The following is a 63,982-nucleotide window of genomic DNA, read 5'->3' as shown; positions in this document are numbered from 1 at the left end:
ATTGATTTTTAATTTTATCTCTAAAAAATTTGAAAAAATTTTCGCTGACGTTAGAATGTCACTACTGTTACGTATATAAATATTTTTTTTTTTAATGATGATTTTTAGGTGAACATATAAATTCTTTTGTGAAAATAAATCGCCCAAAACAATTTTTTCGTTGAATATCTATTTATAAATGATTGAATCGACGACCAATTTACAATAAATTTTCTATGATTTTTTTTTAGTTTAGGAATTTACTAATTAATTATTATTTGTTATTATTCAAATTATTTATTTAATTGATCAAAATTTATTATCATGTTAATTATATTTTGCATATTCTAGAATTTATACATTTTAATTAAAAAATTCTTCTATGAAATAACTGTGAAAAACCGGATTTTTATCACATATACCAATTTTTTTTTCAAATATATTGACCTATCATCAGCGAAAAACCGATTGCTATCTCCTTTCAATTAAAAATAATTGGTTTTTGTTATCTGTGAAACGTGGTAAAATAAACATTTTTTATGATTGTAACAAAAACTTAAAATTTAATCCCGTACTGAATTTAGCTTTAACTGCCAAAACTATTAACGCTAAAATAAATTTGGATACGTACTAACGCGCAGCTGCGCGCCAAAATTTCCTATTGACTCAAATTTATTAAATTCACTTACCTTATTTAGATTATACTTACCTTTAACATACAGGATTTATTCTGGGAATATTAAAAAATAATCATCTCCAATATGATTCATATACATTATAATAACAAATTGAAAGTGTTTCGAAAATCTCATTTAATCTCATCGTAAAAACTACTAATAAAGATTTAAAATACTTTTATGTCAATCATGTTGGTAAAGTTACCAATATAAGTTCACTAAAAATGGTTAAATAATTATTATATTTCTAAATTTTGGATTAGTTTACAGGATTTAACTTAACAGTTAATGAACATTTAAACTTTTTGTAAACATGCAAAAGGACACTTTCTTTGTTAATAAACTGAGAAAAAATATAATTTAAACCAGAATAAAATGAAATGCAAACACGTCATGCATTATATATACGATCCTGGCTATTTTTAAACAAGGAATTGATCCTGGGAGCCGATCTAATATATTTACACATATGAATACATTAGTGTCATGTATGGGTTTGGTACGAAATCCCGAAACTCGAAATCCGAAGGTACATTATCCAGACACTCAAAATCCCTAAACGTCAAAATCCCGACACTTCACAATCCCGAAATGAAAAATACCGAAATGAAAAATCTTGAAATTTAAATTTATTAATAAAAGAAAGAAAATCAGTATTATGGGAGTGCCGGGATTATAAAATCCGGGATTTACAGCAAAATTCGAAATATAGTGGACACTTGAAAATGTTATTGTTGGGATTGTCGGGTACTCGGGTTAGAATGTGTTATATTATAGTAAAATTTATTTTCTTTTCTAATAACCCGACTAGCCGGGTAACCCACAATTCCGACAATAAAAATTTTCAAGTGTCCACTATATTTCGAATTTTGCTGTAAACAATTCGGGATTTTGACATTTTGGGTCGGGATTAGGGATGGCAACGGTCGGTCATGGTCGGTCATCGGTCGGTCATAACCGGTCAAGAACCTTTGACCGACCGACCGACCGTTGACCGACCGTTTGACCGACCGTTTGACCGATCCTGAAAACGTTTGCGAAATGTAATTTAATTGAAATACTTAATAAAAAACGTTTTCGCAACATTTTCTATTAAAATAATTAAAAAAACGTTTGCGAAACATTTTTTTATTAAATTACGTTTCGCAAACGTTTTCAGGATCGGTTAAACGGTCGGTCAAACGGTCGGTCAGAGGTCTTTGACCGACCGATATCGGTCACGGTCATGACCGGTCATAACCGGTTAATGACCGTGACCGTTGCCATCCCTAGTCGGGATAACGTACCTTCGGGATTTTGAATTTCGGATTTTGGACGGATCCCGTTATTCGTACCTTTTCTTGTAATAAATTATTAAATTTTACTGCGCCATTCGTTAAACCGGTTGATAAAATTTCGAGGACGTGATCCAGCAACTGTCATTGCTGCAAAAGTTTCTGTAAGTTTACGAGCAATTGGATGCCCTGATATGTTTTCTGAAGGTATGATTTGCATTACGAATTTCTAAGTGCCATAAATCATTATGTCTAGCAGCATACAATTCAAAAGGGCTAGTTAATTAATCTCATGTTTTTATATCTTTGGCGTATTTCCTCAGTAAGACCCAAGAGTTATTGTAAGTACCACATCGATTGCAATGTAATTCACCATGTCGACCCTTACAAGTTCTTTACTTATACGTAGACTTAAGATTTGCAAATGTTTGAACATTTTTGAAAAGTTTATCAGCACTTTTATATTCAGCAGGATGGTGGAAGTATCTTTTAAGAAAAGCTTTGATTAGATTAAAAGGATATTTATATAATACTAGTTCAAGTGGCTTAACGAATGGCGCAGTAATATTTAACTAAATTTAACTGAGATGGGCACTGGATGATGATACACGCACAAATCGCACCATGCACGTGCATAACTGCGCATCAATTTTTTTATTATATTCACTTTTGTAGTTCTTTTTCTTTCCTCGGCTTTCGGGTCCCGGAAGTGCTCTTGGAGCCCTTCCATTTCCTGTTTTTATTTCCAAGGCCAAGGTATCATCATCTCCTAACGGACACGATTTGGTTGTTAGTGTTAGAATTATTTTCGACTTTTTTTTAAACTGTCTTTATAATTTTGTGTACTTTGTGCATAAAAATAAAAATAAATACTATTTTTTTTATTAACTTTATTTTAACTTTGCAATATACTATAAATTAATGATACACGATAAAATTACAGTTTACTTCGGAACCTTTCTTTTCACTCAACTTTCTTTAAATTAATAAAGTTATTTGTAATAAATTCTTACTAAAAATGGATGAGGAAATAAATAATGAAGAAATTGATAGTGAAAATTAATAAATAAATCAAATTAAATCATATGTAAATTTGTTATTATTATAAAACATGTTGCATCTTTATGTAATACATATGCATTGTGATTTACCCAAGATTTCTAAGTAAAAATTCCACCCGCACGTGACCAGTGATGTTTAAGGGGCGTGAAAAATATTTTTTTCGCCACTAAAAATTGTCCCCAGAATACTTATGAAAAAATGAAAACGGTGGGGTCTGATACGGGGTGACATTTTATGCAGGTCACGTGGGGTGAAAAAATCTTGGGGCGACGCTGGGGAAGATATGCAATGTGTATGGCATCACGTTCTAAGTTTAACGTGATTGTAGACCAACAATCACATGGTTCGAAGATTTAGCGATTTTCATGTAACATAATAGAATGTAAGAAAATAAATTTAATAAATATTCAATTCTAGAAGTTTTAAATTAGACAATAACAAATTTATTATTTATGGCTACACTACTTTATTTAATTGTTTTAAATGATTTATCAATAAGAGTAAAGAAGGATTATTAGTGTAGATCGAAAAATTTAAATTCAAATATTTTCATGAGATTCTAACGGAAATTTTACACCAAAGCCAATTGATTAACAATTATGAATGTAATTTTATTTTCCTCTTAAAATTTGGTTTAAACATCAGCTGGAAACTGAAAAGCCATTTTTTTATTATTCCAAAAAGAAATTTTGTGTTTAAAACCTTTAAAATTTATATATGTCAGTTTTCAAAAATACGTAAACACAGTGAATTATGAAACAAAAATTTTTATTGTTCACTTAAGTATTAAAAGGGTAATTGCTGAATTTAAACCTATTATTGTATTTCCATAAAATATATCAAAGTATATTTTAAATTTTACTCTGTACACATTTTTTATTCCAGAGACCTGCTCTATTGGCCTATTGTGTACCAATTTATAATTAATAATTAATCATATAATACTTAATACTGTACATCGCGCGTTATTTTGGAAAATTTTTTTTTTTAAACCTATCAATTCTAAGTGCTGATTAGTAAGCACAAAATTGGCTATCAGATATGGATTTTTTTCGGAGTTATATTAATTGCGAGCCATGTGATGCTTAATTAATCACATGATCTACCGATGTTCGTCTAAATGATACGTTACAATACTTTCCAAAAAAGGATATTTAGTTTATACGTAAATGGAAAAATGGGACCAAAAAAGGAAATTCTCGAGATGATCATTTAATTCTGGCCACTCCGGAGGTTAAGATTGACCGAATTAATCCGATTACCCGTTGATGAACATCCGTTTCATCCGGATTGACTGATTGACTCATTAAATTACATAATGCACCAAATGTATAGTGTACATCCGAAAAACTTCTCATATTTATTACACAAAATAATTTCTTTTTTTACATTTTAAAAATTTTTTAAACACTACCGTAAATTAATTTTTTAGCAAAAAGAATGACTTGTCAACTTACAGCTGACTGTTTGAGTGAAATTTTTGAATATTTAGAGGAAGATAAGTTCACTTTACATTCATGTTTGTTAGTTAATCGTCTTTGGTGTACCATTTCTGTTAGAGTTTTATGGAGAAATATTTGGAATTTTAAACACCCTTGCCGAAGACGTTCATTGAGGGTAGCATCATCAATTATTAGTACATTATTTGCTTGTCTTCCTAATGAATCGAAGGAACTCCTATTTGAAAATAATATTTGTATTTTACCACCTACTTCAAGACCACCATTGTTTAATTATGCAGCATTTTGCAAAATTATTTCAACTCATAAGATTAATGAAATGATTTTTAGTATTCTTAGTGATAAAACGAGTTTTTATAATTCATTTTCTGCTGATAAAAGTGGTTTAGTCACAACTGAAATTATCAAATTGCTCACATCTCAAATTTATTCTTTAAAAAAATTGGATTGCTATCGCTTTGACTGTGATTACATTAATTTTTCTTTCAATAATTCTCCTGGAATAAGAGACCTTTTGGAATTAGGTTGTTTATCAACTCTTCCTTCTAATTTTTTCTATCAGTTGTCTCAAGTATGCCATAATTTACAATCAATCGCTATAATCATTAATAATAATTATGTTTCAAATGGGTTAAAAGAATTAATTTCTTTACAGAATAATTTAAAAAATATAGCTTTATCAACTTTTGATAATAATTTGGCGGATATTATACCTACTTTGATAAAACACTCTAACTCAATAACAAAATTACGTCTTTATAATAGTGATGAAGATAATTTACCATTATCATTTATTGGTATATTCTCAAATTTGCAAGAAATTATACTTTCGTTTCCTAATGTTCTTGAACTTTTTGAAAATTTTGAATTTGAAGATTTTACAAGGGAGTTTATAGATTTTAAAAATTTACAATATGCTAATTTTCCTAAATTACAAACTTTAAAAATTCCTTTTCATTGTCCAAAGGTTAAGTATGTAATTAAATTTTTAGAAAATAATGGGAAAAACCTTAAAAAATTATATATCTCTAGAAGTAATAGAGATTTAAGTTTATCTATTGCTAACTTATGTCCAAACATTACGAGCTTATATGTAATATTTAAAAATAATGAGCTGGATATATTAAAAACTATATTTATTAACTGTCAACATTTAGAAAGTATTAAAATTTTATGTGGAGTAAAGCATCTAAATAAAAAAAAGGTACTAGAAACTGTTGCAAACTATTCACCAAATAAGTTTTGTGAATTAAAAATATATAGTAGTTCATATTCTTGTGTATCTTCAAAAGATTTAGAATCTTTTTTTATAAACTGGAAAAATAGAATATCAAAAAAATTACTTAAATTAATAATGATTACGGGTGATTATTTTAGTTGTTTAAATCTGGAAAATATGAAAATAGTAAAAAAATATGAAAATTTAGGCATTATTAAATTCGAAACTAAATCATATTATGAAGAAGAAGAGGAAGAAAAATTACATTATTCACATTTTTGAGTAAATTCTATTCATGTATATTTATAATCTTAAAAACTTATTTATTTTCTTAAAGAACTAGAAAACTCTATTAAAAGCTAAACTTAATAATATTTATTATTTTATTATTATTAAGAATTGTTCTTTTTTCTTTAAACTATCAAGGAAGACGTAAATAATAAAAAAAAAGTTCGTTTTTATAAGATCTATAATACATATAAATCTATATTTAATTTCACACAATGTTGATTTATGAATTTTTATTTAGTACATTTTCGAATAAATAAAAAATTTAAGTTTGTAATTATTATTCATTATTAAAATGTTAAGGTGAGGCAAATTATTATAAATCTTCATCATATTGATAACGCTCTAGTTATTGTTTAATATAAGTTTAAGAGGTCATTTTGAAAAATTATTTTTGTTCAACAAATTTCATGATTTAAGCCTATCAATTTTAAATAAATGCGCAAACTCTCCATTATTTTTGATTAAGATAAAAAAAAATTTGCAACTAATTGGTAAGCATGAAACTGGCGACGATCGCTTATTGACTTATTGTGCAATAAAACATTTCAGAGTTATATTTACTGCAAAATTCATGTGATGCTTGGTTTATCACAAATCACAATCTACCGCTTACACAATGTCAATCAATGCATATTGTACGTCCGAAATATTCCGTATATTTATTACACAAAATAATTTTTTTTTTTTTACGTTTTTGAAATTTTTAAACACTACTGTAAATTAATTTTTTAATAAAAAAGAATGGCTTGTCAACTTATAGCTGACTCGGACAGTTTGAGTGAAATTTTTGAATATTTAGAGGAAGATAAGCTCACCTTACATTCATGTTTGTTAGTCAATCGTCTTTGGTGTAAAATTTCTGTTAGAATTTTGTGGAGAAATATTTGGAATTTTAAAAGCCCTTGCCGAAACCATACATTAAGGATAGCATCATCAATTATTAGTACATTAATTACTTTTCTTCCTAATGAATCAAAAAAGCTCCTATATGAAAATAATATTTTTATTTTACCACCTACTTCAAGACCACCATTGTTTAATTATGCAGCATTTTGCAAAGTTATTTCAACTCATAAGATTAATGAAATGGTTCGTAGTATTCTTAGTGATAAAACGAATTTTTATTATTCATTATCTGATAAAAGTGGTTTAGTCACAAATGAAATTATCAAAATGCTCACATCCCAAATTTATTCTTTAAAAAAATTGGATTGTTATCGTTTTGACTGTGGTTATATTAATTTTTCTTTTAATAATTCTCCTGGGGCAAGAGACCTTTTAGAATTAGATTGTTTATCAACTCTTCCCTCTAATTTTTTTTATCAGCTGTCTCAAGTATGCCATAATTTACAATCAATTTCTGTAAACATTAACAATGATGATGTTTCAAATGGGTTAAAAGAATTAATTTCTTTACAGAATAATTTAAAAAATGTAAAATTATCAGCATTTTATAATAATTGGGCGGATATTATACCTGTTTTAACAAAACATTCTGATTCAATAACAAAATTACATCTTTATAGTGATGATGATAATTTACCATTATCATTTATTGATTTATTCTCAAATTTGCAAGAAATTATATTTTCATTTCCTAATAATTTTCTTTCAGTTTTTGAAAATTTTGAAGAATTTGAAGATTTTACAAGGGATTTTATAGATTTTAAAAAATTACAATATGCTAACTTTCCTAAATTACAAACTTTAAAAATCCCTTTTCAATGCCCAAAAGTTGAGTATATAATTAAATTTTTAGAAAATAATGGGAAAAATCTTAAAAAATTATATATCTCTAGAACTGACAGAGCTTTAAGTTTATCAATTGCTAACTTATGCCCAAACATTACGAGCTTGTATGTAATATTTAAAAATAATGAGCTGGATATATTAAAAACTATATTTATTAACTGTCAATATTTAGAAAGTATTAAAATTTTATGTGGAGTAAAGCATCTAGATAAGAAAGAGGTACTAGAAACTGTTGCAAACTATTCATCAAATAATTTCTGTGAATTAAAAATATATAGTAGTTCACTTTCATATATATCTTCGAAAGATTTGGAAACTTTTTTTATAAGCTGGAAAAATAGAACACCAAAAAATTTACTTAAATTAATAATGATTAAGGGTGATTATTTTAGTTGTTTAGATCTGGAAAATATGAAAATAGTTGAAAAATATATAAATTTAGGAATTATTAAATTTGTAACTAAACAATATTATGAAGAAGAAGAGGAAGAAGAATTAGAGTAATTTTTTTATTTGATTTTCATTGTAAAGAAATGATTACTAATATTTCCTATTTCTTTATGTCAGTAACCTGTGAGCATTTTTTCTACTCTTATCACGTTCTCTTATACTATCATCACGTTCTCTCTATATATTGACTAATTGGGCTTGAGTATTTTGCGCGATACTTCCCAATGTTAGAGATTACGCAGCTCATTCATATATGTATCTCATATTATTTATGATTTTAAAACTTCTTTATTTTAGGGTTAAATTTAATATAATATATATATATTACTTACTATTTATTATAATTCTTTTTTTATTAAATAAGCCTCAGTAAATAAAAAGTTCTTTATTCTGAATCAAAATCATATCCAATCTATATTTAATTTTAACATGACTTATGAATTTTATTTAATACACTCTAGTTGTTATTTCATCCAAGATTTAAAGGGTAATTATTTAAAAATCTTTTTTTGCTTATGATTAAGGGCAAAATGCACAATATAATCAATTTTTGCCATCAAAAATGTCCAGAAAATGAAATATGTCTAGAAAATTGCAATATTCCGACCACTCTCTGGAAACCAGGCTGGCCTCCTAGACATTTTTTTGGCATTTTCGGAAATTCATAATGTCTTGACGTCCGGAATATTGCAATTTTCCGGACAACTGGACATTTTCTGAACATTCTTTTTTTATAGACATCGTGGGCTAATCTTCACCAGCGGCCCCGACAAAAAAGCTTAGACACATGACCTGTGAAATGTGGCTGTATAAATATTTTCTTTTGTTTTGTAAATAATTTATCAGTAAATAATTTATCATTATAAACATGTCATCTTTTTTAAAAAATCTATACCTTCTATATAATTAAAAAAATTTTGTAACGTTTAGATTACAAATTCTAAATTATGCAACCTTACTTCCATTAGCCAGTTTATTACATGACGTTAAACAAATTCAAAAAAGCGAAATTTATATGCCGATTATATAATTCCAGCCACCAATCCTGGTGGGTTTAATTAATTTTTTTTTTTTTACATAATTTTAATTAATTAATTTTAATTGATTTTTTTTTTACAAAATTTTATCTTTTTTAAATTAATTATTTTTTATACATAATTTTATATCTTATTTTAATTAATTATTATTATTTTACATAATTTCATATAACAGACTAGGAGTACAACATCATATTTCATACATAGTTTTACACATACATATTTAATAATATTAAACTATATATGAAAAAAAAATTTTCTTCAACAAAGCGTAAATAAGAATTTAAATAAAAGCATACTATCTTTACTATAAAAATATTAATTTATTAAGTTTATTTTGAACTTCTTTTTACTTTTGAAAACAAAACCGCGAAAAGACTAAGTTAAATGTTACACAAGATAAAGCCAATCAAACTCGGACGTCAGACCATCATAGATCACGTGTCAGAGATTTTTTGTCGGTCAATCATTAGCCCAGTTCATTTCTAGATCGGATCGGATTGACCGTATGACTGAATCAGTAACCAATTATCTAAGGGTACAAATTTGCGATCGATCTAAGGATTATTGTCACATGCAAGTGATAGTCATAATACTGTATATTAGTAAACTAATATTATGACTAATATAATTTTGAAAATATGAATTTTATATTTTTAAACATATTAAATAATCTTATGTTTGATCTAAAAAATTTTAAAAAAGACAAAAATATTTTATTAATTTAAAAATACTCATTACAATATTATAAAATAAGCCATATAATATCAAATAATTAATCTATTCAGAAAATAAACAACAAAATAACTTACATTTTGGTTTTATTAATATAGCATAGGAGTTTCAGTTATGGTTACTTAGAACAGACTAGAAAATTGGCAAACTATTTGAAAATTGTCAGTTTTCTTAAATTTCATACGGCAATTTGATAAAATAATAATATTTATACTGCATATATTATTGGTTCTCGGGAAAAATATAAAAATAGTTTGGTACATATTGCCTCTTTTTATTAAGCTGATCTTTCATTTCCGCCAAGAATTATAGTTTGTATTCTATCAATTTTAAATAAATGTGCGGCCAGTTTTTTGAATCAAAGAATCAAAATAAAATAAAATTTCGTCAATTGATTGGTGCACGTAATTATTTGATAATCCTGTTGTGTAATAAACATATCGGAGTTATCAGTTATATTTATTGCAATAGTCATGTCGATGATCAATTATCACATGATTTATAGATAGACAAAGATTTGTTGTTACACAATGCATCAATGCAGGTCGTTAATTTATATCCGAAAACTCCGTGTTTTTATTACACAAAAAAGATAACTTATTTTCTTTTTTTTTGCATTTTGAACACTACTGTAAATTAATTTCTTAACAAAAAGAATGACTTGTCAACTTACAGCCGATTGTTTGAGTGAAATCCTTGAATATTTAGAGGAAGATAAGCTTACTTTACATTCATGTTTGTTAGTTAATCGTCTATGGTGTAAAATTTCTGTTAGAATTTTATGGAGGAATATTTGGAATTTTAAAAAACAAAAACGTCCATTGAGAGTAGCATCATCAATTCTTAGCACATTAATTGCTTGTCTTCCTAATGAATCAAAAGAGCTCCTACATAAAAATAACATTTTTATTTTACCGCCTACTCCAAAACCACCACTGTTTAATTATTCAGCATTTTGCAAAGTTCTTTCAATTTATGAGATTGATAAAATAGTTTATAGTATTAGAGATAAATTAACTATTGAAACATTATTGAGTGATAGAATTAGTTTAATCACCAATGAAATTATCAAAATGTTCACATCCCAAATCTCTTCCTTAAAAAAATTGGATTATTACTACAATTATTACTGTTATCACGTTAATTTTTCTTTTGATAATTTTCCTGGAGCAAGAGACCTTTTAGAATTATGTTGTGAGTCAAATCTTTCTTCTGATTTTTTTTATCAGTTGTCTCAAGTATGCCATAATTTACAATCAATTTCTATAAATATTGATAATAATGATGTTTCAAATGAGTTAAAAGAATTAATTTCTTTACAGAATAATTTAAAAAATATAGCTTTATCAGCTTTTGATGGGAGTTGGGCAGATATTATACCTTTTTTAACAAAACATTCTGATTCAATAACAAAATTACATCTTTATAGTGATGAAGATAATTTACCATTATCATTTATTGATCTATTCTCAAATTTACAAGAAATTATATTTTCATTTCCTAATGTTTTTGAAATTTTTGAAAATTTTGAAGAATTTGAAGATTTTAATAGGGAATTCATAGATTTTAAAAAATTACAATATGCCAATTTTTCTAAATTACAAATTTTAAAAATCCCTTTTCATTGCCCAAAAGTTGAGTATGTAATTAAATTTTTAGAAAATAATGGAAAAAACCTTAAAAAATTATATATTTCTAGAAGTAATAGAGATTTAAGTTTATCTATTGCTAAGTTTTGTCCAAACATTAAGAGTCTATATATAATATTTAAAAATGGAGAGCTAGATATATTGAAAACTATATTTATTAGCTGTCAATATTTAGAAAGTGTTAAAATTTTATGTGGAGTAAAGCATCTAAACAAAAAAGAGGTACTAGAAACTATTGCAAAGTATTCCCCAAATAATTTCTGTGAATTAAAAATTCATAGTAGTTCATATTCATATGTATCTTCAGAAGTTTTAGAATCTTTTTTTATAAGCTGGAAAATTAGGACACCAAAAAATTTACTTACTTTAATAATGATTAAGGGTGATTACTATACTGATTTAAGTATGGAAAATATGAAAATAATTGAAAAATATGAGAATTTAGGTATCATTAAATTTGAAACTAAATGGTACGATGAAGAAGAAAAGGAAGAAAAATTTCACTATTATTTTTAAATGTTCTATTAAGTTTTGTTTATAATTTAAAATTAGCTTCTTTTTAGCAATAGAGAACTCTAGGACTGAATTTTAATAATAAAATATATATAATATTCATTATTTTATTAATGGTTAAGAATTGTTCTTTTTTTAAAATGATCATGATCTAATAGAATAAGTAAAAAAAGGTTCTTTATTCTAAGAACCTGAATTTACATTTAATTTCATGTAATGTTGATTTATGAATTTTATCATAATTAGTACATAAATAAAATATTTTAATTAACAACTGAAAATATTATCAACGTCATTTTTTATTAAAATTTAAGACTAGACAAATTATTATAAATTTCCTATTGGTAAAAATGCTCAGCGGTCCTACAGGTCCGTCTCGGTCTAGGACTTTGTAGGACTGGACCGCGGTCTTTTTTTTTTTAGGACCGGTCCTAGGACCGATGCAGGTCATACCGGTCTTTATATTGAAAATTATATATTTACTGCAACTTGCAAAAAATTATAAAGAAAAAAAACTTTTTTTCATCTAGTTTGGGAGATATTATAGCAAACCTTTGAGGCCCCGAACCTAAAAATCTAAACGTTTTTACAGCTGATTTCATAAAGGTCGGGACACTTAGCAAATTTTAAAGAACTCGGAAATATTCGGTAAAGCTCAAAATAAGATAAAATTACACCACCATTCTCGGAATAGTACTCCAAAATTAGCGTATAATTTTTATTTTATATCAAGCTTTACCGAATATTTCAGAGTTTTTTAAAATTTGTTAAGTGTCCCGTACATTATGAAATCAGCTGTAAGGGTGAAAAAAAAAGACTGATCGGTCCGACGGTCCGTGGTCTCTCGCCAATTTAGGTCACGTGATGTGAGACCGAAAGACTGCGGTCCGACCGGTCCGTCTTTTTGAGGTGTTACCTATTGGTTATGCTAAAATTATTATTCCTTTTTTTCCAAGGATATTTTTCTGCTATTCATAAGAATATAGCATACACTTACTCTCTATATTTATCTCATGCTTAAATTTTTATTTTGTATTCTATTTTTCAGCTTATAAAAAATATTCTATTCCATAACAATGCATTTCAATTCTTCATTAATATTATTCCATAATTCATTATTAAAACTCTAAAGATGGTTTAATGGATCACTTATTGTCAAATCTGTATGTCATTGTGGAGTATTTTCATTAATTCAGGACGTTTATCCTATACAGAGACTCAAAAAATATATATATAGGGGTAAAGATGGTCATAGGTCCTACAGGTCCTACTCGGTCCTGGACCGGGCGGTCCCAGGACTTGTAGGACCTGTAGGACCGTGGTCTTTCATTTTCCTTGGCACAGTAGGACCGGTCCTGAGACTGACCTGGTCTTTGTATCGGTCTTTATATATAAGTTATTACATGCATATTGAAACTTCTAGAAAAGACTGTCTCCCTGTCTCCAAGGAAAAAGAAAATTAACGTTAATAAAGTATAATAAATCCGTCTTTATACATGTTATTTGCTTATAATATACGTCTGGAATGGTTCCTATAAATTTATGCAATCAATGTTCATTTATAAAGGAAGACTGTTCCTAGTAAAGTAATAGAAAATTTTTTATTTGCAGAAAAAAGAAAAAAGACTGATCGGTCTTAAAAAGACTGCAGTCCTTAAAAAGACCGTCGGTCTTATTGTACATGTTACAGGACCAAAAGACCGCGGTCCTACATCAAGACGGACTGGTCCGTCTTTTTAAGGTGTAGGACCGCGAGACCGTGGTCTTTTAGGACCGATGACCATCTTTATATAGGGGTCATGTTCGCTAGCACGTAGCCTTTATCATAAAACTAGGCAGAGTAAGGTATTGATTTGCGTAGAATTTAAGAAATTTTATTAATAGTCAGATGTTCAGATTACATATTTTTATCAAAACTTTAATGTAAGAAATTTAGTTTGCTTAAATTTAGACTTATTTGACTAATTTCATTGTAATATTATCAAACAATTTTCTTTATTGTAATTTTACTTATTATTATAATAATATTTGATTATTTTGGACGAAAAGACATTGGTGAAATTTTTTTTTAAACTTAATAGTAAAAAATAATACAATAAATCATGTGACCCTTAAGCCTGAAGTTTTGGGTATCAATAACGCGTAGCGATCTTATAAAAAACCCCTGTGTAGAGCTATAAATAGTAAAAAGTTTTTTTGCCACCTGACCAGTCCTGACCTCTATATAATATATATATATATATAATTATAGTTGTGATAATTGGAAAAGTGAAACAAGTACTTATCCTACGATGGATGTTTTACCGTCGTAAAATTACGAGATATTTCATAATATTTTCACTTTTTAGATCTTTTTTTGCAAAATAACTTTCAAGATTACCGCATACTCCATATCTTTAATTTATCAAAAATAAATCTATTATATCCTCAGAGTTATTTAGTACTTATAAGTAAATATATAGTAAATAAGTCGATCAAAATATTAATAAAAAAAGTATAAACTATAATGTGCAAACGTTTTTCCCTAGATAAAGTAAATTATATATATATTAAATATAATGATTAAAAATTTTCATACATTTCTTTTCATGTTCATTCTTTTGTAATTGTAATATTTGTTATTATCAACCAACACAATCAACTAAAATGGTAAACATTGTTTATCTCTTTGGATTAATCCTCTCAACTAGGAGAATAAATTCGACGTTGTTACGGTAATTTTCCAAAATTATATAAGAAAAATAAAACCCTGTAGTGAAACCTACCTTAACATGAAAAATTAATCATTTCTTATTTTCATAGTAATTTCATGGTAAATTTTTTTTTTACGTTTGTCATATTACGTATTATGTTCATTTTCATCATCACTTTTTAGCCTACCATCCGCGGAGAAGCTTGGTTATGGATCCAATGCGTAAAAGCTTGAAGCTTAAAGCATATTCTAACGCTAAACTTAAAAATAGGTATTGCAGACAAAGATCATTTTAATGCGAGCTTAGTATTTATTTTTGAAAGTGTGCTTATGAATTTAATATGTGAATTATTCAAACTTACACCTAATAATTAATATTTATTCGGTAAATCTTTATTACATATTTTTTTTTTTCTTAATTCTTATAATTAGAAAATAAATAAATATTTATGATATTTATGGAAAAGAATATTATATGATTAGGAATTTTTATAATTATGAAATATTTGATTATTATATATATATACTTATTTAAATGATAATAAGGATAGGATTTCTATGGTTTAATAAGATTCTGATGATTCTTCCGCATTAAACGGAGCGCCGAAACCATGGAGCTAGACAATGGATCACATGAGTCAATTTCAAGAACTTTCTCCCAATGAGATAATAATTTATTAAAAGTATGTTGATCAAAAATGATTTTCTCGTTCTCGAATCCAGCACGTATCTCTCTCAATAAGTCAAGTCCGATACCCTTGATCTGAGTGATTTGTTCTATGCATTCCTTGGACAATTCAGTATTTGTACCCCATTGGTTTTGAAATTTTGATTCAAGTGTTTTCACTTTTTCTATTGCATCCATAGCTTCAATTTGTTGTCCACGAGAAAAATAAATTTTTCCTTTAATCGTATATGCATTACGCAAACTTTTACACATGTAATCATTTTTTGGCATGATTTTTAACGCCTCTTCTAAGTCAATCAATGCTTTGTCCGCTTCACCTATTGAATAATAGAGTGATCCACGTTCAGCAATTGCCATCACATCATGATTAATTACTTGAATACCAATCGCTCTATTTAAATTTTCTAATGCTTCGGTATATTTCTCAAGTTTATGATAAGTCATTCCACGATATGTAAGTATACGAGATCTGGCAACTTTGTTCGAAAAATTTGAAAGGTACCCTGATAATAATCTATCTGCATTATTTAAAGCTTTTAAAGCTAAATTATATTCTCCCATTTCGAAATATAAGTGACCCAGATTCTGGTATAAATAAGTTTCATTGGGTAACATATCTATTGCCTGATTTAAATCCTTGAGTGCTTTATCATATTCTCCGCGAAACGTATAAAATTGTCCCCTATAACAATATATATCCACTAAATCTGGATCTAGTTCAATTGCTTTGTTAAAATTTGAGAGAGCATTATCATGTTCTTTTTCAAAAAAATGTAAAATGAACCCACTGAGTGACCATCTCCATGCATTCTCTGGATCATCGTCGTCCGCATATACTGGAAGATTAATTTCATGTACGGCATCACCGTATCGTTTCAAATGAAAGTACGCCCACGCAAGACGATAAGCATTTTCGCTATTTGACATATCGATTATGGAAGCAAGGTTGGCATATTCTAATGCTTGTTCCAAATGTCCGAAAGATGTAACAATAGAGCTCCTAGAAGTGTAAAAATAACCATTACTAGGATTATATTTTAATGCTCTATTAGAATCATTAATAGCTTCTTCTCGTTTTCCGATTTCTGCATAACACCTTGCTCTTCTATTAATTACCCATGAATCTTTAGGATTCATCATTAATGCTTTGTTAAAATCTTTTATAGCCAAATCAAATTCATTCATTAATTGATGTGATTTTCCACGGAGTAATAATGCATCACGATCTTTGGGTTCCAATCGTAATAATCGATCCAAATCTTGTTTCACAAGTTGAAATTTGTTCTTTTTGTAATAAAGTCCACTTCGTCTTCTTAAACATTCAACGATAACTACTTTATTTGCAGGATTATTAAATGCAAACTTCTCAAGATGTAACTTTTGAATAATTGAGGTAACTTTTGAAGTTGATCGAGAGAATATCATTTTTTGAGAATAAAAGGCCAAAAGAGCATCAAAATCCTGTAATGCATCATTAAACCTGTTCATATTTATATATATTAATCCACGTGTCAATAAGCTTTGTAGATTGGTTGGCTCCAAATTTAGAGCTTGAGTAACATGCGAAAGTGCAAGATTGTTATTTTCCATTTGATGATATACAGATCCAAGAAGACACCAAGCATGTGGTTTGTTGGGCTTAAAGTGAATTGCAATATTTAGATCACAAATTGATTGATAAAAGTCACCAAGCTGTTTTAGAGCGTAAGCACGTTCACAACGAATACTATAACTATCCGGCCAATTTTCTAGTAACCGATTTAACCAAAATATTGCAACAGGAAATTTTTCTTCCTTTATTGCAGCTTTTGCTTTAGAGTATGCAGGATGTGCTTTTTTCAATAATCCAAGCGTCTTTTTCTTTCTTTGATCTTGGTTAATAGCGATATTAGGGAGTGAAAGTGGTGTCAATTCACCGTTAATTGTCTTGAACTCACTTGTGTTTTGAATGTTTGATATATTTTTTACTAAAACGAGTTGTTGATAAAGACCTTGATGCATTGCAGAGATTTTCTCATTTTGAACTTCTTCATATTGAAACTCTTTTCGACATAGACAACATGAAAACAATTTTTTCTTATTCTGACATTCGTTTGACCAAGTTTTTACCGCTTGAACACTAAGAAAATGACCACATGGTAATTTTTGAAATTGTTCACTCATATCTTGAGTAATAGGACATGTTAACTCAGCTGCCAATATATCATAAATTGTTTTTTGTAGTCTATCATCCTTTTTTATATTTTTATATAAGTTCAAGGTAAGTTCTGATACGTTTCTGGTCGCAAGACAACGTCTCGAGATTATATTGAAAAGTTTTTGAAATTTTACTGCATCGTTTGAACTAATCTCTCTGAATACTTTCAACATATCTTGAAAATCGATATTAAGTTGAGAATTAAAAATTTTATGTTTCTTCGATATGATAATCAAAACTTCTACCGCCTTTGATCGAATGTAGATATTAGGCGCATGTTGTAATGATCGTAAACCTAAATAATATAAGAAAACTAAATTTTGGACAGATTGAGTTATCATTGCAAGTTCTTGAGATAAGTCAAGCACTCCAAACCATAATGAACGAGCTATAGGATCATTTCTCAGTAAAGCGTTTAAAGCGTTTGTATTTTGAGTTATATCATCCTTAACATTCCGAAATTGTATTAACTCAACTGAAGCGTATGACCACAACTGCTCAAGTAAGAATCTCTCATCTGGTTCCTGTATTTCTAAATCATTTTTATCCTTATTTAAGTTGATTAAATTTTGTAAAATAGTATCTAATTTCTTCCATTGTGAATACCATAATGATATCGGATTCTTGAAGCTAAATATCTCTTGTAATTGAGAATTAATATCGGACGTAATGCTTATATTTTCATCTTTTACACCATTTATTGATGTGAGGTCTATTGCTTCCGATTTTTGATTAACGTTATCAGACATAGCATGAACTGCATCTCGAAGAATCCAGAGTAAAAAATCGTTATTATAATTCCTCATGAGAATTTTTTCATCAATACTAATTGCTTCAATATCTTCAGATCGTGAATCATCTCCTGAGATGTAGAATTTTGCAAATTTGATTAGCTGAGCAAAAAGATCATCTCGTGAAGTATGCGTTAGGCAAATTTCAGAGCGAGAAGCAGCATTTATTGTGGACAGTAAAGTACGAAGGTGAAACTCTAGTATGACCGATTTTTCTTCATCATAAAGTCCAAAAATTGATGAGTCAGATAGTACTTCTAATGCGGAGTTGAGAACATTTTTTGACAACGGATTGGAACGATCGTCTAACAAACTTTTTAGCGAACAATAATCGGAAGGTAATCTCAAATTTCTGCTGCGGATTCGGTCAATAATATCGCATGCCTGTCGATCATTGATTGGTTTGGAGCCGCCAATCTATGACAAAGTATTTTGTAATTTTTTAATCATTACATCATATATAAAAAAATAATTCTCACGCATACCTCTTTTATTATGTCCATTATAACATTAAAAGAACAGAGTTACTAGAATTTTAAGAGTTTAATTTTTTGTACTTATATTTTCAATTCACTAAATACCGTATTAGTTGAGACCCGTAGATCATTTGACTTTGTCATACTATATAGGCGTAAAATTTAATACCGTTGTGCCATTGTGGATTATTCGGGCTAAGATTATTATGGAAATTTGAAATCATCAGTAATAATAATTAGTAATGCTGCGGGTATTCGAAATGATTTGCATTATTAATGAACTTTACTAATTTAAACAGCGCCTGTGAAGATCATACGGTTATCCCGCGGGATTTTTTTTTTTTTTTTTTAAAAAAAAAAAGATTAGATAACAATCTCTGATTTAATGTGAAGTCTTTATTATTAACAGCCCAATGGCTTATGTAATATAAGCCTTAATTTAATTTACATAAATTATGATAACTTTTGTTGTCAGTTCTCCAGCCACTTTTTATTACGTGGCTTATTACGTGGCTTAAAAAGAATGGCTGTAATTTTGTCCCAATATTAAGACTACGCGTCAATATTATGGTGAACATGATAATCGTAATGATCCATCTCTATTTGAAATAGAGGACTTCCGTGCAAAATATAACATACTAGTTAGTCAAATATGTATTATAATAATTTACAATGATAATGATGGTATGTGAGGTAATATGTTTTATTATTAGTTGTCTATGTTTTGTCCAAAGATTCATAGAGATGAAGTACTGTGCAGAACGTTAGTTGGCAGTTTAACGAATGTAAAAGTTTTAGTGAAAAGAATTTTTTTTTATTTTCCGAGATAGAACGATCCGAGTGAATTATAATTATATATATTAGTCTATCTAAAATTACGAACCGGACCTCCAATCTTATAGATTGTAATCCGTATCCTTTCATATAATCACTACTCCTTTGACTACAAAGAAGAATTAAAAACTACGTTCGAATTAAAAAATAAAATAAAATTATAACAATGCGTGAATATTAAATTTATTTTTATTCATGTAAACAGATATATACTGTACTGTATTATATATAGGTCGCTGTTAATAGAATATACTTTGAGGAAACATCTAATTTCAGAAAATTTAAAATTTATTCGAAAAATTCGTATCATTAGAGACATACATGTAGAATAGAATCACAATACAGAGTTTTGAAATTTTGTGGTAAAATTTAAGAAAAAATCTTTGAATATACATTTACTTAGATATATTTTATCGAAATAATATTGCATAATGAATATGAGAACAATAGCAAATATTTAACGTTTGATGTTTTAATCTTTAATTTGACCAGAAAGAATTTACATATTTATTGTAAATAATTAAAATTTTTAATATACAATATATTTAATTACATATATTTACAAAGAATCAAAATATAATACTATGTTTCATATTAAGCTAAAGCGCGTTACTCTTCTTGGCGTCTCTCTTCTTGACGTTTCTCCTCTTGGCGTCTCTCCTCTTGGCGTCTTTCTTCTTGACGTCTCTCCTCTTGTCGTTTCTCTTCTTGTCGTTTCTCTTCCTGTCGTTTCTCTTCCTGTCGTTTCTCTTCTTGTCGTTTCTCTTCTTGTCGTTTCTCTTCTTGTCGTTTCTCTTCTTGTCGTTTCTCCTCTTGACGTTTCTCCTCTTGACGTTTCTCTTCTTGTCGTTTCTTTGCTGGGTTGGCGTCACGCTTCTCCTCTTGTCGTTTCTCCTCTTGGCGTTTCTCTTCCTGGCGTTTCTCTTCTTGTCGTTTCTCTTCTTGTCGTTTCTCTTCTTGGCGTTTCTCTTCCTGTCGTTTTTCCTCTTGGCGTTTTTCCTCTTGTCGTTTTTCCTCTTGTCGTTTTTCCTCTTGGCGTTTTTCCTCTTGGCGTTTTTCTTCTTGGCGTTTCTCCTCTTGGCGTTTTTCCTCTTGGCGTTTTTCCTCTTGGCGTTTCTCCTCTTGGCGTTTCTCTTCTTGGCGTTTCTCTTCTTGGCGTTTCTCTTCTTGGCGTTTCTCTTCTTGGCGTTTATTTACTGGGTCGGCGTCACGCTTGTAACCATATGCTTCTGCTTCGGCGTCGCGTTTGTAACCATATGCGTCACGCTTGTAACCATATGCTTCTGCTTCGGCGTCACGTTTGTAACCATATGCGTCCCGTTTGTAACCATATGCTTCTGCTTCGGCGTCGCGTTTGTAACCATATGCTTCGGCTTCGGCGTCACGTTTGTAACCATATGCGTCCCGCTTGTAACCATATGCTTCTGCTTCGGCGTCGCGTTTGTAACCATATGCGTCCCGCTTGTAACCATATGCTTCTGCTTCGGCGTCACGTTTGTAACCATATGCGTCCCGCTTGTAACCACCACAACGTTTATCTGTATATGAAAAAATAATGTATATAGGGGTTATGTGAAAGGAACAATGATTTTAATTGTTTTATTAAATAATTACCTAGTGGGAATGCAAGTATCATTCCTAAATTATTTTAAAAAAATTTCAATATTTGAAAATTAGTATTAATATGAATAAAAAAGAAACATAATATATTACACATATTAAAAATTATAAAAATTGTTTATTTACTTGCTGAGCCAAAGGCGAAGATCATCAGCAATAAATATTTTAAATGCATGATTCCGGATTTTTTATATCTATATCTATATATATATATACGTTTATTTACTTATTTATTATTATTATTATTCGTAAATTTGTTTGATAAATTTTTTTCTCCCCTTCTCAAGGGGTTTATATAAAAAATTTTTCTTCTTTAAATCACATATTTTTTTTTTATTTTTTAGAAAACCATATTATTATTAACGAAGGCAAAGTAAAGGAGGCGTTACAAAAATATTTTTGCCACGTTTATCCATACTGCGCCATGATTAGGATTAGCAGTGCCACATTAATTAAAAAAATTTTATTCATATAGATATTATTTATTTTAAAGATATAATTTACGTGGATAACGAAAATTTTCAACACATAATCATTTTTTTTTTACAACGTGGCTTAATCTGCGCAAAATAAAGTATAAGCCACAAAAAATTTTTAAAATTGTGGCTTTTATTGGGAGAGGCTTTTGTAATAATAAGCCTTTTAAAAAATTGAAAATCGAATCGATAAACAAATAGTAGATTATTTTAAACCATATTTTCATATTCATACCATGATCAAAAATTAAGACGAGTAATTGGTTCAGTGACTTCTTACGCATTATTGAAAATTATCAATCTATATAATTAATTAGTTTCAAACTTAATGTTCCTAACAAATAAAAATTTCACAAAGGTACGGTTCTGACCTATTTCGAAGTGCAAACTTCGAAAAAAAAAATGATTTTTTTTATTTAATGAGCGCTAACACTAATGATAATCTTTTTTTTTTTTTATCGTAAAAATTTAATTTATTTACGTTAAATAAATGATAATAATAAGGTATACATGGCTATATATCGAAATATACTATCTATGAACACAGTATTTAGATAAATGTGTTGTTTTTGTATTCGAATGAATAGTTGATTTATTATATTTAATAGATGAAACATTTACTTTTTATCGATAGTTCAATAACGTTCGAACCAATACTTTTTTGTCAGGTCAATGTGATCCCTTTTTTTAGAATTAATCGAGTTAATCGTTACATACTATTGTATTCATTATATTTACTTTCTTGTTTTCTCACTTTGAGTACAGTTATGCCACGATTTTTGTTTTATTTATAGTATATTACCAATTTGAACTTTCCACATATTCTATATCTGAGAATACACGACGTAAAAAGTTATGACCGCATAGCGAATAAGAATTTAACAACATATTTCCTGTATGAAAGAAATGATGAGCCATTTAATTATACGGAATAATATGGTGCGTAATCAATTACTATAGTATCTGGATTTCGAAATGTTTTATATATTAGAAAAATCTTGTCATAACCTATTAAAACAAAATAAGCCTACCGTTATATTTAATAAAGTAAATAACATCAAATTTATAATAAGAATTTCACCTAATTAAAACAACTTCTTTATTATTATCAGGTTTTTAGCAATCATTATATTTTACGTGCTATCCTTCAATATTGTAAATGCTGAATATAAAACCACGTTTTCCTAATTCTTAAACTGATTTATTAACTTATATGACCAGTAGTCGGCGAATATTTTGCGTGAGAAAATTAATTAAAAACTTATTTAATTCGTGATCCGGATGTCGATCAGTGAAAATTCGTAAATAATAAGAGTCTGCCGTCGCCACAAAGACAAGTCATTTTTTAATTTTTATCGGAAGAGAAATTAATAATGCATTCGAAAGCTGCATACCATTTTCATTTTGTTGCACTGGATGCAGTGATACCTTACACACACAAAAATGCCAATCAAATAAATTTCATTAATGATCTACAAAATTTTGCCCCATTTTTTTCACTGATTTATAGCCGGATCTTGAATTAACCATAATGAACAAATAAAAAGACTATGCGTTCATTTTAACATTATTTTTGTTCTTTCATTTCGTTTCTCATAATTACTGCTGCGTTCGTGCTCGTTCAATTAAATTTTGTAACAAAGATTACGATAAGATTCATTATATACATTTGAATTAATAGATTTGTAGAATGCCCTAACCTATCAAAATCGACATTATGTAGAGATTTACTGGTTAAGATATTAATAAATATATTATTCGAAAATAAACGGAAACCGTCATTAAGTCCGAAGTAGTGGTTAAATTACAAATTCTGTCATCTAAGGAATATAGGTTCAGTTTCTGAGATGAGCTGGACATCCGGATATGACGTCATCAAACGTAGAAATATATAGTCCACTTCGGACTAATAAAACTTATTAAATAACATCTGATGGAAAACGAAGACTAATCTCTTTTCTTTGACTTTCCTTTTTTCAATTTCTTACAACCTTTGATTAGCCTCCAAATGGGAAATGTCTTTCATCTTCCTTTTTTTTTGCTTAAATTCACATGCATTATATATTACACGTTGATTTAGAAATTCGCTTCGTTTTTTACGATTATTAATTATATTTGAAGCTAGTTAACTACCATCTTTTCTTTTTTAGTTTTTATTATGGAAAATAAACATTTTATTGGAAGCTTTCATATTTTTTTCTTTTTGTTACAGTAGTTACACTTATAAAACCTTATATTATATATATTATATACTGTATATGATCTAACAATTATAGGATTGATTTCAAAAATTGCGTGATATACAGTATATACTGATACTTGTAGTTAATTTTTTTACCTTTTGTACTAATACTGAAATTCACATAGTCTGATTCATCCTTATTCTAAACACAGTAATTAATTTTATGCAAGAAGTTATACTTTATTTGTATATATATCAAAACTAAATAAAAATAATATTGTATAATTATATGTTGTTGAAAATCAAATATAATTACTCAAATTATTCGTGAAAAAATTATTGGAACTATAAAACATGAAAAAATTGACTTTTGATTACTCGTGATGCAACTCGTCGTAAACTTGATACCTTATTTATATATACCGTAAATAATCCGTCTCTAAAACATTTTGATTTATGTGGATTGTTTTGTCATTGTGGTAAGTATCATTTTATGGTTTTACAAGAAAAAGGAATTCACATGGACAAGGCTTTTTGAAATCCAACATATGATAATCACAAAATCCCTCTAACGATGTTCAACTTTTTTGACAAATAACCCGTCAAAACATTAAACTAAATATGCTTTTGTCTCGCAACAATGCCGATACCTACCGTAGTACTAAAACTAAAACGCAAGAGTCGTGCTAGCCAATCAAGTCATAATCTTTATAGTTGAACTTGACTATAATCACCCGCTTGATGTCATCTTTATTTCTCAGGTTGCTAAGTTGATAATATTTTGGCTAAACCTTGTGAATGATGGAAATGTTACGTATCACAATTCCGTAAATTTCATATGCAATTCATTTTTGAAGGTTTTTAAAAAAATTCAATGTATACGGATACGGAATTTATATTGAATTTTTAAACTTCATTTTTTAAAAATAATTTTATCATCATTCCCGTATCATAAAACTACCTAGCGTCGCCTCCAAAAAATGGTATTCATTTTGCCGGTTTATATAATATTATGGATGTCCCTAATCCTAATCCTAATCCCTTACCTCTAGTCATAACCCTAATTCTAAAGAACCGGCAAAATTAATCCGGCTACCATTTTTTGGAGGCGACGCTAGGTTCGTCCGTATCATAACATGTGACCACGTGATTGTTTATTGTAAAAGTTTCTTTTTTTTATTTTCATTTCGTTCCCCTTTAATTTTTTTTTTTAAAAAAAAAATTTCTTTTATTTCCACCTCGTTGTTTTGTCTTCCCCTTTTTTAAAAGTCTTTTGAAAAAAAATTTTTTGGTTCTTTTTTTATATTACATTGGACTCTTTATCTGTAAGTCGCTGAAATTTCTCTTCTTTTATTGTAGGATACCAAGGACTTTTTTTTTGTAAGACATTTCAGATTTCTCTATTTTTCTTCTTTTCTTGTAAGGTGGTTCGATCTCTTTTTTGTAGGCGATTCGTTTTTCTAGGGCGGTTTGGTATTCTCTTTTCATTTTCTAGAGTGGTTCGCTTTTCTTTATTGTAGGGCGCTAGGACTTCTTTCTATTTATATGATTCTGAGCTGCTTTTTTTAGGAATATCGGATCTTGGAGACTTGTACGAACCTGGAATTACTTGTAAGTATTATATAGATGGTTCATTTATGTTTAAGGAACGTAGTAACATTTCTTTTTTTCTTTTTTAGGTTACTGGGCTTTAATTGTCCAGAGCGAAGCGAAGGACAATATATGTCTACGCACTATGAAAAAAAAACGATCACGTGAATTTCTCTGTCTGCCACGTGATCGTCGCCAAATGAAATCGCAAATTTTAGTTTTTCGCTCTGGACTTACAACGGTTCCCGTTTTCTAGTTACTGTAGATACTATATAGGAGGGAGTTTGTCTTTCAATTGAATTAAAGAAACGTTCTTACATTTCTTTTTTTTGTTTATTTATATTTGATTTAATAAAATGTATTATTAAAATTTATAAATATAATTTAGTGTTTAAAAAATGTATTAAAATCGTATAAATTCTATATAAATGTATAAAAATATGTGTATAACATACTGATAAAACGTGTTTATTCCGAAATATTCAGCATACAAAACGTATATAAACCGTAATTTTGTACTGAATACAGAATTGGACAGATTTCCGTATCACGTATTTTTTTCCGTATCTTTTTTTCAATACATAAATACTATTGTACGTTTAATCGTTTATTGTACGTTTATTATATGTTTATTACGTTTATCCCTATATAAAAACATATTAAAAACGTATGCAGATTTTTTATAGGGCATAGTAACACTACAGATAACCTAACCCTAACAGTACAAAGTTATAAGCTGTAATCCAACAAATATCAAATTATATATAAAATTTTTATTAAATACAGTTATAACGATATCTCGTTATAAAGACATATTATTGTATAATGACATACCATTTTTTGGATTCCTTTGATGTCGTTATATACTGTACTAAATCATAATAGATCTCATTACGGAGACAATTAGAAAAATTTTGTTATAACGGGCGGCACTTGTAACGACTTTACTAAAACACCCACTGGTATAGTATGTGATTTCACAAAAACTATAGCCTAAACTAGACAAGTTGTACTAATAAAAATTGTTCAGCACCCTTGAAAGTGGTCAGAAAAAAGAATTTGAATATATTTTTTTTTGTACTAGAAATGTTGCGAAATAAAAAAAAATCAAAACTTATAAAATATAAGCAAGTGAAGTATATGCTGCAGCATTAAGTACTTTGATGTGAAATATAATTATTAAATTAATAGAATCAGCTCAGCTAGACTATTAATAATATAGAATAAAAAGTTAGGGTAACAAATAAAAAAATACATAAACCATATAACTGTGATGTTGAACACCGCGGTGTGAAATATAATTTTTGTATAACAATTACAATCACCGCAGACGCTGCTTTAAATAATCGTGCTAATTGCCAAATAAAAAATTACCAGATTATAGGTCAATTAAGTAAGATTAGAAGATTACGGGTAGATTACTACTGAACAAAATTGAAGGCATATCAGAATCCCTATAAAAAATTTTCCAGAAAAATGACCACGTCTGAGTTTCTTCGGATTAGCATTTATGAATAGTTGGAATGATAATGATTCTTTACAAATTCATGTAATTGATGAGGGAATATTTGCGTTTGATTATGGGAGGGTGTGTACTCCATTTAATGAAAGAGGAGTTTTGAAAAGTCTTATCGGAATAAAAACTAGAATGATCATTTATCGGAATTTTTCTAGAATTTGTTTATAGGGAATACAGAATCCGAAAACTATTCATATAGCTCATGAACGTAGAAGGAGTTTGGTATGAAATCCCGAAACTCGAAAACCTGACAGTACATTATCCCGAACTCTAAATCTCGAAATGGCAAAATCCCGACATTTCATAAGCCCGACACTTCATAATCCCGAAATTCAAATTACCGAAACGAAAAATCTTGAAATTTATTAATAAAAGAAAGAAAATCAATATTATGGGGGTATATATATATATATATATTGTCGGGATTATAAAATTTGGGATTATGACAATTCGGGATTTTGACAATTCAGGATTATGGCATTTTGAGATTTTGTCATTTCGAAATTTAGAGTTCGGATAATGTACTGTTGGGTTTCAAGTTTCGGTATTTTGTACAGATCCCCGTAGAAGATATCAATAATTATAAAAGCATAAAACTGCACATTTTAAAAAATCAAAAGAAATGTCTTTATTTTCAATTTATTATACATGGATTCTTCTTTCCTCTATTCCTAATTTTAGGTAATTTTAACTTATCTTGAGCAACTTGGTTACCTTGATTGGCAGATTTTTTATACCAATATATTGCTTGATTTATATCCTTATTAACACCTTTTCCATTTTCATATATTTCAGCAAGTTTATATTGAGCTTTGCTATTTCCTAAATTTGCTGCTTTTTGGTATAGTTCAACGGCTTTATTATAATCCTTATCAACACCTTTCCCATTTTCATATATAATCGCAAGTTTATTTTGAGCAACACTACTTCCTAAATTAGCTGCTTTTTCATACCAAGAAATGGCTTTTTTATAATCTTTATTAATACCTTTTCCATTTTCATACATCATGGCAAGATTATATTGAGCACCAGTATTTCCTGAATTGGCTGCTTTTTCATACCACTCTATAGCTTTTTTATAATTTTTACTAGTACCTTTACCATTTTCATACATTATAGCAAGATTATATTGAGCAATAATACTTCCTAAATTTGCCGCTTTTTCAAACAATCCAATAGCTTTTTTATAATCTTTATTAACACCTTTTCCACTATTATACATTAAAGCAAGATTATTTTGAGCATTGATATTTCCTAAACTTGCTGCTTTATTATATAATTCAATGGCTTTATTATAATCTTTATCAACGCCTTTTCCATTTTCATAAATTATAGCAAGGTTATTTTGAGCACTAATACTTCCTAAATCTACTGCTTTTTGATATAATTCAATGGCTTTATTATAGTCTTTCTTAACGCCTTTTCCATTTTCATACATCAGAGCAAGGTTATAATGAGCATTAATATTTCCTAAATCAGCCGCCTTCTGATATAATTCAATGGCTTTATTATAATCTTTATCAACACCTTTCCCAGTTTCATATAAGATAGCAAGATTATATTGAGCATTAATACTTCCTAAATTAGTGGCTTTTTCATACCAATAAACAGCTTTTTTGTAATCCCTATCAACGCCCTTCTCGTTTTCATACATCAAAGCAAGATTATTTTGTGCATTACTATTTCCTAAATTTGCTGCTTTTTGGTATAATCTAACGGCTTTATTATAATCTTTATCAACACCTTTCCCAGTTTCATACATTAAAGCAAGATTATATTGAGCATTAATACTTCCTAAATTTGCTGCTTTTCGATATAATTCAATGGCTTTCTTGTAATTTTTATCAACACCTTTTCCATTTTCATACATCAGGGCAAGATTATTTTGAGCACTATTATCTCCTAAATCGGCTGCTTTCTGATACAATTCAACGGCCTTTTTATAATCTTTATTAACACCTTTTCCATTTTCATACATTATAGCAAGATTATATTGAGAAACTCTATCTCCCATATTAGCTGCTTTATTATACCAAAAAGCAGCTTTTTTATAATCTTTATCAACATCTTTTCCATTTTCATATATTAAAGCAAGATTATATTGAGCAATTATATTTCCTAAATTGGCAGCTTTTTCATACCAATAAATAACTTTTTTATAATCTTTATCAACTCCTTTTCCATATTTGTATATTATAGCAAGGTTATACTGTGCACTGCTACTTCCCAAATTTGCTTCTTTTTGATATAATTCAACAACTTTGTTATTATCTTCATATATTGAAGCAAGATCATTTTGAGCACTATTACTACATAAATTAGCCGCTTTCTGATATAATTCAATAGCTTTGTTATAATCTTTATCAACACCTTTTCCATTTTCATACATTAAAGCAAGATTATACTGAGAAATATTGTCTCCTAGATTAGCCGCTTTCTCATACCAATAAATAGCTTTCTTAAAATCTTTATCAACACCTTTTCCATATTCATACATTAAAGCAAGATTATATTGGGCAATAATATCTCCTGAATTGGCTGCTTTTTCATACCAATAAATAGCTTTTATATAATCTTTATCAACACCTTCTCCACTTTTATACATTAAAGCTAGATTATATTGAGCAATATTATCTCCTGAATCGGCTGCTTTTTCATACCAATGAATAGCTTTTTTATAATCTATACTAACACCTTTTCCATTTTTATATAATATAGCAAGATTATATTGAGCTATACTATTTCCTGAATGAGCTGCTTTTTCGTACCAATATATAGCTTTTTTATAATCTCTATCAATACCTTCTCCATTTTCATACATTATAGCAAGATTAAGTTGAGATGTAATATCGCCTAAATTGGCTGCTTTTTCATACCAATAAATAGCTTTTTTATAATCTCTATTAGCACTTTCTCCATTCTTATATATTTGAGCAAGATTATATTGTGCGCTAATACTTCCTAAATCAGCTGCTTTATGATATAATTCAACGGCTTTATTATAATCTTTATTAACACCTTTTCCACTCTCGTACATTATGGCAAGATTATATTGAGAATTAATACATCCTGATTTTGCTGCTTTTTCATACCAATAAATAGCTTTACTATAATCTCTATCAACACCTTTTCCATTTTCATACATTAAAGCAAGGTTGTTTTGAGCACTAATACTTCCTAAACTTGCTGCTTTTTGATATAACTCCGTGGCTTTATTATAATCTTTATTAACGCCTTTTCCATCTTCATACATTATGGCAAGATTATATAGAGCACTAATATTTCCTAAATTTGCTGCTTTCCGATATAATTCAATAGCTTTATTATAATCTTTATTAATACCTTTCCCATTTTGGTATATTAGAGCAAGATTATATTGAGCGCTAATACACCCTAAATCTGCTGCTTCTTGATATAATTCAATGGCTTTTTTATAATTTTTATCAACTCCTATTCCATTTTCATACATTATAGCAAGATTATTTTGGGCGTTACTATTTCCTAAATTTGCTGCTTTCTGATATAATTCAATGGCTTTACTATGATCTTTATTGACACCTATTCCATTTTCATATATTATAGCAAGATTGTATTGAGAAATACTATTTCCTGAATCGGCTGCTTTTTCATACCAATAAATGGCTTTTTTATAATCTTTATCTACACCTTTCCCATTTTCATACATTATAGCAAGATTAAGTTGAGAAGTGCTATCTCCTAAATTAGCTGCTTTATCATACCAATAAATAGCTTTTTTATAGTCTTTATCAACACCTTCTCCATTTTTATAAATTACAGCAAGATTATATTGAGCGTTAATATTTCCTAAATCTGCTGCTTTCTGATATAATTCGATAGCTTTATTATAATCTTTATTAACACCTTTACCACCCTCATACATTATAGCGAGATTATATTGAGCGGTAACATTTCCTAAATTTGTTGCTTTCTGATATAATTCAATAGCTTTATTATAATCTTTATTAACACCTTTTCCATTTTCATACATCAAAGCAAGATTATTTTGAGCATTACTACTTCCTAAATCGGCTGCTTTCTGGTATAATTCAACGGCTTTATTATAATCTTTATTAACACCTTCACCATTTTCATACATTAGAGCAAGATTATATTGAGCACTAGTAATACCTAAATTTGCTGCTTTCTGATATAATTCAATAGCTTTGCTATAATTTTTATCAAAACCTACACCATTTTTATACATTAGAGCAAGATTATTTTGAGCTTTTCCATTTCCTAAATTGGCTGCTTTTTCATACCAATAAATAGCTAGTTTGATATTTTTTACAGTACCCATACCATTTTCATGAAAATAACCAATTTTAAATTTTCCTGCAGGGTAATTTTTATTACTAGCTACATTTTTATAATGTTCAAAAGATAATTTTTCATTTTTTATAATTCCATATCCATATTGATAACATATTCCAATAAAATATTGTGCTAATGTATTATTTTGTTCTAAAGCATTAATAAATAATTTAAACGCATTTTCATAATTTTTACTTATTATTATTCCATAAAAATTAAAATAGCCAAGTAAAAAAATAGATTTTGAATATGTTTGATTATTTGATAACCAATTATAAAATTCTTGTAAATTTATATTATACTTATAATTGAGAATATCTACTTTCAATTCTTTTCCTTCATTTATATCTTTTAAAATATCATCAACTAATTCATCCACTATTATACTATAACAAATACTGTGACGTAAATCTTTTTTAGATAAAATATTGTCATTTATTGAATTGTCCGTTTGATTATCTTCTTCTGTTATTATATCTGATTTTTTAATAATTGCTTTTAATTTTTCAACTATTTGTTTTATTGTTGGACGATCATCAGGTTCATTATTCCAACATTCTAAAAAAAAAAAAATTTAAAAACAAGAGAAATTACTATATGATTGTTATCAATTGATGGTTTGCCGGTCAAATAATAAGTGAAAAATCTTGTTGCACGGTAATTTTTTATCTGCAACGGCACAATAAATATTCTTGACTGGCGAACCGTCAATTAAATTTAGAATATAATTACCGCTATAAATGTTTACATAATCTTCAGGTGTATCAGGAATAATTTTTTCTCTAAGACCTTGCGAAATTTTTACAGCCAAATTAATATCATATTGTTCACCTTCAATATAAAAAGGTTGTTTCCCACTAGATAATTCCCATAAAATGATTCCAACGCTATAAACGTCACTTTTTTTATTTAACGTGTATAATTTTGTCGTGTTGTCATTATTTCCTGGTTTATTGAATATTTTTGGATCAATATAGGGAACTATGTCATCCTCTAAATTTGATTGTGAATTAAATGTTTCTTTAATCCTTTTTGACAAGCCAAAATCCGCCAACTTTATGGTATTTTGGTGAACCAATACACTATTAGAATGCTATTATAAAACAACTATTAATAAATAATATATTAAATTTCAGTAATCGAATAATTAATAAATTACCAAATCACGATGAGCAACTCCTTTATCATGCAAATATAAAACAGCACAAGTCAACTGATATGCCAAGTTGTATTTATTCTCCCAAGTGAGGCCACCAAAATTTTTCTTTAGATAGTTTCGAAGAGTACCACCATCAGCGTACTCCATTACTAACCAGTATCCAACATCATAATTTTCTGATAAAATAAAAATATATATAATTGTTTTTTTTTTTATTAGAAATACGTTAAATCATAATTTTTTTTATTGCAACAAAATATTATAAAATACCTGACTCAGACTTTGTTATCCCATGAAAGCGAATAATATTATTGTGAAAATAATCATCTCGATATAATTTAATCTTTTAAAAAATAATTTAAAATCTGGTATAAATATTAAGAATATGATAATCAATAGTATATGTATATAATCATATTTAGTAATTACCTCACGAATGATTTCTTCAACAACAGTATTGTTAAGTTTGAAAAAATATTTTAACGTTACATATTGGCTTGAATTTTTCCAACTTGCGCGATAAACTTTTATGAATTCTCTAGAATCAATTTCTTTAATGTTATTGAAATTTTTGTACTCGTATTGTTTAAAATGATTCGTAACAATGGCTTCTTCAATCCGATTAAATAATTCTTTTGAATTATTGATAACTTCAAATTCGGTGTTGTCAGACATGATATTTCTGTTGTAAATATAATAAATATAGCTAGTAAAAATAAAATTTGTTCGTTATAGATAAAAAAATATTTTACAGAAGTTTTGCGCAAGTAGGTTATACAGTACAGTCATTTTATTACAAAACAGCGTCTAAAAAGAAAACCATACGACATTTTGACGATCAATGTAGTAACACATGATATCATATGGGTACTTTTAAGGCATCATTTTTTTTTTATTTGCCTTTATCAGTTAGTATATTTATCAAAAAAGTCTAGTGTAATAAAGCCTAAATTTTTAAACAATAAAATCAAGGATCTTGTTAAACGTTAGGCTTGAATAGACGTTTCTATTCAAATAAAAATTCCTTTTTTTACATTTTAATGATGTGATCAACATAAAATTTGACTATATGAAGCGTTACACTAATGTACAACTAATCATGGTCCCATGTTATCATACAACACTTTAAACTAATGTTCAGAGTATGGGTACTTAATTAAAATAAAAAGCCAGAGGAGTATTATAAAATAATTTACAAAATTTTTTAAATTATTTTTTACCATTAAAATTTTGAAAATATGAAGGGGAGGAGGAAAAAGTAAAAAAAAAAAGAAATCTAGGGAATATTATTATATAATATCCAAATTTTTGAGGGGGGAGGGGGATTTAAAAAAAATTGATAAATTTTTGCTTTTTTTGGTATCTATCTAAATTTAAATTTTAGAGGAGGGGTAAACACTGGGTAAACAGAAAATCAAGTGATAAACGGATTATATGATCTGCAAAATGATTGCCAGTGTAACACTAACGATTTGCTGATATTATTCCGGGACCCGTTCACATTACCGACAATCACATTACCGACAATCATTTTACCGACACTCATATTTGCACCGAATTATTAGTTGATATTAAATTAAGAAATTAAGATTTTCGTTTTAATTATTTTTTGAAATTAATGTGTACAATATTATATTTAATATTTTTATAATAAAGTATTTTTATTTTTATGCAAAAATTTACCACAAACGCACATATGATAGGAAGTTGACGCAGATCTACATATAATGAGGTCTGAGTAGATCTGTTTTATGGATAATTCCGGTCAAAATTTTTTAAAATGTATGTAATATTAATAGAATATAAAAAAAAAATATATTTAATATATAATATAAAAATATCAAACAAATCCGCCCATATGTTTTAGATACTGGCTGACATTATCTTAATTCCGGCCCTGAAAGAATGGACTCTGGTTTCTATATATATATTTCGGGATCCTGTTATTGGAGGGGAGAACAGATAGAGATATCGGTCTTCGATCGACATCTCTATTTCACCATCAAATCAATAAGCTCTCTTTGTTATACCAATTGCTAAATTTACTATCATTATGTGATCGATTAATGTTTCAGAGTATTTTCCAACATATTATAGGATTTGAAAGAACCCATTATATTATGTGTTCACAAATCTCAAATTAAATTAACTTTATTAATGCTTAAATCATTCATTTTATCTAACTTCCCCAAAGTCTTTAATTTCAAACATTTTTCTCATGAAAATCTCCGAAAGTCTTAATATCTAATTTCAGTTACATCGCTTGATCATCTTAATATTCGACCGACGGACGGCGGTATAGACGATATTAATTTTATTTACATATTAAACATAATTAGCAACTATTTTTTCATGTTTTTTGTAAGTTTTTTAACGTAAAGTTGTAAGATATACCGTATTTCATATTTTAAATAAAAATTTGAAAAACAAACTTTTATTATTGTTGATTTTAAAGTAAAATGAATTTATTATCAAAATCTGAGAAGGCGAGGAAACTTTATGTAATCCTTATCCAATAATTATTTATATTTAACTAAAACTATATTATGATATAATTTCATCTGATTATAATAAAAGTTATATTAAATATTTTTTTTTCTTGGAGTAAATTGATAGTATTTTACAAAATAAATAATTTAGCTATTATTAAATCCATTTATGTAAAAATTCGTTTGGTTTAAATAATAGGATCATTATAGGTACTAGTACGAATTTGCAAAATCTGTACGGTACGGTTGGTCCAAATATCTATATCATAATCGATGTTTATTTTTTTTTTTAAGGTAAACGAAATAATTTATTATTTATATGATAAAGAACATACAAACTAATACAAAATTATACATTGAGTTTAGATATTACATCAAGATAATATCCTCCCTCTTTACCCTTCCCTTAACCCCTTAACGGGTCGCATTCATTTCACTAACAATCATTCACCGACAATTATCTCACCGACAGACGGTTCACCGACAGGGTCATTTAGACAAATGTTTCGCCGACAATCATCTCACCGATGGAATTTAGGATTAAAGTTAAGGTTAGGTAAGAAAATTAGGGTTGGATTAGGTTAGGTAAGTGGATTAGGATTTCAAAACTGTCGGTGAAATGAGATAATTGTCGGTGAAATGATTGTCGGTGAAATGAGCCAGACCCGTATTCCGCCGTCATATGAGCATCCGCGATCCTCCTCTTGATAATCGATGATATACATGAAATTTAGCGTACGTTTATTATCGTTATATCTACACACGTGATAGTATAGCCTCGTCAATCATTTCCGTAATAATAACTTAAGATGATCATTTTTTAGGTCAATTCTGCAGATCAGCGAATGTGTATCATTTTTTTATTAGCATTTTTATCTGAATATTAATAATTTATATATCATTTATAATAAAACTTTCACAATTTCTTTATTATTTAACGTAAAAATTTTGCTTGTTTATGTTAATAAAGCGTTTGAAATTCACGTTATTTGGCGTAATATTCGCTATGTTACGTATGACATACATGAAACATGATTTAAGCAATGTCGCACATATTTCAACATTTCGGAGTTTGATTCCGGTATTTTACTATATAAATATAATAATTAATGTAATTTTCAATTTTATTGAATTTTTTTTTCTTTTTTTTTCAAAAAAAAAAAATTTTTTAGAAAGAACGAAGAATATTCAGATTCAGATTGAAAATATTTTTTTTTTTAAAAACGTTATTTATTTATATTATTATTATTATTATTATTATTATTATTTTTGGACGAGAATGTCGAAACTAAATAAAGATATTCTTTTCCTAATATTTGAAGAATTACAAAATGATTCAAAATCTCTCTTTTCATGCCTAATGATTAATAAACTTTGGTGTGAAACTGTGATTCCAATTTTATGGAGGAATCCTTGGTGTTATGATATTAATTATAATGATAAAAATTATTTATTTCTAATAATCGCTTCCTATTTAACTGAAGATATTAAAGAATACTTAACTAGACAAGGAATTCAATTACCATCATTTTCATACAAATCACTTTTATTTGATTATTTATCTTTTTGTAGAAATATTAATATTAAAACTATAAATACTATAATTTCTATTGGTTCTTTTTTGGCTTATAATCAATTTCTTTTACAACAAGAATTTTATAGTCTCTTTATGAAGAAATTTATAGTATTAAAATATTTAGATATGAAATCCATAAAACATCAAATATTTTATTTTCCAGAATCTAAAACTTGTCTTAAATCACTTTGTGAATTAAAATGTGATACATCAATAGATTCTTCATATTTTTATGGATTAGCACGTTTATGTCAATATATACAAAGACTTATAATTGTTAATGTAAACACAAATGTTAATTATGGAATTGTTAAATTAATTGAAGTTCAGATGAATTTGAAATATTTTGAATGGGAAGATGTTTTTGAAGATAATTTTGAATTCAATTATTCTAGAGTAGATCCTTATAAAGAAGTTCTTCTCGCATTAGAAAAAAAGGCAGATATTTTAAATCATTTAAAATTTTATTTTCTATATGTTGATCACACGTTACAAAGGGTACTACCAAAACTTCATAAATTAAAAACTTTAATAATTAATGATTTTGGTCGTTCTAGTGACGACCAATTGAAAATGTTGATTTATAATGATCTTGAAACTCTTATAATAGATTGTATTTTATTAAATGCAGCTTCTATTATAATTAAAAATAGTGGTGGACGTTTAAAGAAAATTTTATTAGAACCTTATGATTTCAGTCTTCATGATGAAAGCTTTACTAAAGATTCTCTCTTTTTTATTCGTAAAATTTATGAAAATTGTCCTTCAATTGAATATTTGTCACTTGCATTTTCACCATCAAAGGAACATTTTACTGAATTTGAAAAATTATTAAAAATTTGTCAAAATTTGAAATCAATTTTATTAACTATATTTAACATAGAAGAAATAGAAACTAATGAAAAAGTTATAGAAAATGGGGAAGAATTATTAAAAGTATTAATTAGATCAACACCAATTAATCTAAGAGAAATTAGATTTTCTGATGATTTTATATTTTCTTTAGAAGCTTTGGAGGAATTTTTTGGAAAATGGAGAGGTCGTCCACTTACCATACTCACAACTGATTCTATTTATGAAGGAGAACATTATACAAAATTAATTGATAAATATAAAAATGATGGTGTAATCAAAGATTTTAGATGTGAACCTTTCATTGATGTAATATATGGACTTTAAGACAATGTATTCATATCGCTGATATATAAAATCGACCAAAGTTAAGGATTTTATAACATATAGGTAAGAAAAATCTAACATTTTCATATGATAAACTCATTCCATAAATATAAATAAACAACACGATATCTAATGGATTTTTTATTCTAAAATACTCTAGCAACCATTTTTTTATTTTATTCTACATTTTTACACAAATATCAGTTGTAAAAAAGTTGTAAGAGCTAGACTTTAGGCATTTTTTTTTTTATTTAAGTAATAATAAAATTTTATATTGTTGATTTAAGGTTAGATAAATGTATTATTCAAAATCTGAGAGTGAGAAGAAACTTTATGTAACCTTTTTAACTCTTTATATATAATAAATTCTAATATATTGGAATTCGGAATATAAATGAAAATTTAGCTAATATTAGATAGGTTAGACCTATACATAGTTAAGCATAATGCAATTCCATTTATACTACAACCAAATATAGGCGAATAAATTAATTGCTAACACTACTGACGTTACTACTGGTAGCCTTCTTGCTCAATTTACCATAGAATTAGCTTCAATTCTTATTATTCAAAAATGAGTATTTTTCTCGACAGGTATAATGGACTTCTGCTGTTCTGCAAATAATGATGACAAAATAAGAAGTATAAAAACGTGTTTCCAGGCGTGATTGTGAAGTGTTTTTTGTAAAAATGCCGATTATTATACACAGATCTTGCGAAGGAGATTATTTATTTTTTTTTAAGAGATGATAAAAATGTAACTTTCCATTTTTTTTTTTTGTGAATGTTGGCTAATAGCCGATTTAAGTGAATGATGAGATATATATTTTTTTTATTTATTTGTTTGTGAAATATTTTTAATATTTTTTTTCTTTTGTTCTTTTTTGTAGGAGTACTAGCTAGGACTAACCAAATTTTAAAAGTAAATGGGTGGGAACAATAGTCATGAATAGAATTTACTGCATCGCAAATATATATATATATATATATATTATAATTTCCTTCCCTATTTTTTTTGAACATTTTGTTTTCAGGCCATTGTAAAAGCCACTATTGAGTAAAAAAAAATTCATCCTTTGAATAATAGCATGATATGATTAATACATGCCTTAATAATTGGTGAAAATATATTCAACGTTTAAATTTATACTTAACAATGGCTGAATGTGAACCATCAATCAAAAGTTATTTTTTACATATTTATATATCAAATTTTGAGATATAGACGAATGAAAAAATATTATAATATTAACCACAGCTCAGCCAGTTGCCATTAATTTAAATTATAGATTTAACAAGGAAACGGAACAGTCCGGAGTAAAGAAAGGTAAAACTAAGATTTGCGATTTCATTGGCTGACACTCACGTGGACTGAGAAACATTCGTTACTACAAATTCTTTATAGAGCGTAGAAATATATTTCCTTCGCTTTGCTCCGGACAATTGCAAATTTCCTCTAATAAAATATTATAATTTTAAAATTTGGCAAATCCTTTTTTTCATTATCGTTATGTTTATTAATGAGATAGTGTATTTATCCCAGAGACCTTGAGTAGTCTGATCTCTTTGTCACATACTTCGGATGTCACATGTGTTATCATCGATGATCCCTTGAATCATAAAAATTAGATTGTTGAACAAAATGATCGTCATAAATTACATATTGTATGTAATAACACCCCATCAGAATTTGTTTTTTTAAACGAGGTTATCAACTTCCAACTGACTGTTTAAATGAAATTTTTGAATATTTGGAGAAAGATAAACCCACTTTACATTCGTTAATCGTCTTTGGTGTGAAAGAATATTTGAATTTTAAAAGCTATCGTCGAAAATATGGCGTCATCAATACTTAGTACTTGTCTTTGAGTCAAAAGAAATCTTACATAAAAATGAAATATTTATTCCGGCACCCACGTCAAAGTTACCATTGTTTAATTATGCAGCATTTTGCAAAGTCCTTTCAGTTTGTGATATTAATGAAATATATTAAATATTTAATATTCCAGAAGCCTTAAATCATTTTGTGAATTAAAATGTGACACATTTATTGATTCTTCATATTTTTATGGATTATGATCCCGTTTCTGTCAACATATACAGAGGCTCGTCATTGTTTATACTACTCCAAAACTAAATCATGAAATCATTAAATTAATTGAAGTTCAGATGAACTTCAAAATATTTTAAGTTATTATTTCTAAAGTAAATCCTTATAAGAGGTTCTCCTTACACTAAAATCATTTAAGAATATACTTCTAATATTTTGATCATATGTTGCAAAGGGTACCCAAAAGCTCATTAATAATTTTGGTCGTTCTAATGAAGACCAATTGAAAATGTTAAATATCTTGATCTTGAGATTCTTATGATAAACTGTTATACGTTACAATCGTTCAAAATAATGGAGGACATTCAAAAAAATTTTATAAATTTAATGGTTATGTAGATTATTTTATGATTGTTCGCTCCTTTTTGATGCTGAACTCGGTAAATTTAATAATAAATTTACCGCAATAATAGAAAAAATTAATTCACGTGATGCAGGCTACACTGCGGAGACGCAGAAAATCTTATCAAACCGTAATGAATTTGGCAGGATTTCATCCGAATTCAATACCTCTATTGAAGCTCTTCGAAATGATATTATTCAACATTACACAATTGTTCAAAGACTATTTCGCGTATAATGAAGTTTAATAATACTCCGTATGGTTAGTAAAAATTTCATCATATCGCTTTATTGTTAGTTTAATAAGGGATATATACTTTTCAGATGTAATTACCTTTACAATGAATCCATGTGTTTCTAGCAAGTTCCAGGTTTTTTTTCACGAAATTAATGATGATGAATCTATAAAAGATCTAAAATTTTTCATTACCTCTCTTACAAATTAGCAGAACCAGCACAAGTTCTAAGAATACCAATAAACAACACGATACGATTAATAAAAATTTGCGGAATTTACTTAGCTTTAATCGAATTAAGATATCTTTATTTGTGATTTAGTTCTTCACCTAATCGCATTTTTTTTGTATAGTGTATCCATTTAGTGTCTCGGAAGATTTGGCTGCTCTTTGTTCTTCGCATATATCCATTGTCATATGGCTAACGAAACTGTAAAACTTCCAAAAACTTTGTGCGATAATGTAAAATTGCCGATGATATAAGCTCTCGTGATACCGGTATCAACCTATTATCATTGAAGAAATTGACAGAATCAGAGCTGAAATTAATAACGATCTTACTGCAAAAATCAATTCTCATGATGCTAATTATGCAACAGCAGAAGCACAAAATATTATTTCTATATTTAATAATCTTACCGGGAAGTCAAGTGAGTTCTAAAAGCCTAAATTGCCACTAATCCGAATTAATCAGAAGAACTATCGAATCACTCTGAAACAAAATCAATCAACGACATGTTTTTATCCAAAGCATGAATAGGAGATTCGATCAACAAAATGAATCTTCGATAAAATTTCGCACATGAATGACACGATATTCCTTGCTGTAAGGGGCCTAGGATCCCGGTAGGTATGATTACATGTCTTATTAGTAGTTATACTTCTCTCTTTGTCCCTCTCAATGATTCTATCATTATATCTTTATGGGCAGACCAAATATCAATTATATATTAGTATAACGATAAAGTTGTCAAGGATTCTTTCGAAATAAAATGTAATGGATTACAACCCTCTTGTTTCATAAATGTTAATGTTTATGTTTACAAGACCACGTGCCCATATATTAGGATAACAAAAAATTGTATCCAACTTTCTATCTGACGCTTCTGGGAATCAGGTGTAGTACTTGTTCTACAAAAGGGATAGAGTCCATACGTCCTCTTCTATCAGAATAACAATAAGTGCGTATTGCATCCAGCGTTTGCATCCACCTCTTCTATTTGGATAACCATGATGATCATCTCGCTATCAGTGCGTATGCCCTATAAAAAAATTGGATACGTTTTTTATAAAGTTTTTATACGATTTTTTTCCTTAGAAATAACGTATCATAATAGGATACGGAAAAATGCACAATTCCGTATCACTAAAAATATGGTTTGGATACGGAATTTGCACGGAATTCATATGGAATTTACATGATTTGATCACTGATTTTATCACGAAATTTATACGATTTGGTCACTGAATTTACTATTTGTATTACAGTTTACTATAATTATATTTACATAAATCTAATTTTACTTCATTAAATTAAATAAAAATAAAAAATAAACAAAATACAAATGCATTATGAAAATTCCTCCTTATTAAAACCACCTATTGCAACCAAAATTATCTAAAGTTCAGGTTCATTTGGAGTCAAACAACCTAAAAAAACAAAAAAAAGAAACATAAGAACTTCTAACTTAATTGGAAACAAAACCCCCCCTTCATATAGTATCTGCAATCGTCCAAGTCACCAAAGGTCAGCATTCCTACAAAAAAAGAAAGAGAACTCCAGAATGTCTGACCTACATAAATGAAAAGAATTATGAAGCATCTGATGAAAAAGAAACCAAAACAACAAAATAAATCCAAACTCTGAAGCAACAAAACTGAAACAACCTACAAAAAGAAAAGAATCTGAACCCAACTTACAAAAAAAAAAAAAAGAAAATTTGAACTGACCTAAAAAAAGAAAAAAATCCTAAACAATCCTACAAAAAGGAAAGGACTCCCAAACTGATCTACAAAAAAGAAAAAAGAAACTGAATCTTCTCACAAAAAAAAATCTGCTGGCCTATGAAATAAAAAAAGAGATAAATATAAATAAAAAAGAAAGGGGAATAAAGAATAAATCAAAAAAATATTTTTTTAAAAAGAGAGTAACAAAGTTAGGAAAGTTAAAAAAAATTCTTTTTTTAAAGGGAGGACGTCAAAGTTAGAAAAATAAAAAATTTTTTATAAAGAGGAAATAGAAATAGAAAGAAAATTTTTTTTAAAAAAAAGAAGAGTGGGAATAAAAGAATAAAATCAAAAAAAAAATTTTTTTTTAAAGGAGAGTGATGAAAAAAAAAATTTTAAAGTGAGGTACGAAAAAAAAAATTTTTTTTTAAAAGGGGGGTGACGAAAAAAGAAGAAAATTTAGAAAAAATAACAAAAATAAGACAAGAGAAAAGAGAAGGAAGGGAAAGACAGAAAGGAAGATCGGAAGATCAAACTCATCAAAGTAAGGGTTTATATATTTTTATTTTTATTTTTTATTTTTAGAAAACAGAAAAGCGAACCCGTAGATTCAATTATACAGAGAACATAAAAGTCTATATATAATACTATCACTACATGGCAAGCCACCCCGAAGCGTGACGAATTCTGTTCTTTTATGGAGTAGGTGAACACGAGTCAGAACCACGAACTTTCCCAAGAACACCCGCCTTGAAATAAAAAAAAGAAAAAGAAAAAAGAAAAAAGTAAAAAAAGAAAAAAAGGAAAACAAAGAAAAGATAAAATAAAAGGATAAACTATCTAATGTCAAAAACATTTTTAAGAAAACTATTTTGTAAAGTTAAAAATAAATCTATATTATTGAACCCTATATTATCTCTATAAGTAGTCCAATGTCCTGAATGTAAATAATTACTTGTCGTCCAACGAATATGGGCGAAATTATCATTAAAACCGCCATCCCTATAATAAGGAATAGTGGCGAAGTGCCGAGAATTATAATGTCGACTTGGAGATAAATTGTGATCAGGAGCACCTGGATCAGGAGGAGGAGGAGCTCGATTCTTGTGTCGTTTTCTATAAAATCGTTTTTTGTTTTTTGTGATGGATAAAGTACTTTCCCATTGTTTAACTAAGGAAGCACGACGCGTCCAAATGAGTGCATCAATTGAAGACATTAAAGTCGAAAAAAATTTTGAAAATAAGGAAAATCGTAATTTTTTATCATTAATATAAATAATAAAAATTTTAGTAAGGTCACTCGGGACCAAATGGTGTATAAGTAAATAACCAGGATGTGATTGTGGTAAGGCATCAACAAAAGAAGTATTAAAAAGGGAAATATTTTTAATGGTCTCTTCCAAAATAGAATTTCCATCCTTAGAATTCTTCATAATAAGGTCGTGTAAGTCATGAGCAGCTCGTATTAATATGTTTTTGATATGAATTGAGTGTTCCTCGCATAAGCCCACGTGCGTATTATCGTCGCGGGCATTAGCGCATTCAATGCAAGGTATGCTGCCTATAGGGTATAAACGAGGGTAATTGCGTTGTTGTATATCGATTGTTGGATATATAAAATTACATTTTTTAATTCTACTTCCTTGTTGTTTGGAAAGTTTGGCGTTACATGGAACGTCCTGATCGTTAAAATTCAACCATTCATTGGTAAAAGTCCAATCAATGTCACCATCGATAATATGTTGCTTGATCGGAGATAAGGCTTTATTATTGACCATCGAATTGAATATTAAAGGTTGGATGACATTATCCGCCCATTTTCTGACGTTGCGATCCACAACGTGTAAACGGTTCCAAGAAATGAAACCTAAACTATGTTTAACAAAAAATTTATGATTAACAATAATAGGCTCAATAACATGAGCACCAGCTTTTGCTAGTAAGTCTGCTTCATCATTATAAGGGTTGTTACTGTGTCCAGAAACTTTGTACAAAGAGACTAAAAGTTGCTTTTCTTCAATTAAGAAAAAGATTAAATCCCATATTAAAAAATTTGATTGTTTCAGTTTTTGTCGCGGACTAGCGACGCCTGATAGCATACGCGTGTTAAAAATGGTAATGCAGTTGGCTGAATCGGTGTAAATATTAATTTTACAGTTGAAAGGAGATACAATAAGGGCCGTGAGTATACCCATGCTTTCACTTTTGGAAGATGATGGGAAGAAGACTGTAGATCCACTGAACTTGACTCGCGGCGTGAAGGGTTGAACTTGGGTCCATCCGTATCCACTAATACTATGAGTTGTACCAATATGTTGGACAGAACCATCTGTATAAAAGGTTAATAAATTTTCTAATTCTAATTGTTTTGCACCAAATTTTAATTCTTCTTTAAGGTCTGGATGACAAATTAGAGCGTGATCAATATGGTTATCTATATTATTTGAAAGTAAAGAGGGATAAGGTGTAAGAATAGTGTCCAAAGGACGTTGTGAAGAGGTATTCAAAGGGGATTTATCTATTTTAATAAAATGTTCGTATGCAATATGCCTAAGCGTATGAAAAGGTTTCGTAGCTACTACGAAATTCTGACGATTATAGAAATCTAAAAGTGATGTGTGTTCAAAGGAAGATTTTTTAAAAATATTAAATAATAATAATTTTTGTGTTCTAATTGCGATAACACATGTCGGACGAGCGTCGTGTGGATAGTAAGAGTGTAAAAGGCAACCCTTGCACGCAACAAGTCCAAGTAATTGTTTTTTAGGTGTTAAACTATTATTATGATGGGTTTGTTGGGGTATAAAATGTTGTAAATAAGAAATTGAAGTTGAACGATCTGTTTCCTGTATTAAGGTCTTTCCAAAGATAACTTGTTTTTGTACATTATTCCAATGTATCGTCCATTGTGATTTGGGTGTTGTAACATCTGGTAGAGTTGGAGGGGATTTATGTGTTCTATTAATGTCGCAAACAACATCGTTGAGAGGGTGGATCAGGCGTAAGTTATTACTAAGTACGTAATTGTCAGTTAAATTTTTGTACCACGCCGGGATTGGACCACTATAATTGTTGTTATTATTTCTTTTAACATCATGCCACGAGAGTAAATAGTTCCCGTCTGATGAAATGACTTGATCCATGTAAATAATGTTCTTGGCTTTAAGAGATTTAATGTCAGCAGCAGAAAGATCTGACATATAATCTCGTATAGGGGTATTTCCTCCTAAAATGTTAATATCGAAAGTGAAATTAATTGAAAATCCATATTGATTAAGCAAGCCTAAAGCTTGCGTTAAATAGGTAGGCTTGACTATATGGTCCAAATAGGTATTAATATTGGACGGAATAGTAGGATACCAGATTTCCGAAAGCGTATTATATATTTTCTGAGTCGCTATTTCTCGAAGAACCGGTGTATTAAAAAGTGCACCTAAAATATTAAGTTGTGATTTCATTTGGATATCAAAAAAATTATTAATAGATTGGAACATATGGTTATAAATAATATTATCCGCCGTGTTTGACGGAAGATTCAAACGTTGTTTGAATAATCTTTTCAATGGTCCCATTAAAGATTGACATTGTTTCGAATTAAGGATCGTATGTTGGAAAATATATTCCAATTTTGGTATAACAATCTTGTTAATAATATATTGTATATGATGATGTGTTAATTTTTTGTTTTTCATAGTGTTGTAGTGAGCCATCACTATTTGTTTGCCTTTTCGTATCGTTTGCGTATGTTTATCTAATGCATTAATGTATAAACCTAATATGCGTTCGCTTTTGTTACGAGGCGTGACAGGAGTTGCGTATGGCCGATTATTAATTGTGAGGGTGATATTCGGTTGTTTGATGGTACGGTCATTAGTTAAGATTTTGTATTTATCCATATTAACTTTAATGTTATTAAGGTCATAAAAAGAATTGGCAATTGATAATTTTTCTTCGATTTGCAATTGTGAAGAGCCAAACCACGTAGTGTCGTCGAGATAACCTACTACGGAGATGTCAAAGGTGTGAATGACATCATTCTCTATATGTTGACAATTTTTCTTTTGTGTCGCAAAGGTGGAGTAGTGTAAATGTGTTAATTGATTGATGCGATGAAACATCGGGTCGTAGTATATATTCCAGAGAAGTGGTGAAACAACTTCGCCTTGGTCAATGCCTTGGAGAACTGCATAAGATGGCAGTAAACCATTCGTGGTTATGATTTCATTATGTCTTTCTGTAAATAAATTAAGAAAAAAGGTAATAATAATAGCAGGAATCTTTAAGCGTTCAAGCGCCAATTTCAATAGTCGTAGGTCGACGCGATCGTATGCTTTTGATAAATCTTGTAATACGATCCAAATGGGTTTTTTCTTAATGCGCGCATGTTCTATTAAGTGTTGTGTAATCATAAGCGGCTCTAAGGTTGATTGGCCCAGAACGCCCGCTTTGTTGTTGAATTGTAAAATTGGGTGTTTGGAAAGGGCTTGATTTAATCTAGTTGAAATAATATCGACTAATAATTTCCTAGGAGTTTCCAGGAGAGTTATAGGCCTTGTGTTAGTTAGTTTACTATTCCAATCATGTGGTTTCGGTATCGGAAAAAGCAACGCGTGTTTCCATTTATCCGGAATCACTTTAAGTGTAATGCAAGCGTTGAAGATTCTGACGAGGATCATTAAAATGTCCTCGTGTAAATGTGTGATATCTTCGTATGTGATTTTGGAAGGACCTGGCGCTTTGTTGTTATTCAATTTTTTGAAAATGGAGGAAAGGTCCAAAAGAGTGATTGGTTCAGTTAAATGATTCCACCATTCTTCATTAATATTTTGTAAAGCAGGATCATAATGATCTTTCCAATCTTGTGGTAGGGAGTCTAAAGTCCAAATATTCTTTTCATTTGGAAGCCCCGCTTGGTATTGGAAATGTTTGATGGCTTCTTTTTCTATAATCTCTGGGTTATTAGTAAATACCTGTTCACCTTTGTTGTCGGTAAAAGAAAGTCTGTCCAACACTATACGGCGTGGTTTACGATTTAAAATAGAGTTAATCATTTTAGTTTGATCATGTTGTAAATTGTCATTGCGTTCTGTGACATAAGAACTAATTTTGTTGGTAAGGTATTTATCGTACGCAGATTGGTAAGCTATTTTCATCGTATGATATAATCAATAAATTTCATCCTTTGTTGATACAAAATTATCAGGAGTAACCGTTGATGGTAAAGTGATTGATAATTTATTAAAATCTAATAAAATTTTTAAGCGAGGGAGGTATTTCATCCATCCTTCATAATAGGTGGCCCATACGTGTCGTGGAATGTTGTGGAGGGTTGAAAGTGTGGGTGTGAAGTATAATTTAAAACGAATTTTAATATGTTTTAAATTTAAAAATTGTTTCACTTGATATAAGAGAATCACGTGATTATTCATTTGTCGTAGTTCAAGAGGCAAATCTAGGTTTGATGATGTGTTAAAATTAATAGATTTTTGTGGTATAATATGTTCTTTGAGTTCAATTAAGCATTTCTCAAAGAGATCCCATTGCCGGTTTAAAGTATTATTGTTATTAATTTCTTGAGGTTCCTTGGAAAATCTATATTTAAAGGTTGAACGACTACGGTTCGTATAAGAGGACCATAATTCAACGGTCATTCGATCGTATTTGAAGACTTTCTTAACTTCATCATTCCGTTTATTGAAAGGAAGGACGTTCATGAACTTTTCAAATAAATCCTTGTTTCTTGAGTCGAAAAAAGTTTTTTCTAAAAGGGTTATAACAATTTTGTGATCAGTATTAAAGAAAGATTGTGGTATCGATTGTGTGTATGAATGAATTGATTGTTCTAATAAATTCCTATTTCCATAATGGTAATCGATTCTATTTGTACTATGGGTAAAGTTGTTATCTAAGGATTCTTGATGATATTTAATCATATCTTTGTATCCGTTATTTTTAAGTAAACGGATGGAAGGATAATTCGGATCTGATTTATTCTTTGTGGTCACATTAAAATCGCCAATAACAATGGCGTATGAATTTTTGGTGTTGTTAGATTTAATAATTAATTTGTTCAATTTTTCGACGCAGGCAGCGCTGATTTTGGTTTTGGTGACATCATTCTTAGGACTAGATGGTAAGTAGCAACAAGTTACGTTCAGTTGTTTTGATTTCTTAAAACCGAAGATAAGATTGATGATACGTCCTTCTGAAAATTCTGTATGATGAAGATGTTTTTCCATTTTGTCGGTAATCATGATGGCGACTCCAGTGCCTTTATTAGCGCCGGAGTTGTCGTGAATTATATATATAAAATTGTTAGGTAAAGTGGGGTGTTTGTGTTTGTTAATAATAGTATTTGATTGGTCTCCAAAGAGACTAGTTTCTGCTAAACCAAGGATATCAAAGTTGTGTTCGACAAAATAATTTATAATGTCGTTAAGTTTGTTATTAAAGGCTTGTCGAATATTAATACTGCCTATTTTAATATAATCAATAAAAAAATTATTATCATTAATGTTATCTTGATTGATCACGTGTAAGTTTGTAATATGTTCTTCATTAATCACGTGATCAGGATTTTGTGACAAAGAATGTGAGATAGTAGGAAAGGGATCAGATATATTTAGGTTGGTGTATGACATTATTTAAAATATGTATGAAATTGGGTGTATGTAAACCAAGAGTTGAGATAAAAACAATAAGGGGAATCAAAACGGTATGTCTAAATTCTTTATGATTATAAAGAATGAATCACAAATTAAACCTGAGGTTTATTGCCCCAATTAAATGGGTTAAGAATGAAACTCGATTGTCCTGAAGTTTCTTGTTCAGCTGCTTCATATGTATTTTCAATGGTGCCCGTATCGGAGACATCTCCAGATTCGGTGTAATATTCGTCTGAAAGTGGGGGTGCATCACTGTCAGTCATAACCGATTCAGAGGATGGTTGGATAAACCGTTTTTTCACATCCTTCAAAGAATTTTTTTCATATGGGGTACTGGTACGTTTGGCTTTTCTGGCTGGTTGTTGTCAGGGGGATGGCGTTTGTGATGCTTGTAGAGTGTTGATGAGCGTTTGCATCTGGGTCATCAAGGTTTTATGTTGATTTTCAAGACTATCTTGTCTATGTGTGAGCAACGCTATGTTAGTGTCAATTGTGGTTAGTTGTTGATGGTGCGAAGAGTATTGCTCCGTGAATGTTTGGTGGGAATCTTGTAATACGTTAACGTGGTTTGTTAAGGTAGTGATTTGTTGTTCCATAAGTGCAATTTTGTCTAAGATTTCTTGAGGGAGCTGTTGATTGGACCAGGACGAACTAGACTTCTGATGCGTCTTATCCGGGTGATTTGTAGTGTTATTATAAGTTTGTCTTTGTTTGCCTCGTGTGTTCGGTTGAGGGCGGGATTGTACATTTGAATTACCAGGATTGTCTTTAGAGAGTCTTATGACGTGGTTATAGTTTTGTCTGGTAGTTTTGTTGATAAGAATACGTTCTTTGTTACGTGTAATGAAACGTCTTCTGAAAATTTTACGTTCATTTTTGTCTAGGGTAAAATCAGTACTAGTGCAATTTTTATATTCGTGTGTATGATTTCCACATACATTGCAAGTTTTTTTGGTATTGGTATGGGGAAAGATAAAGATTGTGTGTTGTCCAAATTTTGTACCCGTGATTGTGGTGTAATCTTTTTTAACGTCATTCAGGTCAACGTATATGAATGCGTTTTTGAAAAATGATGAGCGTGAGGTTTGGGTAAATGTACACGTACGACCCTTTAGATGTTCAACTAAAGGGCTTAAATCTTTTGCGTTCGTGTTTAAAGGTAGACCGGTAATTTTATAGAAAGCTGAGGTTCGTTGTGTGTATATCGGATGTTTTGGATTGCCTGGTAAGATTCTGGCTACTGAGTCCTCAATGGCTAAGCACCAGTCTTGTGCTAATAAGTAATCTGCTGCGGCTTTGTCCTCAAAGCTGATTATTAATTGTTTATAAATTGGTTTGATAAAAATTGGTTTATCATTTTTGTTACGGTTTTGGATTCTTTGAGGTGGTTTTTTGGTTTCTTTGTAAGTTGTGATTCGTTTTCCCGTTGCATCAGTTATTTGTTTTATTAATAACGTGACATCATAATTGACGGGGATATCTAAAATTTTGATAATGGTGTTGTCTTGTAATTGGAGTTTTCGTTCAATTAAGGTATCTATATTTTGTTGTGTATATTCATAAATTTTAACTTTATTAAGGGACGGGGGTGATGTTTTGATAAGGTGTGACAATTTCTCTTTAGTCGACACAGATATCATGTAAAATTTGAAAGTCATTTTTTTGAGAGATCTGACTTTGATAAAATCTTTGTCTCCGATAAAGATGGTGTTGAGTGTTTGTAAAATTTCTTTGTCTGTGAGTTTCGGTGGGAAACTATCTCGTGGGATAAACCCTTCAAAGGAAGTTTGTGCTTGTATATTTGAGGCTGAAAATATGTTGTCGATCATGGGAATTTCCTCTATTAGTGGTGGATTGCCATTAATGGATGTAGATCCTTCTGAAAGTTGTTGTGTTTCATTATTATTGGTAACTTCTATTTCCATTTCATCAACCGTTTCAACGATTGGTGCATTTGGTAAATGGGGAGTGGAGTCACGTGTTATTAAAGAATTATTCCCAGGGACTTGCTCCACGGAGGAGGAAGTTTGAGAAGGTGAAGTCAAAGCAGGCTCGGCTGTCTTATGACTATTGTTGTTGTTAGTTGTGGATATATTCGACATTTTTCTATTTCTGTTATTATTAACGTTAGGAGCGAAAGTTCTATATATGTCTTCTTTGTCGGTAGTAGAATGATATGTTTTTTCAATATTTTTTAGAATTTTTTGAGAAAACTTGGAACGAGTGTTTCTACTCATGTAAATAATGTAAACAAGAGTATAGAGTCCGAAAAATCACGATTTAGACCAGGTTTATATGTAGGAAAAGTAGTTTCTATAGTATGTTTCTTTAGCAAAAAAAAAAAATGGTCAGAGTCGGAATAAGGGTCAGTAAGGGTTTATATATAAAAAACAAAAAACGTATCATAAAACAATCACGTGATCTCGTGTTATGATACGAGATTTTTGTAAAATTATTTTCTAAAAATATTAAGTTTAAAAATTCCATATACATTCCGTATGATTAATTTTTTCCGTATACATTTCGTATACATCAGTTTTTTTAAAAAATGTTCAAAAATGAATTGCTTATTAAATATACGGAATTTGTATACGGAATCTATAGAAACGTACATAAAATGTATACAAAACGTATCCTTTCCGTATACATATTTCTTATAGGGATGGTATCCAGCGTCGCTCTAGACTACTTTCCCTACAAAAGAAGCAGTATGGTGTCTTGTGAAAGGCATCAAGCCTACCTCACGTAAATCGATAGGATATTAAATTGTAAATCATAATGTGCTATGATCGACATGCCAATCATATTTATAGTCAAGGCAACAATCCGACTAGAAATGCACATCCCATAAGTCATCCCATACAGGTCCCACTTTTCGATTGAAAGACCTATCTACAGCAAAATTTTTTACGCGTCGCCGTATAAATGGAAAATTTAAGGGAAGCGTGCAGTCACGTGATTTTCAATATCAAATCAGAGTACTTGTAAAAATTCTTTTAGAATAATTATGTATTGTTATAAGGGTAAAACACGTAAATCTGTTAAAAAATCAAAAATTATATTATTATATACAGTATTAGTCCAAAACTTCTAATGTCAAAGTATAGCCAGCTTTTTTTTATTCATTTAGGATTCTGAAATTTCCTTACATTGTTCCTCCTGAAAGTGATCACGCTCCGGACTCACAATGGCTTTCCATTCCCTAGTGATAAAGCTATTTAATATCGAAACGATCATATTATGTAAATAAATTGTCATTAAAATCCTATATTGGACCGTGGCAAAAAGGGATGGTATACTTAGTTATTATGCAATTTTGAGAAGCAATTTACTATGTTATCGGTTTTCTTTTAATAAATTTGTATTCTTTGTTTTATCTGTTAATACCAAAAAAGTCAACCATTCTTTTTACTAATATTTATCAATAAAATTATATTTTCTGAAAAATGATGTACTGTATAATCACTAAATTTGATTTTGGTCCATTCCCCTAGAGATGCGATCTGGATAAGGCCACACCAATCCAATATATTGTTTAACATATTAACAAGGTTGAGATTTACCAGGGAGGAATTTAACAAAAAAAAATGGCCAGAATTATTGTTAATTTTGGCCCGAATTAAATGTTATAATCTATTAACTGAACACAAAAATTGAAAAGATGTGAATCCGCGTAGGATAATTGGAAAATTATATGGACCGATCTACTAAAAATTTCATGACGTTACATATTGAATACGAAAACAAAAATTTATCCGATATCCGTATTGGATTAAATCCGAAGTAATCATAGTGTTGGCGGAACATTGGTAGTGCCGGCCGACATTAAGAATCAATGAGTTTTGTTCTCTCCCATCCTTAACGTACGCATCATGTGTATTAGTGTATAATATTATCGTAAGCATCCTTGGATGTGTACAATATAAAATAAATAGAGTAATAAGTTGACTTAAATATATTGAAGTTTTGTATATTTCATCTATTAACAAATCTGCACACGAGTATAATTACAATTTACAACTTTATGAACATATATTGATATACTGTATGTATATATATATACATTTATTTATTTTTTCATAATTATAATGTTATATTTTGTTGTGTATATATTTTTTCATAAAAGGAACGTTTTGTTAAATATTTTGTTAAAATTAGGATTTTACCTACAAAAAATAGTAACCTTCTATCTACCAATTTAGTTTCAGAATTTTATCTCTTTGAACCTAAATATAATTTTTTGATTACACTCTATGAACATAATATATACCCGCCAAACAATATTTAGTGAGAAAAGAGTTAACTTAGTTGCACAAAGTTCTATGAAAGTTCTATTTAAAAAAAATAACAAACTACTATTAACTACTACTAAGAAAGCGAGAGAAAGAAAGAATAATCAAAACAAAAATAAAATAAAATCTAGACACAATTTTTGAGCATAAATTACGAATTTTACCATAATTTCATATTTTTTAGTAGTTAAGATAGTACACACGATGCGTACGTTAAGATTGTCCCTCTTACTATATACAGTATTATATATTAATAGATAACGGATTACGGATTATGTATCCCGTTATCTGGTTTCGGATCGGATTTAAGGCGGACTATCCGAATGGACGGATTTAGAATCGCATCTCTACTTGTACATATACTGTATACACTGTATACAATGGAAATAATAAACTCCGCAAATTTTGGAAGCATGCTTCGATAAAAAGATATATAAGAATTATAAAATAAAATGTAATAATAGAAAATAAACGAAGGCGTGAAAAAGTGTGATAAATGGTATATATATTGTGTATATATAATAATATTAGCTCATAGTTTTCAAGAAAACGTATTTTAAAATTATTGAGTTGACGTTTTATTTAGAAAAAAAAATATTCTAAGAATCAATTTTTTTACGTTGATCGACCGGTCAGACAATACTACTTCTGAAATAGGAAATTAATTGTTTTCAGAAATCGGTTAATATTACAAAATGGAAAATACTATTGCCGAAAAAAAAATTAACCTCAATAACTAACAATGTTTAGTATAAATGCAGAATAAAAACACGAAATCAACCATTTCGGTTCTCGTTACGTTCTCACTGACCAAAACATAAAATTATGGTTTCAGTTGCTAGTTGGCATTAGAACCCGTTTTCTATTAATTAGTCGATAATGTCCATATGCGGATAGAAGTTATAAACGCACTTGCGCAACTTGAGAAATCTTAAATACTTGGTGTCGACAAAACAGAGATTTAGATTAGATTTTTCTTCTTTTACTAAATACAAATTAGGTTTAATAAATTGTTTATTACAATATAAACAATCTGAATTTCTTGGCTGATTTTACGCTAATTTTCGGTAAGAAAAAAGTCCATTTATCATTTTATTGGTTTATCCCGAAGTCAATTATTTTTAAAAATTCTTTTTAGAGAAGCTGTTCAACTTAACTAGACATACTGCAGCTAAATTACATTTGTTTATCGTACAAGATGATAAATTTAAAATAACAGGGACGAAAATGATCATCAAAATTTATCATTTCCATTTAAGTTTTTTGATTTTGAGGCTAAATATAATACTAAGTTTATTTATAATTGGATCGGCACAAGATTACGTGACACAATCTTTTAATATTAGACCAAAATGACCAAAATGAATGAGACATTTTGCTGGATATTTAATCCGAAGTTTACTAATATGGTTTCCTTTTTAGAAATGAATGAATAAAATTTTTATAATATAAAAAGATACGCTACACCTTCTCTCATAATTATTTTATTTCATCCAAAGCATAAAAATGGAAATCAATTTTATTCAGACGCAAGCATATGTTGGCTTTTGGTTGGGAGCATCTATTATGGTAAGATATTAATTTTAAAATAAAATTTTGATTAAAGACTAAGCAGAGAAGTTCTAAACAACAATAATCTTGAGTCTAAAGTAGAAGAACTCTTAGGTGTTAAATGTTAATTAATGATTTACTACTTTTATCCCTTTTTTATAGATATGCATTCACAACATGATAGTTTCGATAATTTCATATAAAATACGTAAAACACACGCTTCAAGTATTCTTAAAATTATTTTCAATTTTGGTCAAATTGTGCGCAATTCTGGAGTTGTTGGCATTTATATAACTCCAAAAGTCCCTACAATCCTTCAATGCGCTGCCTCTTTATACATTACGTATATCGGAAACATCATATCGAGATTATCATTAACAGCTTTCTTATTATGGAGGATAAGGCAAATAGATATGAAAAGAAAAGTCTGGGATAAACGGATATGCATTTTATTATTTGTAATTAGAACTGCATTTACGGTAAATTTTCTTTTAAAATATGATATTTTTCTTCCTTTCTCTTTTTAAAAACAAATAATAACTGAGTATCGACATCAATGATTATTTTTATAGATCCCATACCTAATTTTCCAACAAATAACTACCCAATATGTATCCGAAAGTGAAACATCTATTTGTTCTTACGATTATCTTAATATTGCCCCTTACGGTATTGGAGGAATTGTCACGGACTTTTTAATTGATACATATGTGACCACACGTTTAATCCTTATTTTAAAAAATGCCAATAAAAATGCTTCTCAATTGTCTTTAAATATTAGAAGCAAGAGAACATTATTCACAGCTGTTACGTACTGGAATTTTTTACGATTGATAATATCTTTCATCTTTCATCTTTTCGCTATTTTGGATATATTTTATCTTCTAGAAGAAGGTCCATCGATGACTGTAAAATGCATAATATACATTTTGCTATCTTACGTAATCACCATTGATGCTGAAATTGTTCATGTCATTGAGGGTAAAGGTCAACAGAATGGATCGTCAACAAAGACCGTGAAATCTATCCAAAGTACTGATGATCATATATCATCTACTTTATCCTCTAGCGATCAAACTCACAGCCAAATTATTGATAATGATAAAATAATAGTTGTGTCAATGAAAAAATTATCATTCTTCGAATGTGCAAGCACTGTATTAAAAAATGAGGATGAGAATGATGAGAACCATGGGGATGATGAGATTAAAGATGATGATGAGATTAAAGTTGATGATGAGAGTAATGATGATGATCAAAAAATTAATGACACATTAAAAGAATCTTCAAATATGGAAATCATTATTCATTAATTAATACTGAATAATAGACTTTTGTAAATATTGTATATTTATATATAAGATCTCAATATATGTATTTTCCTAATTATTTATTATTTTAATCAACCAATATATTGAATCGTTTTTATAATTTTTTAAAAGTAATTAAAAGTAAAGGTTTATAAATTCAAAGAAATATAGAAGATTTTAAATCAAATGTTTAAACCACAGGTCGATAATTTTCTTAGGAAGTGCGAGTGCATGATTCCTATTGATTATGCTATAATTCTGTGCAAATTCTTATTAAATCACAAATTAAGCTTCCAAATTAGCAGAAACATTATCTATTAACTTTCTTGAAGGTCCTAAATATATATATATTTTTTGTTATGTTAATATTAATACATTATTTGTATATATTTGTATATCTAAAAGAATGCATTAATTATCTTTTTCTATATTAAACTGTGATCAGAATAAAATTATCATCATTTTCGCATTGAAAAGTTGTTTAGAAAATAAAAACTTACACAAAAGAAATTGAATGGAAATTTAAATGATGAATTCATATGAAGAAAGTGATGTCATTAATTGTAAAAAATAATTTTACAAGTTTTAATATACAGCTAAAAAAAAAAGTAAATAAAGATATGAACAATGATATTGTTTTTCCTATAAATTTTTTCCTATGAATATACATTAAATATCATACGTAAATAAAATGTATATTAAGACCCCGAAATATACATAAAAAGGTCGGTTCGAGTTCGCGTACAACGAGCCCAAAAAAAAAAATCATGAAAATCTTTCCTTTTATAGATAATGACTTGTGTAAATCTGTTACCTTTTTTGGATACTGACCGAAATTATCATAATTCCGGCCCTGAAAAATGAGGACAGCTAATAATAATAAAAATCTTTTGGCTGCCTTTGACCCTTTATATATATTTTGGAGTCCTAGCATACATGCACATCCTGCATACCATGCCGGTGGGAAATAATGAACTCCGCAAATTTTGGAACCATGCTTGATATAAATGAATTTCAAAATAAAATATAATAATTTTTATTAATAATAGGAAATGAAGAAGTGCGGTTGCCCAAAAAACCCCAAAAATACATTTTCTTGAAACTATTCATTTTAAAATTATTGAGTTGACGTTTATTTAGAAAAAAATTCTAAGAATTTTCTATTTTTATCTTTTCTAAATTCGTTGATCGACCGGTCAGACAATACTACTTCTGAAATAGGAAATTAATTGTTTTCAGAAATCGGTTAATATTACAAAATGGAAAATACTATTGCCGAAAAAAAAATTAGCTTTAATAACTGAAAATGTTTAGCATAAATGCAAAGTAAAAACATGAGTTCATACCATTTCGGTTCTCGTTACGTTCTTACTGACCAAAACATAAGGTTAGGGCTTCAGTTGCTAGTATTAGAACTGGTTTTTTATTAATCAGAATGATCATATGATCTTATGTGATAAATCATAAATGCATTTGCGTAACTTGAGAAACCTTAAATGCCAGATTTTTTTTATAATAAATACAAATTAGGTACAGTATAATATGTTGTTTATTACAATATTAATTTTAGATGCCTGGTATGTTAAACAACCTGAATTTGATATTTTGGCTAATTTTACGTTAACTTTCGGAAATAAAAAAGCGCATTTTTCATTTTATTGGTTATCCTGGGGTCAATTATTTTTACAAATTCCTTTTAGAGAAGCTGTTCAACTTAATTAGATTAAGTTAAAAACATATGGCAGCAATGTTACTGTACATTTGTTTATGCGTACAAAGATTATAAATATTAAAATAACGGAGACTTGTAAATAAAAAATGATCATCACACATAGTACACATTTCCGGATTAAATTTTTTTGGAGGGCTGAGTATTTCTAAGTTCTTTTTTAAAAACAATAATTGAGATTGGCACAATGCATACTTCCAGATTATATGACTGAAATGCCCAAAATAAATGGATTATATAGTTAATTATTACAATTACAACGCAGCTGTGATTACAAGTACGTGAACACAATATCATGTACTCATGTACTCACGTGTACTCACATGTACTTACAGAGTTACAGTATATTTGACGAAACTTAAGAAAATATTATTAAAAGCCAAACTGCACTACTTTATTCTTACATTTCTAAAGAGTTATATTAAATTTTCATTCTTAAGAGAAACCATTATTGCTAGAATTTTTACCATATTTCAATATAATATATAAAACATAAATTAATAAAAAAAAAATAACTGGTATATATATAAAAGAAAAAGTTGCAATTTTCTTGAAAATTGCTTTTGTTTATTGAAGAATTGAATAATTAACAAAAGTATAAAAGAAAACGCGATAAAAATATAATATTTATTGTTAGGTCTTTAATTAAACTTTTCTAAAATACACATTACAAAATATTATGATAAAGTATATTCCTGTAAAAATTAGATTATTGTAGTCGGACTATAATGTAATCAATAGAGCACTTCCTTTTCTACTCAGTTTTAGTTTTAGTGATTAATAGGAGACGAATTGGTTTACTATTATGTTTCAATTATTAACATATTACAACTTGTATAAAGAAGTGATCATAATTATATTAATTCCAATAAAACTACCTATTCATCTTTAATAATTTTTTATATTATTAATTAATGCTACAACTTATATTTATTTAGTTTAAACACTTAATAACCTATATTTTATAAGCATAGAAAAAGAATTTACAAGTAATGTAACGATATTGGATTTATTTAATTTCTCAAAAGTACAGGTTATTAACACGCTATTTAATTTTCATTTAACTCCTTTTCTTTCTGTGCAATTTCTAATTTCTTTAATTGATTATCCAATCTTTTTCGTTCTAATTCTTCCTTACGTTCTTCATATTCCAACTCTTAAATTCTTTTTTGAAATTCTGAATCATCCTTAACACTCACTTTCTGCCTTTTGTTTGGTAATTTTGGAATTTGGGTATTTTTTCGTTTTTCTAAAGATAATAACAGATAAGTAATAAGAATTAAGTTTAATTAAAAATATATTAATAATTACCTTTTCGCTTATTAGCCTCTATTTTTCGTTTTGTACCACTTTTATCCTTGCTTGACATAGGGATATTATACTGCTGGTAGTTATGAAAACGTCTATATAATGTTAGATCATAGTTCCATGAACTAAAAAATAATTTTGTTAATAATTATAAAATATATTAAAAGATTATTTAATTAAAATAACTTACTGAAATATTGCAGTTTTTAATCTCAATCGCGTCCCTTCTCTATTTACATTTGCATGTGAACATTCGGATACATTAGTATCAAAAGGGGTAGTCATCCAAATATCATGATCCATTAATGAAAAATTGTGATTTAGTGATGCTAAGATCCATGGTGTTTGGTATTCAGCTATCCAATCTATTTTTTAGAAAATTATATTAGTGACAAACTGACAATATAAATAATCCAAATTTAAATTATTTACCGTTAATTTTTTCATCACCAATAACCTCTAACTGCTCAAATATAAAATTCACGTCATCTTTGGTTTTGGCTTTTGGAAGCTGACGCATTAAAAACTTGCTTTCATCAGAATATTTAGAATTTCTTACATTTCTATATTAATACAAATAAAATAATTATTAACAATTGATTTGTAAATGAATAAAAGAAACTTATTTTTACCTTTCAAAATGAACTAAACAAGACTTTAAAGTATAAAGTAAATGTTGCTCAGCACTTATAGAATTACATAAAGAATTTAAAGCTAAAGATAATCCTTTAGCTTGACCTTTATCAAGATCCACAATTATAGCTGCCCATCCTTTCTTTTCTGAATTAAAATGATAAAAAGTTGGCTTTTCTCCTGTTAAATTTTCATAAACTTCAAAAAAAGTCATAAACATGCATTGGTATATTTTAGAATCACTTCCATTTGTAAAAATTCTACAAAATGTTACAACTAAACAAAAAAAAAATTATTAATTTACATTTAAAATTAAAATTAAAGCTGAGAATTTTAACTACTTACTGCTATGATTATCTTCATCATAAGCATTAAACTCAAATTCATTCATTTCTCCAAATACACGTTTGTATGACATATCTACCATAAAATATTTGAATTTTGACATATGAATAGCCTGTAGTTCAATCATACATAAAATTACAACGTTTCACTATCTGTGAATACTAGTAAAAATAAATAATAATAATAATTATATTATTATCTTCAAAATTTATTAACAGTTAAGCATTTTTTAATTTAATACTTACTAATTCTTTGAATATAATCACGTAAATTTGCTTCATTTTGATTAAAAGCATGAACTACTCCCATAATTCCTTGTCCATGTGGATGTAATAATCTCTGTTCTTTCATTACAATATTACGAAGTTTATCAATATTATTCATTGAAGCATGAATATCTGATAAGACAATTTCTCCAAAAACAGCTTTTATTAATGGGCCTTTTTAAAAAACAAATTTAATTATTAACAATAAAATAAAAGAAAAAGAAAAATCAAATATCTTATACCTGAAATTAATTTTCGTGGAGTAGTATCGTTTAAAAGATCATTTGAATTTTTAATTAAATTTTTTACATTTTCTTGTAAATGAACAGGTATTCGATGAGGAGGAGGTGGTGGATGTGAGTGAGTGTTTTTTACAACCATAACTATATATGGACATGATTCTAAATCTAATGGTTCATATTTATGGAATATGACATTACATCCAGTTTTTACAAGTGGTAATGCTTCAATTTTTCCATCTTTAACGTGAGGAATTGCTATATAAAAATAGGAAAATTTATTGTTTAAAAAATATTAAACATTGATGATTTTAATAATTACTTACGACACTCCTGTTTTTTAGATGCACTGGGGATAATAGTAAAACATTTTTTATCATCCTATATGAATAAATAAATAAATATTAGAATTTATTACAAAATAATAAAACTGAAAAAATATTAAATTACCTCAATTGTACTAATTCGTTCTTCATTTCTAAATAATTCTTTCAAAAGATCTTCATCAATGTTAGGTTTACCACTTATATATCTATGTCATGTGCCAAAGGTATATAAACTGCAACCAATAAAGTACTGATTGATGTTACATCTATTAGTTTTGTGATATTTTACCACAGGTTTTCCATTACACGTATAATTATTATAACAACATTTAGTTTTAATCGCAGCAAGATATTCCCTTCAGTTAAAATTGAAAAATTTGATTAAATTATTATTTGTAAATATTCAACATGAAATAAAAACTATAATAACAAATAATTACTCTTGTGTATTTAATCGAATTTGATGTAAAGAAGATAATGTAAAGAAGCTGGGATTTCTTGAAGAAAAGTCTACATCGGGATCTACTACAGTATGAGTCATGTTTATAAGATCAGGTGCAGCAATACTGCAGAACTTTACACCTTGACAAGTTTTTTTTTCATCTTTGCACTTTACTCCCAAAAACAGGCAAGGGACATTAGAATGAGCACCACTAGGCTTTCCAAGACTATACTGAATCTTAAAATAAATAATAGTAAAAATAATTAGCAATATTAATTTAATTAACAATTAAAAGACAAAATAATTAAAATAAACCTCCATCATTTACATCACTAAATACAGCCTTTTTATTAGTCCAGTTTTCAACGTGAAAAACATTTGCAATTCCATTGTTTGAACTATCAGGATATTCAATGGGAAATAAAGAATGGCGAATATCAGTTATATGATATATAGTATTGATTAAAGCTAATGTTTTCTCCAGTTTTTCCTCATTATGAACAAGTTCTCGTGGCAATGAGAACTCTTGATCTTCACTCTAAAATAATAGGAAACTTTTTAAAATCTTGTATTATAAATATTAAAATATTAAATTATTTTACCTCAGAACTAATGTTAATGATTTCTAAATCAGTTGTTTTTTCTAAATCAGACATTTTAGTTTTGTAGATAATTTTTTTAAATTTGTTTTTTTGCGAATATGAAAATGAAACAGAATATGAAAAAACGCGATTGAAAGTAAAATTGAAAAGTTTTTGAACGCGTTTGAAACAAAACTTTATTGTAAAAAGTTGGTATAACCATGTTTATACAATTTCTAAAAAAGTTGTTGAAAATAATTTTTATAGATTTATTAGTTATATAATCATCAAGATCATTTCCATAATTAAATGTTATTAAAATGTTAAAATTCTAAAAAATACAGTAGCTGTGAATTTATTTTGTAACCGAGAAGTATTCAACTCACCTAAATTGAAAATTAACTAACCAAAAAAAGCGTAATGATTAATCAAGAATCCACAATGATGTAATTTACTTCAGATATCAAATGATCGTATAAAAGATACAGTACATATCGGCTAATACAATAATATAAAAATGATCTAAAAATTTTTTAACGGTAAATTCCTTTTTGGTTTCATTTGTGTTATTTGAAACTGTTTAAAAAACAAAAATAAAAAAGAATAAATATTAAACAATAAAAAAGCAAAAAAAAAATTTCTATAAAACACTTAACTCAGTATCCTAAAACATTTCTAAGAAGGTGATTCGTAATATATGAAATCCTTGCTTTAATGCTTTGTTTTTGATATGATAATCATAACAGTGTGAAAAATATATCTCATTCATTATTTTATTTTTGGGTTTAATGGGACTTATATTAGTTCTACTTGGTTAATAATTGTAGTGATATATTTCTTTATTTCCTTGATTAAGCTTTAAGAAATCCAAGCACACATTTCTATAAATGAAAGAATAAGTTAAATAAAAAGACAACGTTAAATAAAAGGAAATGTTAATATTATGAATATTAAAAAAAGTTGAATTACTTTGTCAATTTTAAGAGTCCAAAAACGCCAGCATTTCTGTAAATAAAGAAAAATGGTACGTTTAAATAAATTGAATAAATTTAATAAAAAGCACGCTGAATTGCCTTTTGAAAAAAAAAAAAGTTTTAAAAAAATTTGCCGAAACTGGGTCGTTATACAGCTAATACAATTAATGATTGGTACGTGAGTACGTGAGTACAACGATTGTATTACGTACTCGTGTAGTAATTTCAAGTCATATGACTACATAACTACGTGATTACGTAACTATGTGATGTGTACTCATATGTAGTCGTAATCACAAGGGTGTTGTAATTGTAATAAATAAGTAATTACCGAAATAAATGTGTTCCGAATTTTATCAAAGTGGATTGACCCTATTGATATTATTCATTCTCTTTTAGAAAATGAATGAATAAAATTTTTAGAACTTAAGAAGATACGCTCCACATTCTCTCATAATTATTTTTTTTTTTTCATTCAAGTCTAAAAATCGAAATGAATTTTATCAGATTCAAGCATATGTTGGCTTTGGAACAGCTATTATAGTAAGATATTAATTTTATAATAAAATTTAGATTAAAGACTAAGTGAAGACCTTGAGTCTAAAGCAAGAGAACTCTCTAGTGTTAAATGTTAATTAATGATTTTACTACTTTTATCCCTTTTTAAAGATATGCATTCACAATATGATAGTTTCGATAATTTCATATAAAATACGTAAAACACATGCTTCAAGTATTCTTAAAATTATTTTCAATTTTGGTCAAATCGTGCGCAATTTTGGTATGA

At 28.4% G+C, this 63,982-nt stretch overlaps 11 protein-coding genes across 11 annotated transcripts; 5 read left to right on the top strand and 6 right to left on the bottom strand.

Annotated features, from left to right (window-relative positions):
- Positions 1-4,432: 4,432 nt before the first annotated feature.
- Positions 4,433-6,142, top strand: OCT59_013025 (uncharacterized protein; the record flags this gene model as incomplete). The annotated part of the gene is made up of 1 exon (XM_066140548.1): positions 4,433-6,142. The coding sequence occupies one exon, from the start codon at positions 4,433-4,435 to the stop codon at positions 5,951-5,953; it is 1,521 nt and encodes a 506-aa protein (XP_066001426.1). The 3' UTR covers positions 5,954-6,142.
- Positions 6,143-6,656: 514 nt separating this feature from the next.
- Positions 6,657-8,218, top strand: OCT59_013024 (uncharacterized protein; the record flags this gene model as incomplete). The annotated part of the gene is made up of 1 exon (XM_066140547.1): positions 6,657-8,218. The coding sequence occupies exon 1, from the start codon at positions 6,704-6,706 to the stop codon at positions 8,216-8,218; it is 1,515 nt and encodes a 504-aa protein (XP_066001425.1). The 5' UTR covers positions 6,657-6,703.
- A 2,374-nt stretch (positions 8,219-10,592) lies between these two features.
- OCT59_013023 (uncharacterized protein) lies at positions 10,593-12,101 on the top strand (the record flags this gene model as incomplete). Its single annotated transcript, XM_066140546.1, has 1 exon — positions 10,593-12,101. One exon carries the CDS (start codon positions 10,593-10,595, stop codon positions 12,099-12,101), a length of 1,509 nt encoding a protein of 502 aa, XP_066001424.1.
- Positions 12,102-15,135: 3,034 nt separating this feature from the next.
- Positions 15,136-18,969, bottom strand: OCT59_013022 (uncharacterized protein; the record flags this gene model as incomplete). Its single annotated transcript, XM_025326667.2, has 2 exons — positions 15,136-18,883; positions 18,952-18,969. The coding sequence occupies 2 exons, from the start codon at positions 18,967-18,969 to the stop codon at positions 15,347-15,349; spliced, it is 3,555 nt and encodes a 1,184-aa protein (XP_025174977.1). The 3' UTR covers positions 15,136-15,346.
- A 1,063-nt stretch (positions 18,970-20,032) lies between these two features.
- OCT59_013021 (uncharacterized protein) lies at positions 20,033-21,680 on the bottom strand. The gene is made up of 3 exons (XM_066140545.1): positions 21,523-21,680; positions 21,391-21,414; positions 20,033-21,314 (listed from the first exon to the last, which is right to left on the bottom strand). Exons 1-3 carry the CDS (start codon positions 21,569-21,571, stop codon positions 20,386-20,388), a joined length of 1,002 nt encoding a protein of 333 aa, XP_066001423.1. The 5' UTR covers positions 21,572-21,680; the 3' UTR covers positions 20,033-20,385.
- Positions 21,681-27,797: 6,117 nt separating this feature from the next.
- Positions 27,798-33,329, bottom strand: OCT59_013020 (uncharacterized protein; the record flags this gene model as incomplete). Its single annotated transcript, XM_025330509.2, has 5 exons — positions 27,798-32,053; positions 32,228-32,588; positions 32,655-32,830; positions 32,925-32,997; positions 33,084-33,329. 5 exons carry the CDS (start codon positions 33,327-33,329, stop codon positions 27,798-27,800), a joined length of 5,112 nt encoding a protein of 1,703 aa, XP_025174981.2.
- Positions 33,330-36,422: 3,093 nt separating this feature from the next.
- OCT59_013019 (uncharacterized protein) lies at positions 36,423-37,898 on the top strand (the record flags this gene model as incomplete). Its single annotated transcript, XM_066140544.1, has 1 exon — positions 36,423-37,898. The coding sequence occupies one exon, from the start codon at positions 36,423-36,425 to the stop codon at positions 37,896-37,898; it is 1,476 nt and encodes a 491-aa protein (XP_066001422.1).
- A 5,471-nt stretch (positions 37,899-43,369) lies between these two features.
- On the bottom strand, positions 43,370-44,311 carry OCT59_013018 (uncharacterized protein; the record flags this gene model as incomplete). The annotated part of the gene is made up of 1 exon (XM_066140543.1): positions 43,370-44,311. One exon carries the CDS (start codon positions 44,309-44,311, stop codon positions 43,370-43,372), a length of 942 nt encoding a protein of 313 aa, XP_066001421.1.
- Positions 44,312-49,563: 5,252 nt separating this feature from the next.
- OCT59_013017 (uncharacterized protein) lies at positions 49,564-51,435 on the bottom strand (the record flags this gene model as incomplete). The annotated part of the gene is made up of 1 exon (XM_025311105.1): positions 49,564-51,435. The coding sequence occupies one exon, from the start codon at positions 51,433-51,435 to the stop codon at positions 49,564-49,566; it is 1,872 nt and encodes a 623-aa protein (XP_025174982.1).
- A 3,561-nt stretch (positions 51,436-54,996) lies between these two features.
- Positions 54,997-56,355, top strand: OCT59_013016 (uncharacterized protein; the record flags this gene model as incomplete). Its single annotated transcript, XM_025326668.1, has 3 exons — positions 54,997-55,059; positions 55,204-55,521; positions 55,615-56,355. The coding sequence occupies 3 exons, from the start codon at positions 54,997-54,999 to the stop codon at positions 56,353-56,355; spliced, it is 1,122 nt and encodes a 373-aa protein (XP_025174983.1).
- A 2,883-nt stretch (positions 56,356-59,238) lies between these two features.
- OCT59_013015 (uncharacterized protein) lies at positions 59,239-62,296 on the bottom strand (the record flags this gene model as incomplete). The annotated part of the gene is made up of 13 exons (XM_066140542.1): positions 59,239-59,330; positions 59,393-59,514; positions 59,580-59,754; positions 59,822-59,952; positions 60,022-60,298; positions 60,368-60,442; positions 60,613-60,807; positions 60,876-61,130; positions 61,199-61,253; positions 61,323-61,404; positions 61,639-61,877; positions 61,969-62,178; positions 62,243-62,296. The coding sequence occupies 13 exons, from the start codon at positions 62,294-62,296 to the stop codon at positions 59,239-59,241; spliced, it is 1,962 nt and encodes a 653-aa protein (XP_066001420.1).
- Between the last annotated feature and the right edge of the window lie 1,686 nt (positions 62,297-63,982).

This window comes from Rhizophagus irregularis, chromosome 20, assembly GCF_026210795.1.
Source record: "Rhizophagus irregularis chromosome 20, complete sequence".
Lineage (NCBI taxonomy): Eukaryota > Fungi > Glomeromycota > Glomeromycetes > Glomerales > Glomeraceae > Rhizophagus > Rhizophagus irregularis.
The sequence above is the reverse complement of the archived record's forward strand: the minus strand, read 5'-3'. Positions and strand labels throughout refer to the sequence as shown.

Bases quoted from the DNA above. Each gene is read 5' to 3' on its own strand.
- OCT59_013021 (XM_066140545.1), bottom strand. From the start codon at position 21,571: ATGCATTTAAAATATTTATTGCTGATGATCTTCGCCTTTGGCTCAGCA. The intron at 21,415-21,522 runs GTAAATAAACAA...AAAATAATTTAG, and splicing joins CTTCGCCTTTGGCTCAGCAA to GAATGATACTTGCATTCCCA. The intron at 21,315-21,390 runs GTAATTATTTAA...TTTCATATACAG, and splicing joins GATACTTGCATTCCCACTAG to ATAAACGTTGTGGTGGTTAC.